This window comes from Leptodactylus fuscus, chromosome 2 (assembly GCF_031893055.1).
Source record: "Leptodactylus fuscus isolate aLepFus1 chromosome 2, aLepFus1.hap2, whole genome shotgun sequence".
NCBI classification, from domain to species: domain Eukaryota; kingdom Metazoa; phylum Chordata; class Amphibia; order Anura; family Leptodactylidae; genus Leptodactylus; species Leptodactylus fuscus.
Window position 1 is genome coordinate 276194050 of NC_134266.1, and position 72089 is coordinate 276266138.

Sequence of the window (72089 nt, forward strand, 5' to 3'; positions counted from 1 at the left end):
ACTGGTACTACTAAAGCACCTTCAATTTGCGGCCAAGAACTAGGAAACGGCCCAAGTATGGTCTGAACTTCTGTCTCAGATTTTCCTGATTGTTGAGGATTTTCTTCCACTTTGCTTCCTGCTTCCTCACGTAATTGAGACGGACATAGTTTCAGATTGTCTCTGGATACAGTTATACAAGTCTTTCCGCCATCTTTGGAAATCTTACATACTTTGCTGTTATCGCTATTAGATGGTTGGACAGTATAGGGTTCAGATTCCCATTGATCATCTAGTTTGTGGTGCCTTCTCTTTCTTTTCAATACTTGCTCACCAACTGGTAAAGGGGAAGCTGGGGCATGTTGGTTGTAGCTTTTCTCTTGTCTTTGCCTAGCTTGGTCAAGGCTTTGCTCTACACACTGCTGAACCTTTGTATACTGCAACTGTCTTTCAGCAATCCAATCAAGATGAGGTGAGTTGGGCACTTCCTCAGGATTTAGGACTCCCATCTCCAAGTCAATAGGAAGTTTACCTGGTCTGGCACGCATTAGGTATGCTGGAGAATACCCTGTGGAGCTAGTCGGGACATGGTTGTACATTTCAATTAAGTCAGGCAATTTTTCAGGCCATTGGTTTCTCTCTTCCAAAGGCAAGGTCTGCAACAAACTGATGACCAGGTGATTCATTTTCTCACAAAGTCCGTTCCCTTGAGGGTGGTATGGGGTTGTTCTGATCTTCTTACATCCATAGAGGAAGCAGAACTCTTTGAATACCTCCGCTTCAAATGCTGGACCTCTGTCAGTCAAGACTTGGTCAGGATAACCATGGGGCCGACAGAAATGCTCTTGGAATGCTTTTGCAGCTGTTTTTGCAGTCTGGTCTTTAACTGGAACAACGACCAGGAAGCGGGAGTAATGATCCACAATGGTAAGGGCATAGGTGTATCCCGATCTACTGGGAGTCAGCTGCACGTGGTCTAAGGCCACTATCTCCAAGGGTTGCTTTGTCTGGATAGGTTGCAGGGGGGCCTTTTGAGTAGTAGTGTCTTTTCTCCTGAGATTGCACGTACCACATTCTCTGCACCACTGCTCAATGGATTTTCTCATACCCGTCCAGAAGAAACGGTCTCGGATCACCACTTCTAGTTTTTTCCACCCGAAGTGTTCTGCTTGGTTGTGATAAGCTCCTAGCACCATAGGTATGTCCTTTTGGGGTACTACGATCTGCCAAAGTAGTTCATGGGTTCTTGGATTGATAGCTCTTCGAACCAACTTCCCTTCAAAAACAAAGAGCTTCTTCCTCTCTTTCCAGAGCTGTTGAGCTTCTGGTGGTGCATCCACAGGTAAAGAGGTGTTTTCTACTCCAAGAAGTTCTTTGACAAGGTGCACAGCTGGATCACTCTCTTGTGTTTCGGCCCAGCCATGATGAGGTAATGGATTCAGGGAGATCTCTTGAGTTGCTAGACTTCTTCCAGTCATACAGCCAGAGTTATGGACCATTCGATTGTTGTAGAAGGCTGGCATTTCTACCTCCTCTAAGTCATCAGATTCCTCTGGATCAGGAGGGTTTGGCATGCGGGACAAGGCATCTGCATTCAGGTTCTTCTTGCCAGCTCGGTACTTGATGACAAATTCAAAATTGGATAGGCGGGCAAGCCATCTCTGCTCCAGAGCTCCAAGCTTAGCAGTGTCCAGGTGTGTCAAGGGATTGTTATCGGTGTAGATTGTGAATCTTGAAGAAGCCAGGTAATGCTTGAACCTCTCTGTCACTGCCCATACTATTGCTAGAAGTTCCAACTTGAAGGAGCTATAGTTGACTGGATTCCTCTCAGAAGGACGAAGCTTCCTACTTGCATAAGCAATGACTTTCTCTTTGCCTTGCTGTTCTTGAGAGAGGACAGCTCCAAGTCCATTGTTGCTTGCATCTGTGTACAGTATGAAGGGCTGACTGTAGTCAGGATAGGATCTCTTCTCCAGTGAGGGCTTGCTTTAGCTTCTGGAAAGAGTCTTCCAATTGGGGGTTCCACTCCACTAGGGGGCTCTTGCCTTTAGACTTGTTGGATTGGCCGACAAGGAGATCCTGCAAGGGGGCTGCTAGGGTAGTGAAGTCCTTGATAAATCGTCTGTAGTAGCCAACTAACCCTAGAAATTGGCGGATCTCTCTGATGGTAGTTGGGGCTTTCCAGTCCTTGATCACAGTCACCTTGTCTGGGTCTGGGGCAACTCCTTCTGCACTGACCACATGTCCTAGGTACTGTACCTTTGGTTTCAGGAGGTGGCATTTGGAAGGCTTGACCTTCAGGCCAAAGTTGGACAAGGCCTCAAAGACTTCAGCCAGGTGTTGCAAGTGATCCTCATATGTTCCGGAATAAACAATCACATCGTCTAGGTACAATAAGACTGTCTCAAAATTCTTGTGTCCTAGGCAGCACTCCATCAGCCTTTGAAAGGTTCCTGGCGCATTGCATAGGCCGAAGGGCATGACATTAAATTCGTAAAGACCCATGGGAGTCGTAAAGGCAGTCTTCTCCTTATCAGCCTCTGCTACAGGAACCTGCCAATACCCGCTGGTTAGGTCCAGGGTAGAAAAGTACTTAGCCGTCCTGAGCGCTGCTAGTGACTCCTCTATGCGCGGCAAAGGGTAAGCATCCTTGTGCGTGATATTATTAATTTTTCTATAATCCACACACATGCGCATTGTCCCATCTTTCTTGCGAACTAACACTAAGGGTGCTGCCCAGGGGCTATGGCTTTCCCTGATTACCCCAGCACTCTTCATGTCCTTAATCATGTCCTTAGTACACTGATAATGTGCGGGTGGAATGGGCCTATACCTTTCTTTAATTGGTGGATTGTCTCCTGTGGGGATGGTATGTTGTATTACCTTCACCTGCCCAAAGTCCAAGGGAGTCTTACTGAATACCCTTGCATACTCTTGTGCTAACCGCACAACCCCATTCCTTTGGTATTGAGGAGTGCTGTCAGTGCCAATGTGTATTGCTTGACACCAGTCCTCTAACTGTTTTGGGGAATCATTAACATCTGTCTGATCAGAGGAAGTCAAGGGCTCTGTTGGCTGGATGTCATTGTTACTGACAGTGAACAGTTTAGCTACTGTGGCATACCTGGGTAAGCAAGCCTCCTCCTCCCCACAGTTCAATATGCGCACTGGTACTCTGCCCTTCTTCACATTAACTATCCCTCTAGCTGTCATAACAGTGGGTCTACAGTCAGAATAGACAGGTTCCATCAGGGCCTGGTAGTCTTGCCCTTTGATGCCTATTGCTGCTCTGCACCAGACAATGATTTCACTCCTGGGGGGAAGCATGATGGAATTGGGGTCACTTACCCTCACACTGCCAATCTCTCCACCTGCTAACTCCACTTGTTGACGCTGGACAAGGGCTTTAATCTCCTTATTCAGAGCATATCTTTCTTGGTAGGGGGTAGATCTCAATGCGTCCTGTAAGATGGCAATTACCTCATCTAGACAATTCTTCAACACATTAGTCCCCAATGTTAACACATTAGCAAATTCCCCTTCATCCACATCAACAATTATTAGACCTTGGGATTTAAGATCCGTGCCACCTACTCTCAGGGTGACCTCTTTATATCCCACCTGGGACAGGGGCTGACCATTACTAGCAATTAGTACTAAGTCCCCATTTGGATGCTGGGTAATATCAGCATCAGTCCAGTACCTGCGAAACAAAGTCTGAGGAATAGTGGTTACCTGTGAACCAGTGTCCAGTAGCGCTGTGAAAGGGACACCATCAATTGTAACTGGAATTATAGGACGTCCACCTACATACCTGCTTTTCCAGCTAGTTGGACCAAATCGTCTTACTCCTGAAGGTTGGTCCTCTACTCCAGGAGTTGCCCATTTAAAGGACACTCTCTCTCAACATGACCAACCTTATCACACCGTCTGCAGATGGGTCGGCCAGAGGGGTCAAACTTGTCAGTGGTCCTCCTGCCGTTGCGCGTCAGTCGCTGTTGAGGAAACAATGTTCTTCTTGAACGTCTCCAAGGTAGATCCTCTGGGCTGGAAGCAAGCTGGATCTTTGCTGGAGACGAAACTTGGAGATCTTGAACAGTTTTGGTTAATGCAGCTACATGTTTAGTTAGCTCAGTCATTTGTAACCGCAGCTCTGCAGCATCATCAGATTGGATCTGTGCACACTGTACAGTAGATGGAAAAGGTGCAGCATTTGCAGGGCTGTGGAGGCTGAAGTTGCTCTCCACAGGCTCTGCCTGTGGAGAGCAACTTGTTGCTCCTCCGTCTGTCCGCATGGATAGATACTGTCCTCAGGATACGGATGGATCTGTCCTTGAATTCAATAAAGCTCATATCAGGATTCTGCAGGGCCATCATGCGCAGTTGGGCCTTACCGGATTCTGACAATAGGCCTTCTACAAACTGTTCTTTTAGCATCCTGTCCTCATCCTGAATACTATCTGGATCTACTTGTTTAATAACCCACAAGGCTTCTTGCAGATTAAGGGCAAAATCTCTCACAGTGTCCTGCGGTTGTTGCTTACAGCTGAAAAACCGCATCTTTATCTCTGATGTGGTGCGGGTGTCAAAGGTGATCCTGAGTTTGGTAAAAATGTCCTTTACAGATCTTTTATCATTCAATGGCCAGGATTTAACTTCCCTTTGTGCTGCACCACCAAGTTGACTTATTAATATTGCGACCTTTTGCTCCTCTGTCATAGGGTATAGGTCAAACAGGCTACTCAGCTTTTCTTTAAAGTCTCTGAGGCTATGGGACTCGCCTGTATACTGGGGCAGCCAGGCTGCACCTGGAATGTATGGCATTGTTAGCGGTAATATAGGTGCCATAGTTACTTGGTTATGACTACGGTTAGAGTCTATGGGGGAATCAGAGGGGCCTGGGGATGAAGATGAGGATCCACTTACTTGATACATCACCCCCCCCCCTTGTTAACCCCAGCAAGGCCACACTCACCGGACTTGATACTGTGAAGCGTTGATCCGGATGGATGGATGGATGGATGCTGGTCTGGCTGCTACAGAGACTTCTACAGTTGGCAGGGGTAGACTGCAATTGGGGATGATGCAATCTGTATCTTTCACTGCTCCTTGCACAGGCATGTCACATGTTCTGCACTCAGTGTGGCTTGCAAGAAAGAGACACCAACCCTGCAGCTCAGTGTAACTTGAATCATACAACTGCTGTTCATTGCTATTTTGGAAAGCAGGGAAAATTTTGAAAAATGCAACAGTCTTTTTGAACAAAAATAAAAGTTTTGGGCACTTTCGCTATCCTGTTCGTGACGCCAAAAAGGTGAGTCGCCCCGGCTCGGCCTATGTAGATTCACGGTGCGAGCAGGCCCGACACCGGGGGCGGCAGCGCCTTGAAAAAGGGGAGTTTTAAGCAAAAATGGATTAAAGAAAAATAAAGAAAAATAAAAGTTTGTCGTGACGCCAGTTGGGGTTTCGGCTTGAGGTGAAGCCGGGCACTGTAGATAGGGCCTCTGGGAATAGGTGGTGATGCAGTGCCAGATGTTATACCCTCCCCAACCAGGGCAGGTCCCAGGGCCAGATGATATAGGTGAGGAAGGGATGATTTCCAGGAGGAGTAACAGAGGATCGATGAAAGAATACAGTCCAGACAGGGGTTAACCAAACACTTACAGTTTACTTCTGTAGTCAGCAGGAGATAACAGATGTTACAGGACGAGTCACCCTGCTCCAGTATAGTGAGATGCCATTCTTCCCTTTTACCACCAGTATGATTCAGCCTTCCATTGCTGCTCAAACTCTCTAATAGATTTCCTCTGGTCCTGGGTTCCAGGAGCTCAAAGGTTAATTACAACTGGGTAGATCCCCCTTCTGGACAGCAGGTAACGCGAGTTCTTTGGGATGCTGGATACACTCACCCCAACTCTGTATGTTACTGAGCCTCCAGGAATACTGCATTCACTAGGCCTGGGTCCAGTGAGTCTCTCAATATTCTAAGTGTTTCACACACTAGTTAGGAATTGATGGTCCTATAACTGCAGCTCCGTGCCTGTGAGGTCTCATCTCACCTCTGCAGGTCTCCGGCCTCCTGTGCTATCACACCATGAGGCTGCAGCATACCCTGCACCTCCACACACCTCTGCTCTCTCCTACACACCTGCACCCTCTGAACTGGAACTGAAAAAGAGAGAGACCCTCTTCCAGTCTGTAGCTCCACCCCTTTTCTTAAAGAGATAATGGCTGTGGAACTTTGTGTATGCTAACAGGTTGACTGGATCTCACTATACCTTCACAGTACACAGTATAGATCACATAAGATGACATTTGTAGTGACCCACTCTGTGGGGCGCTACAAATGTAGTTCAGGAGATTGGAAACTAACACAGCGGAACGTGTCATATGTAAGGAAGCCCAAGGTAAGTTGAGGTCTGGGGGTTGATGCAGAAAAAATAAGACACTGATCCACACCACTCTAAGCCGCAGAGCCCTGTATTCTGGCCTCCTAGGAGCTAGGTTCATGTAATACATCATGTGACTCCACGGAAGCAGGAAGTGTGTTCTTTAGGATTATGATGACTGGCAGCCATTGCCATTTTTTAACTGACTCCTTAAGGTTGAGGCCCCTAGTTGCAAAATTTCAGTTTTTTGAGCCCAATTCAGGAGCGGCTAAAAAAGGAATGGGAAATATAGGTAAGTACTTAGACGATTCCCTCCTGTTAAGTCCTCTCCTGACTTTGGCTGAAAAAAGGCAGAGAATCTGCAACAAAATACACTGCGTTTCCACAACATGAGGCCGACCGGGACTGCGGGACAGGACACCGAATTCATGAATGTCCCGCGGAAATCAGGACGGTTGGGAGGTATGCATGTATGAGAAGATAACCCGACACACTATAAGGACATCATGGCTGGTTATCAGGAGGACACTACATGCATGAGAAGATAACCCGACCACAATAAGGACATCATGGCTGGTTATCAGGAGGACACTACATGTATGAGAAGATAACCTGACCACAATAAGGAAATCATGGCTGGTTATCAGGAGGACACTACATGTATGAGAAGATAACCTGACCACAATAAAGACATCATGCCTGGTTATCAGGAGGACACTACATGTATGAGAAGATAACCTGACCACAATAAAGACATCATGGCTGGTTATCAGGAGGACACTACATGTATGAGAAGATAACCTGACCACAATAAGGACATCATGGCTGGTTATCAGGAGGACACTACATGTATGAGAAGATAACCTGACCACAATAAAGACATCATGCCTGGTTATCAGGAGGACACTACATGTATGAGAAGATAACCTGACCACAATAAAGACATCATGCCTGGTTATCAGGAGGACACTACATGTATGAGAAGATAACCTGACCACAATAAGGATATCATTGCTGGTTATCAGGAGGACACTACATGTATGAGAAGATAACCTGACCACAATAAGGACATCATGGCTGGTTGTCAGGAGGACACTACATGTATGAGAAGATAACCCGACCACAATAAGGACATCATGGCTGGTTATCAGGAGGACACTACATGTATGAGAAGATAACCTGACCACAATAAAGACATCATGGCTGGTTATCAGGAGGACACTACATGTATGAGAAGATAACCTGACCACAACAAGGACATCATGGCTGGTTATCAGGAGGGGACACTACATGTATGAGAAGATAACTTGACCACAATAAGGACATCATGGCTGGTTATCAGGAGGACACTACATGTATGAGAAGATAACCCGACCACAACAAGGACATCATGGCTGGTTATCAGGAGGACACTACATGTATGAGAAGATAACCCGACCACTATAAGGACATCATGGCTGGTTATCAGGAGGACACGACATGTATGAGAAGATAACTTGGACACAATAAGAACATCCTGGCTGGTTATCAGGAGGACACTACATGTATGAGAAGATAACCTGCCCACAATAAGGACATCATGGCTGTTTATTAGGAGGACACTACATGTATGAGAAGATAACCTGACCACAATAAGGACATCATGGCTGGTTATCAGGAGGACACTACATGTATGAGAAGATAACCCGACCACAATAAGGACATCATGGCTGGTTATCAGGAGGGGACACTACATGTATGAGAAGATAACCTGACCACAATAAGGACATCATGCCTGGTTATCAGGAGGACACTACATGTATGAAAAGATGACCTGACCACAATAAGGACATGATGGCTGGTTATCAAGAGGACACTACATGTATGTGAATATAACCTGACCACAACAAGGACATCATGGCTGGTTATCAGGAGGACACTACATGTATGAGAAGATAACCCGACCACAAGGACATCATGGCTGGATATGAGGAGGGGACACTATATGTATGAGAAGATAACCCGACCACAAAAAGGACATCATGGGGGGGCCACATGGTGGCTCAGTGGTTAGCACTGCAGCCTTGCAGCACTGGAGTCCTGGTGTTCAAATCCCGCCAAGGGCATAAAACCATCTGCAAGGATTTTGTATGTTCTCCCCGTGTTTGCATGGATTTCCATCCCATATTCCAAAGACATACTGATAGGGAAAAATGTACATTGTGAGCTCTATGTGGGGCTCACAATCTACATTAAAAAAAAAAAAAAAAGGACATCATGGCTGGTTATCAGGAGGACAGTACATGCATGAGAAGATAACCCGACCACAATAAGGACATCATGACTGGTTATCAGGAGGACACTACATGTATGAGAAGATAACCCGACCACTATAAGGACATCATGGCTGGTTATCAGGAGGACACTATATGTATGAGAAGATAACCCGACCACAATAAGGACATCATGACTGGTTATCAGGAGGACACTACATGTATGAGAAGATAACCCGACCACTATAAGGACATCATGGCTGGTTATCAGGAGGACACTATATGTATGAGAAGATAACCTGACCACAATAAGGACATCATGGCGGGTTATCAGGAGGACACTACATGTATGAGAAGATAACCTGACCACAATAAGGACATCATGGCTGGTTATCAGGAGGACACTACATGTATGAGAAGATAACCTGACCACAATAAGGACATCATGGCTGGTTATCAGGAGGACACTACATGTATGAGAAGATACTCCAACCACAATAAGGACATCATGGCTGGTTATCAGGAAGCATTTCAGCACTCTGAAGGTTAAGTTATAAAAACTTTATTCAGACATATATAAATATAAAATACTTGTTCATACAGCATAGCAGATCAAATATGTCTTCCACAGCAATGCCCAGACCGCCGTTGGCTCATACATAAGTGTCAAAGAACACTATAGATGATGTCCTATAGCTACTTGTCCAAGGCCACCCATAGTACTGAATGGCCACATGATTTTTCAGGTAAGACTGAAGTAAGGCGGGTGAACGGGGCTTCGGTCACTTGGGGTTTTCTGGCCATGCCCGTAGCTAAAAATGTAGAATCAACTTGCAATTTGAATGGAAGAATTGAAGTCAATCATTTAGCCCAATCAACTAACTCCCAGCATGCCCTGACATCCACCAGCTATTAGGACATACCAGGACATCCTCACAGGTTGGAGACCATTGGTCTAGGAATCACTGGCCATTATTTATTCTGTTCCGCTGAAATAGCTTAAAAATTTTAATACGCATTTTGGTCATCTTCAGGCCATAGATGAGAGGATTGAAGACGAATGGCACCACCAGTCCATACACCGACATGAACGTTCTCACCTCGTAAGGAACACTTGAGGAGAAGTAGCGGTAAAATAAAACCTCAAAGAGAATGTCAATCACAAAGTTGAGTGTGGTTATGAGTTGAGGAGAGCAGGTGTTCCCCGCCTTGGAGAAGATCGCCTGGGAAGATTTAGAACATACTCGTAGGATAGAGATATAGGAAAATAATATAAGACACAACATGGTGACCTCCTTGCAGAAAGTGACGATCAGGCCAAAGATATTGTTAAAAGTTATGTCAATGCAGGAAAGTCTCACCACCGACCAGTTGTCACAGTAGATCTTCATTAAGACCTTACCACACAACGGGAGACTTATTGTGATCATGGTGTGTATGAACTGAATGACCACTGAGTAACAACAGGCGGCAGCGAGGAGCTTGTAGACCATGGATGTGGACATGATGATGTGGTATCTCAGAGGGTTACAGATGCACACATAACGGTCAAAGGCCATGACAGTCAAGGCTGCCATCTCAAAGTTGACATAGACATAGATACAGAATATCTGTAGTATGCAGGCACTGTAGGAGATCGTGTAGACATCCAAAAACAGATTTCTAATAAAACCAGGGTAAAAAGCTGAACTTCCATATATGCTGTTAATAGAAAGTGCAGAGATGAAGATGTACATGGGCTCCTGTAGGGTCTTGTGCATGGCGACTGTGATAATGATCACCCCATTGTTAAAGATGATCAGAATGTAACAGAGTAATGCTAATACGCCATAGAGATACCTCATTGAAGACACGTCTCCAAAGCTGAGCACCAGTAACTGGGGGTGAAAGTAGGAGGCATTTTCCATCATGAGTACGGTCCTATAATTCAAGATATACAATGTTATTTCTTCCACATAAATATCCTGTACTGATCTTTATTTACATTGTTTTATACTCCAGAGCTGCGCTCATTATTCTGCTGATGCAGTCACTGTGTACATACATTACATTACTTATCCTGTATACTCCAGAGCTGCGCTCACTATTCTGCTGGTGCAGTCACTGTGTACATACATTACATTACTTATCCTGTATTATACTCCAGAGCTGCGCTCACTATTCTGCTGGTGCAGTCACTGTGTACATACATTACATTACTTATCCTGTATTATACTCCAGAGCTGTGCTCACTATTCTGCTGGTACAGTCACTGTGTACATACATTACTTATCCTGTATTATACTCCAGAGCTGTGCTCACTATTCTGCTGGTACAGTCACTGTGTACATACATTACATTACTTATCCTGTATTATACTCCAGAGCTGCGCTCACTATTCTGCTGGTGCAGTCACTGTGTACATACATTACTTATCCTGTATTATACTCCAGAGCTGCGCTCACTATTCTGCTGGTGCAGTCACTGTGTACATACATTACATTACTTATCCTGTATTATACTCCACAGCTGCGCTCACTATTCTGCTGGTACAGTCACTGTGTACATACATTACATTACTTATCCTGTATTATACTCCAGAGCTGCGCTCACTATTCTGCTGGTACAGTCACTGTGTACATACATTACATTACTTATCCTGTATTATACTCCAGAGCTGCGCTCACTATTCTGCTGGTACAGTCACTGAGTACATACATTACATTACTTATCCTGTATTATACTCCAGAGCTGCGCTCACTATTCTGCTGGTACAGTCACTGTGTACATACATTACATTACTTATCCTGTATTATACCCCAGAGCTGCGCTCACTATTCTGCTGGTGCAGTCATTGTGTACATACATTACATTACTTATCCTGTATTATACTCCAGAGCTGCGCTCACTATTCTGCTGGTACAGTCACTGTGTACATACATTACATTACTTATCCTGTATTATACTCCAGAGCTGTGCTCACTATTCTGCTGGTACAGTCACTGTGTACATACATTACATTACTTATCCTGTATTATACTCCAGAGCTGCGCTCACTATTCTGCTGGTACAGTCACTGTGTACATACATTACATTACTTATCCTGTATTATACTCCAGAGCTGCGCTCACTATTCTGCTGGTACAGTCACTGAGTACATACATTACATTACTTATCCTGTATTATACTCCAGAGCTGCGCTCACTATTCTGCTGGTGCAGTCACTGTGTACATACATTACTTATCCTGTATTATACTCCAGAGCTGCGCTCACTATTCTGCTGGTGCAGTCACTGTGTACATACATTACATTACTTATCCTGTATTATACTCCAGAGCTGTGCTCACTATTCTGCTGGTACAGTCACTGTGTACATACATTACATTACTTATCCTGTATTATACTCCAGAGCTGTGCTCACTATTCTGCTGGTACAGTCACTGTGTACATACATTACATTACTTATCCTGTATTATACTCCAGAGCTGCGCTCACTATTCTGCTGGTACAGTCACTGAGAACATACATTACATTACTTATCCTGTATTATACTCCAGAGCTGCGCTCACTATTCTGCTGGTGCAGTCACTGTGTACATACATTACTTATCCTGTATTATACTCCAGAGCTGCACACACTATTCTGCTGGTGCAGTCACTGTGTACATACATTACATTACTTATCCTGTATTATACTCCAGAGCTGCGCTCACTATTCTGCTGGTACAGTCACTGTGTACATACATTACATTACTTATCCTGTATTATACTCCAGAGCTGCGCTCACTATTCTGCTGGTACAGTCACTGTGTACATACATTACATTACTTATCCTGTATTATACTCCAGAGCTGCGCTCACTATTCTGCTGGTGCAGTCACTGAGTACATACATTACATTAATTATCCTGTATTATACTCCAGAGCTGCGCTCACTATTCTGCTGGTGCAGTCACTGTGTACATACATTACATTACTTATCCTGTATTATACTCCAGAGCTGCGCTCACTATTCTGCTGGTACAGTCACTGTGTACATACATTACATTACTTATCCTGTATTATACCCCAGAGCTGCGCTCACTATTCTGCTGGTACAGTCACTGTGTACATACATTACATTACTTATCCTGTATTATACTCCAGAGCTGCGCTCACTATTCTGCTGGTACAGTCACTGTGTACATACATTACATTACTTATCCTGTATTATACTCCAGAGCTGCGCTCACTATTCTGCTGGTACAGTCACTGTGTACATACATTACATTACTTATCCTGTATTACACTCCAGAGCTGCGCTCACTATTCTGCTGGTGCAGTCACTGTGTACATACATTACATTACTTATCCTGTATTATACTCCAGAGCTGCACTCACTATTCTGCTGGTACAGTCACTGTGTACATACATTACATTACTTATCCTGTATTATACTCCAGAGCTGCGCTCACTATTCTGCTGGTACAGTCACTGTGTACATAAATTACATTACTTATCCTGTATTATACTCCAGAGCTGCGCTCACTATTCTGCTGGTGCAGTCACTTTCTTGTGCTCTATAGCCCATGATGCAGTGTAATAAGGACTTAGTGTACAATCTTCTAGAGAATCTCTCACCAGGTATTGGGCTCTCTCATTCCCTACATTCCCTTAGGCTGCTGTATTTAGGGCCCCGCACCCGCTGACCTCAGGCCTGTCTGTCTGTTTCCCCAGGAGCTGATGGACGGGTGCAGATCTCCTCTTCTCTAGACTAAAACTGCCAGCACAGAAGGGACTGAGGTCACCAGGTTTGGGGTCCTCAACTAGAGCATCACAAGTTCTCTCTGCCAATTTAGGGGCCCCAAACCTGGTGACAGGTCTACTTTAAAAGCTTTGCATGCACATAATGTAGGAGCAGCTGCAGCAAGTTGCAAATTGTAGGGTTACACAAAGGGTCTGGGAAGGAGTCAGGTGACCTGTCTGGGCCTGTTTGTGTTTCGGCAGGTAGAGGTCAATCACTTCTAGTCAGTCTCCTAATGATACAAGGTGCCAGCACCCGCTCTCTGGGTGTGATCTTATTGCTGTGAGATTGCAGCTGTGGTCCCTGCGACATCAGAGGCAGCAGAGCCCATTGTGTGTCTGTCAGGTCTACTGGGACCGTCCTACACCACACACTGCTCTGAAGACCTGACCTGGCCGGTACACATGGCAGGGTCTGCAGCCTCTGACCAACCGGGACCACAGAGGACCAGAAACATAACCTTAGAGAAATAAGATCACAGTCATGGAGTCAGTGAGGGCAAGTGTCCTGATCAGAAGCTGGAGGTGACTACAAAGGTTCTGTTACTTAATTTCTGTAAAAAATTTAAAAGAAATTGTAAAATGAATTTAATGAGAAAAATAAAAATCTTTAGTCAGGTAATATGAAGAAAGTTTTTCTCTTACCAGCTGCGGCGATGGCTTTGCAGAGTGAGAAGACGCTCCTCTCTCCCCGGAGCACGCTCCTTCTGCAGGTATTTATACCTTACAAGACTATAAGGAATTTGGATGAGAATAAACAGCGACAATGAAAGCTGATGTAAGAACCGTCTGAAAATAGACAGGAGGGAGTGTCCGGGGAATCTGTCCGATGGGAGCGACGGGAAGATGTTTCCTTACAGTTCTATCGATGATACTTTATACAAGGTCAAGGTGAGCTCGAGCCAAACTCGCTTTCTAAAAGGTTTGCCAAAATGTTGGCTCTCTGGCCTCAGTCCAAGTTATAATTGGTATCACCTTAGTTGGAGTTGTTGCCTCTTCTATTGTCTCTACCTAGAGATGAGGGGATTAGGGTTGAGCCGATCTTGAGATTTCAGGATCCGATTTCCGATCATTTTCCATCCAATCCCAATCCCAACTCCGATCCTAATCCAAGTCAGTGGGATTTTTAATTGACCGAAAATCGGATTTTAAAAACAATCCTATTCACTACACAGTGTGGAGTCCAAAAATTGAAGGCTTCAAGGCTTGATGGCTTCAATTTTTGGACTCCATGCTGTGTAGTGATTAGAAAATCTGCCTACTACTTAGTCCCCCATGCTGTCCGGTTACCTGCACAGAACCGCTGCCGCCTCCCCTCCCAGTCTGTACGCCGCTTCCTGGAGCTCCGTGTCGTCGTTCTCTGTCTGTTTCTCTCCACTCTCATTCAGATGCCAGCAGAGCTCCGTACCTGCCCCCGCCTCCCTAGAGAATCACTCACGTTCCCCTGCCCTGTACCCGCCCACACTCTCCTAAGCGTCAATAAGCCCCACCTACTCCCAGCATCAGTAACACTAGCCTATGCAGGCGGGGATGTGCATAGCGCTCTGGTGGCCTCTCAATGAGAGAGGAGAGGACCGAGAACAACGGCCTGGAGCTCCGGGGAGCGGCAGCACTTCTGTGCAGGTAAGTTACAGTTAAGTTGCAGGTAAGGGTTGTGTGATCAGTATCAAAATTCTGTTCTCAATCTTTTTTAGGCGGGATCGGAACCCATTCGCAATCATGAAATTTACTCGATCACCAATCGGGATCCGATCTTTTCCGATCCCAATCGCTCAACCTTAGATGGGACGTTTCAAAATCCATTGAGTTTCCGATTCAACAGATTTGGGCTGAAGATTAATTTCAGCCTGAATAATTTGGTCTGAATGCAAAGTCAAATTTTTTTTAGAAAAGCCTAGTGTGACCCTGTGAAGGCTCCGTAGACTCCAATTAACTCCTTCATAGCTCCACACAGCCTTAGAAATGGCAATACATATGGATATTGGTACACGGATGATAGCTGGTCGTAACATCCAGCCTGTTTGTTATCACACAGCTCTGGCAGATTTTTTTTTTTTTTTTTTTACAATTTGAAAAATTTGGTTAAAAAATTATCACTATGGGTATTTTTGCTGAAAAACCGGTGACAATAACTTACGGCTTTTACTATCGCTACAAAATTTTTCCCTTTTTGGTGATAGATGTCTGTGGGGTGTTTTTGCATTCATATTGGTATCAGAATAATCCATTGTTTTTGCAACGGTGGGTGTTTATGCATAAACAGCAGTAGTGGGAGAAACAATGGCCATGCCATTGCCTAGGCTTGTTGAAAAAGTCATGCATGATGTTTATTGGGGCTTTCCCTAAAGGACAGCAAGCAGAGGCACTGTTTTCCTAATTAGAATAATAATTAGGAAATAATAATTTCCTGGAAAACAGATTTGCATATTTCCCATAATCCCCAGTGGAGTGAAAATGGCTTCGTACAGTGTTGATCAAAAGTATTGGCCCCCCTGCAATTCTGTCAGATAATACTCGCTTTCTTCCAGATAATGATTACAATCACAAATTCTTTGGTATTTTCTTCATTTATTTTGTCTTCAATGGAAAACCACAAAAAGAATTGTCAAAAAGCCAAATTGGATATAATTCCACAGCAAACATAAAAAGGGGGTGGACAAAAGTATTGGCACTGTTTGACAAATCATGTGATGCTTCTCTAATTTGTGTAATTAACAGCACCTGTTACATACCTGAGGCACCTAACAGGTGGTGGCAATAACTAAATCACACTTGCAGCCAGTTGAAATGGATTAAAGTTGACTCCACCTCTGCCCTGTGTCCTTGTGTGACCACATTGAGCATGGAGAAAAGAAAGACCAAAGAACTGTCTGAGGACTTGAGAAGCAAAATTGTGAGGAAGCGTGAGCAATCTCAAGGCTACAAGTCCATCTCCAAAGACCTGAATGTTCCTGTGTCTACCGTGCGCAGTGTCAGTAAGAAGTGTAAAGCCCATGGCCCTGTGGCTAACCTCCCGAGATGTGGACGGAGAAGAAACATTGACGAGAGATTTCACCGCAAGATTGTGCGGATGGCGGATAAAGAACCTCGACTAACATCCAAACAAGTCCAAGCTGCCCTGCAGTCCGAGGGTACAACAGTGTCACCCCGTACTATCCAGCGTCAGCGTCTGAATGAGAAGGGACTGTATGGTAGGAGACCCAGGAAGACCCCACTTCTTACCCACAGACAGAAGCCAGGCTGGAGTTTGCCAAATCTTACCTGAGAAAGCCAAAACCGTTCTGGAAGAATGTTCTCTGGTCAGAGGAGACAAAAGTAGGAGAAGGCCTCAACATAGAGATTACAGGAAAAAAGAGGCCTTCAAAGAGAAGAAGACGCCCCCTACAGTCAGACATGGCGGAGGTCCCTGATGGTTTGGGGTTGCTTTGCTGCCTCTGGCACTGAACTGCTTGGCCGTGTGCATGGCATTATGAAGTCTGAAGACGACCAACACATTGTACAGCATCATGTAGGGCCCAGTGTGAGAAAGCCGGGTCTCCCTCAGAGGTCAGGGCTCTTCCAGCAGGACAAGGACCCAAAACACACTTCAGGTCAGCACTAGAAAATGGTGGTGAGAGAAAGCCCTGGAGACTTGTAAAGTGGCAGCAATGAGTCCAGCCCTGAATCCCATAGAACACCTGTGGGGGAGAGAACTGATTAGGGAGGAAGTAGTAGTAGTAGATTAAATTTACAGATCTGGTAATCAGACCCCCATTGATTGGATATGGAATAAGTGTCCATAATGGGACAACCCCTCTAACTTCTTCCGAACAGGCCAATGACCATATACGCCCTCACGGTCCACGCTTAAAGGGATTCTACCACTAAAACACATTTTTTTCTAGTTACCACGTCGGAATAGCCTTTAAAAAGGCTATTCGTCTCTTACCTGTGGAAGTGCTCTCCGCCGCGCCGTTCGTTCAAAATACCGGTTTGTACCGGTATGCTAATTAGTTCTCTTGCAGCGATGGGCGCGTCCCCATTGCAGCTCGAAAACCGACCGCAGCGCCGCCTCTCTGGTCTTCGGTGTCCTCCCCTTGCTTCTTCAGCGTACTGTTGGACGCCTGCGCAGTACGCTCTGTTCGGCGAAGATTGCCGAACGTACTGCGCATGTGCAAAATTGCGGTCCCAGCCATAGTGCGGGCACCGCAATTTCGCGCATGCGCAGTACGTTCGGCAATCTTCGCCGAACAGAGCGTACTGCGCAGGCGTCTGACAGACGCTGAAGAAGCAAGGGGAGGACACCGAAGACCAGAGAGGCGGCGCTGCGGTCGGTTTTCGAGCTGCAATGGGGACGCCCCCATCGCTGCGAGAGAACTCATTAGCATACCAGTACAAACCGGTATTTTGAACGAACGGCGCGGCGGAGAGCCCATCCAAAGGTAAGAGACTAATAGCCTTTCTAAAGGCTATTCCGACGTGTTAACTAGAAAAAAATGTGTTTTAGTGGTAGAATCCCTTTAAATGTACAGATCTAGTAATCAGACCCCCATTGATTGGACACTCATCTTCTGTCCTGTGGATATGGAATAAGTGTCCATAATGGGACAACCCCTTTAACTTCTTCTGAACAGGCCAATGACCACATACGCCCTCACGGTCCACTCTTAACTTTGCAAAGACATATATATGTAAGCAGAGAGTAACAGCTACTGATGGCCTAGAGAAAGGTTTATTACTCAGTCCTCAATGATGTGACTCCTCTTCAAGCTCCGTAGTTTCACCATTGCCAGGGGCTGGGGACTATTTAATCTGCTGGGTCCTAGAGGAGCCATATCAGCTTTATTGTGTAGTCCATTCTGCTATATTCCTCATGTAATCTGGGTGTATGTATCAGGTACAAGGGAAATCTGCAAAAAGAACAACAAAGAAACAAAACTAAAGTTAAAATGTCGCCAAAAGTCTATTATGACCTTATGGAAGATACAATATAAAGAAAAAGAGAGAAAGAGAGAAAGAAAAATTGTGATGAGAAAGCCGAGATGTTTCCAGGGAAAATGGTCAATTCCTGAAGTTAATAGACAGAACTTCAAGCGTCAGTAATGGAAATCTGTTCCAGGTATCACATAACATGTCTACTGTGTGTAGACGACGTCTGGTTGTATGGCCAGAGGAAACCAGTTGTATCGGATGCTCAGGTTACATAATTATACGTTTCCTCCTGTATATGGCAGCCGATCAGAACCAGAAATACAAGGAGTGAGTATTCAGCAGAATGGGATCACATGTGGCTAGTAACTCCTTAAGGACCAGGCCTCATCTTATTTTGCACATTCAATCATTTATTACTTTTCAAAATGGAGAATACACAGATGCTGCGCCACAAATTTTCCTTTGAATTCTGTAAATTGTCACCCCGCCAGCATGATGCTGATGTGGCACAGGCTCCCATAAAGGGATAACAAGCAGGATAATCCAGATTCTATTGCGGCTCCCAAGTGCTGTTCTCATGGCCATTACAATCCTTTCCATTTCACTGTATAGTCCTTGTTTCTTAGCCTGGCAGGTCAGGCCTGCTAATAGTTTGTCACACATTTGTCTTCCGATCTTGTAATGGCCACTTATTGCTGCTTCATCAGCTGTCATATAGTGGCAATTTTTGGTGACTTTTTTTATGAAGTCAATCACTTAACAGTCTGCCACTGCCATAATATTGAGAAAATAAAATAAAGCCCGCTATTGCTTCTTTCAATACTAAGTCAATGTTGGAGTGGTGTTGTGTTCCTATGAAGGGTTAAATTTTGGAGGCTTTTTTTTGGGGGGAAAGTCAATTCTTCCTAGTTTTCAACTAGGCTAACATACACAAATTTGTCTCTCAGAGAATGTAATAAAAAACGTGCTAATATTTCCACCAAACCAATGATTTTTGCAATATAACCACAAAGTGTTTACAAGATCAAGGGAAATCACCATTTCTCCCCAAAAGGGGTAATTTATAGAGTATTTTAAGTGTTAAAATGCAGAAAAATTGAGTGTCAGCACAGTGTTAGCTCGTACCTACTGATTGATATATGTTTTTCAATAGACATACGTCACATTCATTTTGACGAGACTTTGACTGTGTTTGCCTTAAAGAGCTATAAATTGAATAGAAAGGTTCCTAGGAGCCCTGACAGTGTCATACACTATGTATTATAGATATATATAGTCCTAGGAGCCCTGACAGTGTCATACACTATGTATTATAGATATATATAGTCCTAGGAGGCCTGACAGTGTTATACACTATGTATTATAGATATATATAGTCCTAGGAGCCCTGACAGTGTCATACACTATGTATTATAGATAGGTTCCTAGGAGTCCTGACAGTGTTATACACTATGTATTATAGATAGGTTCCTAGGAGTCCTGACAGTGTCATACACTATGTATTATAGATAGGTTCCTAGGAGCCCTGACAGTGTCATACACTATGTATTATAGATAGGTTCCTAGGGGCCCTGACAGTGTCATACACTATGTATTATAGATAGGTTCCTAGGGGCCCTGACAGTGTCATACACTATGTATTATAGATAGGTTCCTAGGGGCCCTGACAGTGTTCTACACTATGTATTATAGATAGGTTCCTAGGTGTCCTGACAGTGTCATACACTATGTATTATAGATAGGTTCCTAGGAGTCCTGACAGTGTCATACACTATGTATTATAGATAGGTTCCTAGGTGTCCTGACAGTGTCATACACTATGTATTATAGATAGGTTCCTAGGAGTCCTGACAGTGTCATACACTATGTATTATAGATAGGTTCCTAGGAGTCCTGACAGTGTCATACACTATGTATTATAGATAGGTTCCTAGGAGTCCTGACAGTGTCATACACTATGTATTATAGATAGGTTCCTAGGAGCCCTGACAGTGTCATACACTATGTATTATAGATAGGTTCCTAGGAGCCCTGACAGTGTCATACACTATGTATTATAGATAGGTTCCTAGGTGTCCTGACAGTGTCATACACTATGTATTATAGATAGGTTCCTAGGAGTCCTGACAGTGTCATACACTATGTATTATAGATAGGTTCCTAGGAGCCCTGACAGTGTCATACACTATGTATTATAGATAGGTTCCTAGGAGCCCTGACAGTGTCATACACTATGTATTATAGATAGGTTCCTAGGAGCCCTGACAGTGTCATACACTATGTATTATAGATAGGTTCCTAGGAGCCCTGACAGTGTCATACACTATGTATTATAGATAGGTTCCTAGGAGCCCTGACAGTGTCATACACTATGTATTATAGGTATATAGTCCTGGGAACCCTGACAATGCTATACACTATGTTAAGATAAGGTAAGGAGAAGTAAATGAAGTTGCTAACTGCAAACCACAGATCCTGCAGTAATCCCAGAGAGATTTCCCTCTGGAGATGTGACTGCTCATTTATGATGTGTATTCAGACATGTCACATTCTGGATGTATCACCTGCTGGAAGCTCCCCGGAGTATTTCAGAATTTTTTTTACCACCAGTTACTTTTTTAAGATTTGTAGCAATTTTATTGGTCCAGAGTAATAGATGTTGGTATAAAATTCCGTCTCAGGGCCGACATGTACGCGATGCAAAAGCTGCAGAGTATCAGCAAGGACGGAGAGAGGCTGAATGTACCTGGTGGTGAAGGCTGCAATACACACAACCAGGAGAAAATATGTGATATGAAATAGTAACTGAGCAAGGTAAATGTAAGACAACAGCAGTCAGGAGATTTATTTATTTATTTATTTATGTTTAATTACATTGTAACTGGTTCATGAATGAATAATGACATATATTTTTTGTATTTATTTGATATATATATATATATATATATATATATATATATATATATATATATATATATATATATATAACCTTATTTTTTTGCTTTGCCTGTTTGTCAGGGGTTCTTGTTTTTCACCAACCTTTGTGTTTGTGCTGCGTCGATCCTCTACTGTCGACCATCCGTGTCTTCTACTCTGCCCATTTCAACAGCAAGCAGAAATCTTAAAAAGTTAACAATTTTTTTTATTAATAAAGTGATTTTTTTTCCCATAATTTAGAAAGCAACTCTGAAAAGAAGTCCAATGATAAATTCCACCCACTCCAATCCCTCTCACATGAGCCTGGCTTTTGGTGACCTCTCGAATATAAGCTACCTGTATGGTGTGATAACGTTCCTGGGCTTCCTGGTGATCGTCACGTGTAACTATATGGTGATCTCCACCATCGTGCTCCACAAAAGCTTACATGAGCCAATGTATGTCTTCATATGTGCCCTGTGCACCAACGATATGTTTGGGAGCAGCACCTTCTACCCGAGCCTGTTCGTAAACCTAATCTCGAAGACTCAGAGCATCTCCTACGGGGCCTGTATCATCCAAGACTTTTGCATTAATACTTATGCATCCTGTGAGTTCACCATATTAGCTGTAATGGCCTTGGACCGCTACGTGTGCATCTGTAACCCCCTGAGATACCCTAATATCATGACCCTGGGCACTGCATATAAGCTAGTAGCCGCTGCCTGTATATATAGCCTCACTATGATTACGGTCCTTGTTATTCTTACTGTTCGGCTGCCTCTTTGTGACAATGTGATCCCTAAAATTTATTGCGACAACTGGACGGTGGTGAGACTCTCTTGTGTGGACACCATGGTGAACAATGTGTATGGGATGATCGCCACAACTATGATCAGCATAGGGATGCCATTGCTTACTCTTATATCTTACATTGAAATTTTGAAGGTCTGTGCAAAATCCAAGGAAGCTCGAGCCAAAGCCATTCAGACCTGCACCCCGCAGATCACATCTCTTCTGATCTTCTTCACCAACGTTGTTTTCGAGGTGATGCTGTATCGATTCATTCACACTATTGTACCCCATGCTTTAAGGGTAGTCATGTCCATCCAACCCTTCATAGTGCCACCAATTGTCAATCCAATACTATATGGACTGAAAACGAAGGCAATAAAAGAAAAAATCCAGCAACGTTTTTGCAAAGATAGATTTTGTTTAGCAACTAAAAAGTAATCTCTTGTATTGTGTAAACTGTTGTATTATGGACTATTGGTAATGTGGGACTATTGTGAACTGGGTCACTGGGTCACTGCTGAGGTCTATAACTGGGCCACTTTAGAATGAAACAAGTTTGTTACAAATTTTCCAAAAATTTCAGGTTCAGGCAAGCCTGAGTTGTTTTTTCTTCTTTCCCAGCGTCTGGTGTTCATCTGTTACTGATCACAGGTTGTCTGGCTGCTGGGATTCCCAACAATCAGTTTTGATCTATAAGGAAACCTAGAAGTTTAGTTCCTTTGCACCACCAAACGGCATCTCAGGCACTGCATGGTGCTCACTGAAATACAGCTTCTGCTAGGTTCACACCTGCGTTCAGGGTCTCCGTTCTATGGTTTTCGTCTTCTGCATGCCAGAAGACGGAAACCATAGACCGGGTCCGGCCGTGAGCGGCGGTGAGCGTTTTAGGCTCTCCGCCTCGAAACCAGATTTTTTTTTTATCCGGACACAGAGTACTGCATGTCCGACTCTGTGTCCGGATTAAGAAACCCGGTTTCGCGGCGGAGAGCGCAAAACGCTCACCGCCGCTCATGGCCGGACATCTCTCTCCCCCATTCAAATGAATGAGTGAGAGAGACTCCTGCAGGTTTCCGTCTCCTGCCTCTGTTTTAGGCAGGAAACGGAAACCTCAAGTACGGAGAGGGCAACGCAGATGTGAACGAGCCCTTCCCTGTCGTCCTTACCAGCGGCACAATGTGGGGTATTTCGTGCCCCTGTGTGCTGGTAGGACAGGCGGAGTTTTAATTAGCCATGTATTAATTTCACATGGCTCGTTCCCTTTAAGAGGGCACAGATACCTCCCCCCTGTGTTTTTTTCTGTCCCGTGTAAAGGATTGGACAGGTGGCGAGGACTCTGTGTCCTCCTAAAGAGAAAGAAGGAAGAAGTTGTAAGTTGCAGGTTCTCACCTGTTCAAATCATCTTCAGTGAAGCACTCTGGCCTGCTGGACTTCTGTGTCAGTCCTGCAGGGAGAAGAGGGGTAAGTTTAAAGGCTCCTTTATCTCTTTATATATCCCTGCCTCCCTCCCACAATGTTTGCCTCATGTATCCCCGGCAGTCCCGTCTTGTTTGGGCTTTGTGGAGCCGCGCACCGCTGGCGTGTATGCACAGCTCCAGGAAGGGGAACTTCCGGTTTCGCGGAACCTTCTCTGTCTAGGAGGTTCCTGGCCGGACGCTCATAGAGGTGACACCGGCACTTCCGGTTTCGGCATCCGCCGCTCCGGGACCACGCAGACAGCGGTGCAGTGCGGCTATAGAGGCAAGGTATGTGCCAAGGGTCTGTTGGCTAGGGAGGGAGCAACTCCTAAGGCCTGAGAGTGCTCTCAGGAGGGCAAGGAACGGAGCTCACATATTTTTTTGTTAAGCCACGCCCCTTTCCGGATACATGGCTGTAAACAGGGGCATGGCTGCTTCCCTCATTGCCTGCTAGTTTAAACCACTAGCTGGTTCCGTGTTGTGGCTCGTGTTATTGCTTCATCTACACTTGTTCTAGTGCAAACTCGACTGAAGTTTGGTAAGTTGTCTGACTGAAGCTGGGTGAGTCTCCTTATATGGTTCCTTGAATGTACTCCTTTATGTTCCGTAGCCTATGCTTAGGTATCGCTGAAAGCTAGTTCTTTGTCATGTCTTCGTCTTCCACCCCTCCCGGGGAACAAGTGAGACGGATGAAGTCTTCAAAAGGAGACATCTGGCTTGTATTGAATGTGATGTTCTACTACCTGATAGTAGGTGCGGTCTTTTTCGTCTGCTAATTCTCCCAATGGTGGGAGTATCCTGAATGTCATTTTTTGCCTCTAGGCTATGACTGGTCACGCTGCCAGCAATGCAGGGGACCTCTGCGGGAGGAACCCGTTACCAGTGATATGGTAGCATAGGTCAAGGAGTACATGGTGAGTACGTTAGCCGCTAAAAGGGGTAGGGTCCCCTCTGGCTTCTAAGTATCCTTGTTTTTGCAGGATGATTCCTTAAAGGATATCCGTACATCACTGGCTCAGCTCACCAAGAAACAGTGCGTGAGAGGCGTTCTGTTTCGCTGCCCTCCCTGGAGTGCCTCCAGGTGGAGGATGAGTCCATATCATCAGACGACCAGTCCTCCTGTTCCAGCAGACCCATTTTTTTTCATCGTGAGAAGACTAACAATCTGCTGAAGGCCATCTGGTCGTGGGACCAGATTGGCGAGGGGGAAGCCTCTGCGTCCACCTCTGAAAAGCGGAGGGTTTTTCAAGTGGACGCCTCCATAGCCAGTTTAATGGAACAAGAGTGGAAGCAGCCGGAGGAAGCTTATGTCACCACCAGGGCTTTCAAAGCAGTATATCCAATTGATTCCTCCCAGCTGGATCGCTGGGGTCCTCTGCCCAAGGTGGATTTGGCCATCTGAAAGCTCTCCCGTCGCACTGTCGTGCCTATCGAAGACGGGTCAAACCTCCAAGTTTTGCTGGATAGGAGAGTGGATTCAACACTCAAGAAGGCGTATTCGTCTGCTTCAGCCCAGATGGCAGTGGGCATTGCCTCCACAGAAGTAGCTGATAAGCTTCAAGCCCGGTTGGACCGTCTGGAGCGGGACATCGACTCCGGGGCAACAGGGACGTCATCCTGGCGTCCATGGGGGAATTATGTCTCGCTACGGATTTCCTGAGAGAGTCAGCAAGACAGCAGGTGAAACTGGCTTCCAAGACCATGGCTCTGAATACCGCTGCCAGGAGGCCCTTGTGGCTCAATCCTTGGCGGGCTGATGTCACCTCCAAATTTTCTTTATGCTCCCTCCCCTTTCAACCAGGGAAGATTTTCGGCCAGGGGCTGCACGACCTGATGGAGGGGCTGGCTGAAGGTAAAGGCAGGTCGCTACCACAAGCGACCAGAGGAAGAAGGTTTTCCCCTTCTAGGGGTCGAGAAGCTACATCCCAATACAGGCCTCAGCAAGGTAACCCAAAGGGGCGGGGCAAGGGATCCCCAAGGAAGACCCTAAGAAGAAGGTGTTTTTAGGAGGCTTCGCTCTCTGTGTCCAGCTCTCCCGTAGGAGGGCGCCTTTCCAAATTTTTCCGTGGCGTGGCATCTTCACATTTTGGATCCATGGGTCCTTCAGTTCGTTCAGCGGGGGTACACAATAGAGTTCTCACACCCTCCTGTGGACCGGTTCATCACTACGCGGGTTTTACCAGCTCTACAACAGGTCTGCCTGAAGGCTTCCATGGCAGAATATTTCGCAAAGGGGGACCTGGAAAGGGTCCCTCCCTCAGAAGTGGGATAAGGAGTTTATTCACCCGTATTCCTGGTTCCAAAGTCCACAGGAGGGTGGCGGATGATTATAGATCTTCGGTTCCTCAACCTTTTCAGAAAGGGACAGCCATTCAGGATGAAGTCCATAGACTCAGTAACCAACTTTCTATTGCGCGATGACGTCATGGTCACCCTGGACCTGAAGGATGCCTACTTACATATCCCCACCTTCCCGCCACACAAGAAGTATCTACGCATAGCCGTTCTTATGGCTGGTCACAGAGAGCACCTACAGTTCACTGCTCTGCCATTCGGCATATCGTCAGCCCCGTACGTATTCACCAAGATGGTCGCACCAGTTACCGCCACCCTCAGACTGCAAGGCCTCTTCGTGGTTCCCTACCTTGACGACTGGCTTATAAAAGCTCAGTCTGCTTCAATTCTCCATCACCACCTCCAGATAGCCATCTCCTTCCTCCAGGAGTTGGGTTGGCTGATCAATTGGGAGAAGTCAGAAACAGTGCCATCCACGCAGAAGAAATTCCTAGGGTTTATTCTGGATTCCCAGAGCATGCAGATTTTCCTATCCCGTCCAAGGCGAGCGAAAATAGAAGCTTCAGTGCAGGGCCTTTTCAGGACCCGGCGGGTCACCATCCGCACCGCCATGGCCTAATGTCGTCTTCAGCCAAGGCAGTCCCTTGGGCTTCATGGCATTTGCGTCCCCTTCAGATGGAGGTGTTGAGAGCCTGGAACGGATCTCCACGGGGACTGCACAGGAAGATCTGCCTTTCTCCCGGTACCCGTCTTTCCCTCAGATGGTGGAGACACCTGAAAGACGGAAGGTCCTCGGTCCAACCTCGTTGGACCCTGTTGACAACAGATGCGTCCCATACGGGATGGGGAGCCCACCTAGACGGCGGGACTGTCCAGGGTCTGTGGAGGAATCCAAAGGTAGGAACCTCCAACCTGAAAGAGCTAAAAGCAGTCTATCTGGCGCTGAAGTACTTCGCCCCTTTTCTCGAAGGGAAGGCAGTCAAGGTCCGGTCAGACAACATGACGACGGTAGTATACTTGAACAAGCAAGGCGGCACCAGGGTTCCAGCCCTACTGAGAGAGGCGAACTTGATTTTCTCGTGGGCAGAGAAGAATCTGTCCCACCTATCCGCTGTTCACATCAAGGGCTCCCTGAACATAGTAGCGGATCAGTTGAGTCGGGGTATCCCTGTATCAAGAGAATGGTCTCTCAATCAAGACAGATTCCAACAGATTGTCCAAGCATGGGGCCTTCCAGACGTCGACCTCATGGCAACCCGACTCAACGCCATGGTGGAAATCTTCTGTTCTCTGTACCAGGAGGACAATGCCTTGGCAGTGGATGCCCTGTCCATCCCATGGAGGTTCAGGCTGATATACATCTTCCCTCCAGTTTCCATCATACCCAAGGTATTGATGAAAATCAGACAGGACCAAGTCTCGGGAATTGCCATAATCCCGTTCTGGCCGAAAAGTACTTGGTTTGCCCAGCTCATGTGGATGAGTCAAGGCAGGTATTGGAGGCTTCCCCCCTCCCAGATCTGGTGACACAAGGAGAGCTGAGACACCACGATCTGAGGAGATTCAATCTGACAGCCTGGAGGTTGACCAGTCCCTATTAAGGAATAGAGGACTGTCTCAAGGCATCCTAAGGACTTTAGCCAGCGCCAGGGCCAACTCTACCAATAAGAATTACCGTAGGGTCGGTAATATTTTCCAGGCCTGGTGCACGGATCACGAAGTAGACTCCTCCGATCCCCCTGTGAGGGCGATCCTGGATTTCCTTCAGGACGGCCTAGACAGAGGGCTTGCAGCTTCTACCCTGAAGGTACATGTGGCCGCTCTGTCCGCCTATCTGGGGAGGCGGTTGTCTCAAGATCCTTTAGTGAGCACCTTTATCAAAGGGGCAACTAGGCTGAGACCAGCAGTACCTGCTCCTGTCCACCAATGGGACCTCAACATGGTCCTAAAGGCACTTTGTGTTGCTCCATTCGAACCCCTGGAGGAGGTGGATCTAAAGTGGCTGACCTATAAGGTATCTTTTCTCCTCGCTGTCACCTCGGCAAAAAGAGTAGGGGAGTTTCAAGCACTCTCATCGGAAGCTCCTTACATTGCCTTCTTCGAAGACCGTGTTCAGTTAAGATTTCTGCCAGGGTTCAGGCCTAAGGTTTCTTCTAGGGCAAATGTGTGTCAGCTCATTTGCCTGCCAACCTTTTCCAGTACCCACTTCCCCTGAGGAGGAGAGGTGGCATACCCTGGATTTAGTCCGGAACCTGCAGATTTATCTTCAGCGCATGCGCGCTTTCAGGAGATCTAAAAAATTATTAATAAATTATGTAGGTGGCCATAAAGGCCGCAAGGCTTCTAAGGCCACCATCTCTCGCTGGGTAAAGGAAGCAATCAAGTTGGCGTTTGTGAGACAGAACTTACCTCCGCCCACTGTCCTAAGGGCCCACTCGACACGGGCAGTGTCGACCTCTTGGGCGGAAATCAAGGCTCTTGCCTTGGATCAGATTTGTGCAGCAGCATCCTGGTCTTCAGAATCGACTTTTGTGAAGCACTACCGACTTGATCGGTATAGCTCAGAAGCTACTGCCTTCGGGCGCACTGTATTACATTCTGCTTGTGTTTAATGTCCCACCCTTATGGGGATTACTTGCTATTTCCCCACATTGTGCCGCTGGTAAGGACGACAGGGAACGAAGGATTATGTAGATAATCTTGTTTCCCTTAGTCCTAACAGCGGCACAAGGATTCCCCCCCTATTGTTGTTTATTTGAAATGTATGTATTATTACTTGTTATTTACACACGGGGGGGGGGGAGGTATCTGTGCCCTCTTAAAGGGAATGAGCCATGTGAAATTAATACATGGCTAATTAAAACTCCGCCTGTCCTACCAGCACACAGGGGCACGAAATACCCCACATTGTGCCGCTGTTAGGACTAAGGGAAACAAGATTATCTACATAATCCTTCGATAGACTGGCCGAGTCCCACAGATAAAAGGACCGCCTCTACAATGGTCAAAACCAGGTTTCCACTATGTTAAATAAGAAATCCTCAAACCAGAAGAAATTTCCAAGACAGTATATTAACATTGTGTTTTTCTGGCCCTTCTTGACTTGGTTTTATTTGCATTATTTAAAAAATAAAAATGTAATATTGTTTTTTCTGTAAAACAAAGCTGATACTAGGAACCTATCTATAATACATAGTGTATGACACTGTCAGGGCTCCTAGGAACCTATCTATAATACATAGTGTATGACACTGTCAGGGCTCCTAGGAACCTATCTATAATACATAGTGTATGACACTGTCAGGGCTCCTAGGAACCTATCCATAATACGTAGTGTATAACACTGTCAGGGCTCCTAGGAACCTATCTATAATACGTAGTGTATGACACTGTCAGGGCTCCTAGGAACCTATCTATAATACATATTGTATGACACTGTCAGGGCTCCTAGGACTATATATATATAGACTATACTATACTATATATACTATACTATATATATCAGACCTCATGAAAGTAGCGGCACCTACCACATGGGTCCCGTGAACTGCGGTTTTCACCGCACACCATCATCCTGGTGTTAGTACCCGATAGGCAGGGTTAGAACCCGATAGGCAGGGTTTTGATAGTCTCCTGATGAGGATTTAACGAAACGCGTCGAGACGAATTATGCTATTTTAGGAGTAAAAACGGCTGCTACATATCAAATACAGCCACTCCTGTATACTTTCGGTACCCTGACCGTGGAGTTGGAATAAGGGCTGGAACGAACTGGTGCTGTGGCTGGCTACCTCACATTGGGCAGCACTTGTTCCATGAGAGTACTGGCCTATTCCATTCCACTTGGTGGTGCTGCCTTATATTAACAGCAGCTCACCGTTCATCCGCTTTATTTCTGACTGTCAGTTGAAAACAATAGCTCCTTTGTAGTTACAAACTTGTACATTCTTTCCACTAATTGAGAAATGTATACTAATTCAGGTATACCTTTATTTAGGAGCCAGTGATATCATTCCATGACAGTTACAGTTTCATAGTGGAGTGTGTATATATATAGGTGCTCACTTCCATGGGTAGTTTGTCTGCCTCGCACAAAGATTTTAAATTAAATTTATTTAATAAAAGTTATATTTTATTTCAGTTTTGTAGGGGACACTTATCTGCTTTTGTAATTAATTAGTCACCCTTGATCCTGGTCTAGTAGTTTATTTTCGGGCTTTGTCCAGGAACGGATCATACCATTATTGGTTGCATCGTGTCATTATACTATCATGGCTGGCTTCCTGGCCGAGAACAGTTTAGCGGCACAATGGTTGGAAGAGGCCAAGGTAGTTTTTTCAGAGAAGGAATTTACACAATCTGATACTTTAGGTTCCATTAAAGAGACCTTTAAAGTGCTGACCAAAACATATCGTGACTTTACAAGATGTTGGTGGGAGATTCAAGCATTGACAAACTATTTAGACAATAAAATTGTACCGAGGGGTTTGAGAAATCCTACTCAGCCGGCTGTTCGAATCAGGACCCCGGCACTCATAACCGCTTGGACTAAAGAAGTAACTGAGTCATCCCTTAGACTTATAGCTCTCATACTTGAAGAAGAAAAAAACAACTTATCTAAATTAGATGCGCAGCTGAAAGATCTGGTCACCAAAGCACGTACTTACAATAATGACCCTGAGTTCAGCAAAAAGGAGAAAGATCTTCAAATTAACATCGAGAAATACACTAATCATATCAAATTACGGAAACATCAACAGTTTACTAGAGATATGCAGGAATTTAGGGATAACAAAGCATATTGGGAGACAGAACGTGCAGTATCAGCCAGTGATGCGTCGTCGTCAGATTTTGAGTACTCAGATAGTGAGCGCTATGGTCGTAAAAGGGATGTCTCACGTACCTATAGGGGTCGAGGATTTGGCTCAGCTAATAGAGCAAAACCGAGATTTAGGCATCAGGGGAGAGAGGGTGCTGGGAGTAGTGGTGGAGGTGGTTTTTTAGCACAAACCCCGCAAATCACACAGTACCTGCTACGGAGCAGGACGGAACCAGCCCCATTGCAACAATAGACACTCCCCTGTCAGACTCCCTACAGGTTATTAACTTGTCTAAGCGACCTTTAACATCGTGTGAAGTATCAGTCCTTAAAGAAAGGTCTCTCTTTTGTACCGACTAATTCATTCAGGCAGTTTGAATGGATTAAAGATCTCGCACTCTTTACACGTAAACTACGTTGGTCTAAGTTCATGTCAACAATTGAGAGCAGAAGAGCAAGGGAATTGGGGGTTGAAGTGGAGGATCTGGAGGGAATTAGGACCTTAGAGAGTCTGTATTTGGAAGCACAAGGCCTTAATGAGGTTATACAGGCTACAAATCTGAAACCTAAAAATCGTAAAAATCCTCCTCCATGTGAATACAAATGTATTGATGTCTTCGAAAAAATGGTTTTGGAAAAATTGTCCGAACTAGCCTCGAAACCAATTTATAAGCACAATAACTTGAGCAAGAACCAACGTGCCGCCCTGAGATCGATAGAGACTGATGACTCTATTATAGTCAAGGCTGCGGATAAAGGCGGCAATATAGTCATCATGGATCGTGATGACTATATTAACATGTGCAATATGATACTTGAGGACAGCGCCAACTATGAGATTCTTTCCACAAACCCCACAGCCCAGTATGTCGAAGCTCTCACACTAATTCTGGACCAGGGAAAGACGCGTGGTCTTATCTCTAATCAGGAGTATTTATTTATGCGTCCTGAGTTCCCCCGGGTCCCCACTTTCTATGCCCTACCCAAGGTCCATAAGGGCTACCATCCCCTCAAGGGCCGCCCTATTGTCTCTGGCATGGGGGGAGTCACCGAGGGGGTCAGCAACTATTTAGATCTTGTGTTGCGACCCTTTGTTTTGGCTCTCCCCTCATATGTCAGGGACACCATGGATGTCCTCAGGCATCTTGAGGGCATCCATGTTCCAACTGGGGCGGCCCTTGCGACCTTGGACGTAGAGGCGCTCTACAGCTCCATACCCCATGACAAGGGGTGTGGGGCTGTGGAGCATTATCTGGGGACCCGGGGGGAGCAGTTTGGTGACCACAATGAATTGGTGATTCAGCTTTTGAGATTCGTGTTGACACACAATGCGTTTATGTTTAATGGCAAAATGTATCATCAGCGGCGGGGCACCGCAATGGGGTGCCCCGCCGCACCCACCTTTGCTAACCTCTACCTAGGTTACTGGGAGGAGGCAGTAGTATTTGGGAAATACGCGGAGACCTGGGCCCAGCATATAGTGCTGTGGCTCAGGTTTATTGATGACATCATCATTGTGTGGTCACGTACCCCTGATGAATTTAGGGCATTTGTGGACCAATTGAATGTCAACGAGTTGAATTTGCATTTTACATCATATTACCATCAAAATACCGTTGACTTTCTTGACATTCGTATCACCTTGAATGTAGATGGTACTTTCAAATCCACACTGTTCCGCAAACCGACGGCTACCAATGCCCTACTGGAATGGGGGAGTCATCACCCAGCCCCATTGAAACGGGGCATTCCAAAGGGGCAGTTCCTCCGGGTACGGAGGAACTGCTCCGAACTGGATGACTATGACACCGAAAGTGGACAATTGGTAGATAGGTTTGCAGCCAGGGGTTATCCACGGGCATTACTGAATGCAGCCCATGTGTCGGCGAGACAAACTCCTAGGGATTCTTTGCTGGTTCCGAAAAAGAGGAACAATGACAGAAAATTGATACGTATGATTGGACCATATGATAATGCCTCACATGAGGTTACCAACATCATTAAGAATTACTGGGGGATCCTGAAACAGGACCCTGACATCCGAGATTTAATTCCAGAACGACCTTCGGTGACATTCCGTAGAGGAAGAAATATGGCTGATATTGTCACACGCAGCCATCTTTCGTCCCTGAGTAAAGACAATACCTGGTTGGGTAGGACTAAAGTGGCTGGTACATTTAAATGTGGTACATGTAGGGCCTGTGCCTATATACAACGGGGTACTGAAATAAAGGCCTGTGCCACGGGTAGAACCTACCAAATCAAGGATTTTTCCAACTGTAAAACAGAAGGGGTTGTCTATGTGTTAACATGTCCATGCCCACTTAATTATGTGGGCAAGACCCGCAGGGAATTGCGCCGGAGGATACTTGATCATGTGGGGGATGTCGTAAGGAGAACTGACACCCCAATCTCCAAACACATTTGGGAATGTCATGGGGGCGACCCCTTTTCCCTGAAATTTCAGGTTATTGAACGTGTCCCCCAACATATACGAGGAGGTAATTGGGATAATCAGATTTTGCGCCGTGAGGCTTTCTGGATTTTTCAGTTTTCATCTGTCAAACCTCGAGGCCTTAATGATAATATTTCTTTTCTGCCGTTTGTTTAAGTGGGTACAGATATTAACTATAAATAGGTACATTTTAACATTATGGATGGCTACATTTGCCTCTAAGTCTCCATCACATGCACTTTTTGATATACGGTGATGTGTTAGGAGTAATGATGTGCCAACATGCTTAGAATGAATATCTTGATCGAGTGCCTGATTTAACTATCTGTTGTAATAGTGATGGTGCACATGATACGGTTCCATAACGCGATACCGCAACGGGTTTTTTACCACATTGAACAACCACTGCCAATTGAGTATACGGCATTTGATCATAACTAGATATATTGTTATGTCTGGGCTTGGTAGGTACGTCATGTGATATTAGCTGCAGTTGTGCATGAATGTGCCATAAGTAGATTTATTGTTGTAGTATGAATCATAATTATATCTGACCCGGCGATATCTGGGTCCGGTACGTCATGCGATGCTAGCTGCAGTTGAATATGAGGGAATTTCAATAATACTTACCCATCACAGTGTTAATGTATCAAAACTATATTTACTCATTATACCTTCTCACAAAACGAACTTGGTTTCTTGCTTGCCGAGCCGCAGGCACGCCCATGACACTCCCTCTGGTTTCGCTATACATATGGAACCGCCCATCCCTAACCGGATTGGTTGGCGGCGAGAGGGGGCGGGCTTTTCCTCGCTCTGTGATTATATAGGAGCGAGGATATAGGAACGCAGTGTCAGACCTCATGAAAGTAGCGGCACCTACCACATGGGTCCCGTGAACTGCGGTTTTCACCGCACACCATCATCCTGGTGTTAGTACCCGATAGGCAGGGTTAGAACCCGATAGGCAGGGTTTTGATAGTCTCCTGATGAGGATTTAACGAAACGCGTCGAGACGAATTATGCTATTTTAGGAGTAAAAACGGCTGCTACATATCAAATACAGCCACTCCTGTATACTTTCGGTACCCTGACCGTGGAGTTGGAATAAGGGCTGGAACGAACTGGTGCTGTGGCTGGCTACCTCACATTGGGCAGCACTTGTTCCATGAGAGTACTGGCCTATTCCATTCCACTTGGTGGTGCTGCCTTATATTAACAGCAGCTCACCGTTCATCCGCTTTATTTCTGACTGTCAGTTGAAAACAATAGCTCCTTTGTAGTTACAAACTTGTACATTCTTTCCACTAATTGAGAAATGTATACTAATTCAGGTATACCTTTATTTAGGAGCCAGTGATATCATTCCATGACAGTTACAGTTTCATAGTGGAGTGTGTATATATATAGGTGCTCACTTCCATGGGTAGTTTGTCTGCCTCGCACAAAGATTTTAAATTAAATTTATTTAATAAAAGTTATATTTTATTTCAGTTTTGTAGGGGACACTTATCTGCTTTTGTAATTAATTAGTCACCCTTGATCCTGGTTTAGTAGGCTCCTAGGACTATATATATCTATAATACATAGTGTATAACACTGTCAGGGCTCCTAGGAACCTATCTATATAACATAGTGTATTACGCTGTCAAGGCTCCTAGGAACCTATCTATAATACATAGTGTATGACACTATCAGGGCTCCTAGGAACCTATCTATAATACATAGTGTATGACACTGTCAGGGCTCCTAGGAACCTATCTATAATACATAGTGTATGACACTGTCAGGGCTCCTAGGAACCTATCTATAATACATAGTGTATGACACTGTCAGGGCTCCTAGGAACCTATCTATAATACATAGTGTATAACACTGTCAGGGCTCCTGGGAACCTATTTATAATACATAGTGTATAACACTGTCAGGGCTCCTGGGAACCTATCTATAATACATAGTGTATGACACTGTCAGGGCTCCTAGGAACCTATTTATAATACATAGTGTATGACACTGTCAGGGCTCCTAGGAACTAGAGATGAGCGAACAGTGTTCTATCGAACACATGTTCGATCGGATATCAGGCTGTTCGCCATAATCGAATCGAACAGCGCGTGGTAAAGTGCGCCATTACTCGATTCCCCTCCCACCTTCCCTGGCGCTTTTTTTGCTCCAATAACAGCGCAGGGTAGGTGGGACAGGAACTACGACACCGGTGACGTTGAAAAAAGTAGGAAAAACCCATTGGCTGCCCAAAACATGTGACCACTGATTTAAAAGAACAGCGCCGCCCAGGTTCGCGTCATTCTGAGCTTGCAATTCACCGGGGACGGAGGTTTCCGTCCAGTTAGCTAGGGGTTAGATTCTGGGTAGGCAGGGACAGGCTAGGATAGGAAGGAGACGACAACCAACAGCTCTTGTAAGAGCTAAATTCCAGGGAGAAGCTTGTCAGTGTAACGTGGCACTGGCGGGCTCATTCGCCGCAACCCAGCTTTCCCAGGATCCTGAATGGAATACACTGACAGTGTATTCCCGTATACCCTATATATACTTCCGATCCACGTTCCAACGGTGTGCCCCCCCACCTTCACCCCAGAAATACACTGGAAGTCCCCTAGCAATAGAATTGGGGCTATATACACCCACAATTTTTGCTACTGGTATATACTGCCATTTTCTGACTGGGAATTCATAGAATATATTGGGGTTACATGCACCCACAATTTTTGCTACTGGTATATAGTGCCATTGTCTGACTGGGAATTCAAAGAATATATTGGGCCTACATATACCCTCAATTCTTGCTACTGCCATATAGTGCCAGTTTCTGAGTGGAAATTCCCCAAATAGTTTGGGGATACATTCACCCTACATCACAGGCTCTTTCCATACTCACCCAGGTTGTCAGTGCTGCACCAGCTCGTTCCCAGACAGCTTGGCCCAAAAAACACATTACCTATATAGAGGATTTTGACAATGAAGACAACATGTTCTAAATCTAATCTGTCTGCACCTTCTCCTGAATTAAAATGAAGGCAGCTATTAACTTTCAAATAGCACTGCACAAAGGAAGATCTTATCAGCTTGTCTCATGACATGCTACTAAAAAGTGTCATTTGTGTATCTTAATGTAAATATAGTTGTATAAGCTTGTTGGGTTTTAGGCACTGCCAAGTTATTTATTACCACCCGCTCCCTTATAATGATGATGACGCCAAAGTCACTGTGGGTGTTCAGAGCTCACAGCTTTGGTTGACATTTGTCTTGCTCTCTGTCGGTACCAGCTGTCTTTTTGGATACTGTAAAGTTATGTTGACTTTATTAACAGCTATAGAAGCTTTAGCCAGGTTGTGACGGTGTGTAACCCTAACAACACTAAGTGGGATACACATTAATAGTCAGTCTATGTACGCTAAACGCGTCACTTAAGTGATTTTTTTTCCCTCTCCCCTAATATAAGAAAGGAACAGACATTAGACCTAGACCGTGGTTCGAGGCTTCTAAAAATCCAGTATTATTTGTTCTCCATGATGTGAAATATGCATTAGACTCTTGAAAAGCAACCCAAGATGAAGTTAGCCATGTGTGCCAGTGTGTTACTTGGCATGCCTTTGCTGGCCCCAACTGTAAGGGTCACTCTCCATTTCCTCCATTTTCCACTCCCCTTCACACCATTTGTGGTGAAGCAATGGGATGCACTGAAGTGCACCCTCTAGCCTCGTGTGGGACAGGGACATCAGATGCCACTCCATCCCCCTCGTCTTCCTCCGCCAGCCAACAGTGAGAGGAGTGTGCTCTGAATGTTTTCTGCCTAGCAGAGGCTAGTTCTCACTTACGAAAATGGCCCCACTTTGACCTGTATATCAGGCACAATGGTGTAGGTTTCAAAGAAACATGGCACCAAAAAGTTGAAAAAGCGGGTCATGTGTGGACCGTGTTTGAGTCTGATAAGCTCCAGATCTGCTACCAGGTTCCAGCCATTATCACTGGCGCAAAAATGCCAGGCCCCAGGTGTAGCAGGGAAAAAAACATTGCCATCTCAGCCAGGATGGCATCCCTGACCTCGGAGGCAGTGTGCTGTCTGTCCCCCAAGCTGATGAGCTTCAGCACGGCCTGCTGACATCTCCCCACGCCAGTGTTACAGCATTTGCCGCTAGTAGCTGGGGTGGAGGTTGCAGCGTAGTAGGGTTTCAGTCTACTCCTGCCATGAATTTTGGCCTGGGAGAGGAGATAGGCCACCCCAGTTTGCACCCGGGGACCAGACTCCACCACATTCACCCTGCCTGTCATTAAAGATAAGCAGCATCCCTGACCACAGGCGCTTGTCCATGTGTCAGTGGTCAAGTGGACCTTGCAGCAAAGCGCAGAGCTCTGGGCCCGACTGATGTTATGGGACACATGCAGGTGCAAGGCAGGGACAGCACACCAAGAGAAGTAGTAACGGCTAGGCCCAGCATAGGGAGGTGCCCCAGCTGCCATCTGCTGACGGAAGGCCTGGGTATCCAGAAGCATAAACACCAACATCTCCAGGGCCAGCAGTTTATCAATGAGGCTATTAAAGGCTTGGGCATGTGGGTGGCTTGTGCTGTACTTCTGCCAGCAATGAAACGCCTGGGAGATGGGGAGTGGCTGGGAAGAGGCGCATTATGGTGCAGGCCAAAAGGGCGGATGAGGGTGAACTCCCCAATGAGTCACAGACAGAAATGTAGGTGTCCTTGCATCATATCCTTGCACCATACTTGGCTGGATTGGACTTTCATTTTGTGCCAAAAAGTGGTTAAGACAGCGATCCCTCAGCTAATCCCATTACACCGTCCATTGCCAACTGCAGCACTTAAGTTACCATCTCTGGAAGTGGTCCAAAATCTTTCTCTGCATTTAGCCAGGCTCGATGCTATGGTAGGCTCCAGGGTTCTCTGGGGTTCTCTCTCAGATGTGTTTCTCAGCACTGAGACCACCACTTCTGAGATCCCAAAGGAAGTTGGCAAGAGATGTGCAGTGCAGAAAAAAAGATGAGAAAATAAGTGTAGGCTGTAGAGCACAGAGGGATCGGAGAGGACAGAGCTGGTGTCGGCCAGGTATTCCCACAACATGCACCTATACTTGTCCCTCCTGGTGAAACTAGGCCCCTGAGTGGCAGTAATTTGTCCAGGGGGGCCATTAATGTGTTCCAGACCTAGGAATAAGTCTTCCAACAGGGTAGAGTTTTGCATGCCTTTGCTTCTACCCACTGTTTTTGCTGCTTAGCTTCCCTCAACATCTACACTGCTTTCACCCCTAAACATCACCCCAGTTTATGCCTCTGCTTCTACCCTGTTTTTTTGTTGAATTAGCTTCTTTCCACATCTACATTGCTTTCGCCCCTAAACATCACCCCAGTTTATGCATCTGCTTCTACCCTGTTTTTTTGTTGAATTAGCTTCCCTCCACATCTACACTGCTTTCACCCCTAAAAATCACCCCAGTTTATGCCTTTGCTTCTACCCAGGTTTTTTGTTGATTTAGCTTCCCTCCACATCTACACTGCTTTAGCCCCTAGACATCACCCCTGTCCATGTGGGGTCAGTGGCCTCATCATCCACCAACTCCTCTTCCAATTGCGCACTGTCCCCTTACTGCAAACCGCACATGACCACAGCTTTCCCTGATGGCAACTGTGTCTCATCATCCTCACTGAGGTCCAGAAATGTCAGTGGCGGGTCCACAACCACAAAATTGGAAGGAAATGGCGGATGCTGCAGTATTTCTAACACCTGTTCCTGGTGCTCGGGCCTGGTCTGTGTTGTACCCTGCACCCTGCTGAATGCAGCTGCCATATCCGTAGTTGTGATGAGCGCATGCTAATGTTTTGTGCCCACTGCAATGGATGGGATGGGATTTCACATAAGTCTGCCACCCATGGCCACTCATGGTTGAGCAACTGAGGGAGCTGACTTCGACGAATCCTAGGGTTTTGCAGTTGGAACTCCATCAAAGGTCTGTGCTGCTCACACACTCTGCTCAAGAGATGATATGTTTAGTTCCAGCAGTGTGGAGACGTCGCACAACAGCCGTTGTTCGGGCAGATACCGGCGTTATAGGAGTGCATAGAGGCTAGTGGCGGCAACTATAGACTTTCAAAACTATCCGCACAAGCACCACACTTTCACCAGTAGCTCAGGAACATTGGGGTACTTTTTTAAAAAAGATTAGCAGCAATGAGTTAAAAATGTGGCCCAGGCATGGAATATGTTGCGGGCTGCCAAGCTACAGAGCCGATCCCAGGTTACGGCCATTATCACACATGACAACATGCCTGGGCCCAGGTGCAGTGGCAAAAACCACATTGCCGTGTCATCGAGGATGGCATGACTCACTTTGTAGGCAGTGTGCTGTCTGTCCCCCAAGCTGATGAGCTTCAGCACGGCCTGCTGACGTCTCCCCACACCAGAGTTGCAGCGTTTCCAGCTCGTAGCTGGGGTCCACTTAACAGCGGAGGAGGAGGAGGAGGGTGGTGTTTCAGCCTTCCTCCCAGGAATGTTGTGTGGGGAGACAAGTCAGTCCACCATGGTAGTTTGCCCAGGGGGTGCCATTAACGTGTCCCATACCTAGGGAAAATTCTTGAAACGGGAGAGTTTTGCATCTTTGCCCTTGCTGCCTCTGGACATCCCTTTGCCTCTAGCCACCTTTTTTCCCTGCTTAGCTTGCCTCCACATCCACACTGCTTTTGTCCCTAGACATCACCCCAGCCCATGCCTCAGCTTGTATCTCCAGTTTTTGCTGCTTAGCTTCCCTCCACATCAACAATACTTTCACCCCTAAACATCACCCCAGTTTATGCCTGTGCTTTTACCCAGCTTTTTTTGTTGATTTAGCTTCCCTTCACATGCACACTGCTTTTGCCCCTAGACATCACCCCAGTCTATGCCTCTGCTTGTACCCCCAGTTTTGCTGCTTAGCTTGCCTCCACATCCACACTGCTTTTGCCCCTAGACATCACCCCTATCCATGCCTCTGCCTCTAGCCATAACTCTGCCACCCCTGGAAACTCATGGTGCAGAAACTGAGGGAGCTGACTTTGAGGAACCCTTGGGTTTTGTAGATGGAACTCCATCAAAGGTCTTTGCTGCTCACACACCCTGCTCAACATATGGTATCTAGGGTTTGAGCGTGTGGTGACTTCGCACAACAGTAGGTGCTTCAGGCAGATGTAGGCCTTGCTGGAGTGTATTGCGGCTAGCTCCAGGTACTGTAGACTTGGGAAAGTGGGTGTCCAAGTGCCGCATTTTCACCCTTAGCTTTGCTAATTTGGGGTATGATTTTAAAAATCGTTGCACCACTACATTGAACACGTGGGCCTGGCCCCAGGGGCAGCGGGGATAAACAAATTGCCATCTCATTGACATCCCTGACCTCAGAGGCAGTGTGCTGTCCGTCCCCCAAGCTGATGAGCTTCAGAACGGCCTGCTGACGTCTCCCCACACCAGTGTTGCAGCGTTTCCAGCTCGTAGCTGGGGTCCACTTAACAGCGGAGGAGGAGGAGGGTGGTGTTTCAGCCCTCCTCCCAGGAATGTTGTGTGGGGAGACAAGTCAGTCCACCACATTTTGCGACCCGGTCCATGCCTCAAGTACATTCAACCACTGTGCCAAGATTGAAAGGTAGCATCCCTGTCCGCATGCACTTGTCCATTCGTAGCTGGTCATGTGGAACTTGTGGGCAAAGCGCTGAACTTAGGGACCGCCTCATGTTTGGGGAAAAGTGCTGGTGTGCACGGCACAGTGAGGTGGCGCAGTAGCCAGCAGGCCCAAAAAGGGCAGAGTGTCCACAAGCCGGGACCCCAACATCTCCTGGGCCAGAATTTTTGAGATGAGGCCGTTGAAGCCTTGGGCATGTGGGTGGGTTGCGCTGTACTTTAGCCTGGAATGAAAGGCCTGGGAGATGGGGAGTCGCATTGCAAAGTGTGTAAACCACACTCAGTTTGTCCTCGACCTGTACATTTAGAAATTATCTCCCCAAGCGAGGAACGTGGCCTCGATGGGGGAATTTTTCTAAGGAAGCTAGAAAACAGAGCAGCTTGGGCCTTGCTGGCTCAGGCCTAGCTTCTGTCATGCAGCTGTCTTCTGCCTCTGGACATCCCTTTGCCTCTAGCCACCTTTTTCCCTGCTTAGCTTGCCTCCACATCCACACTGCTTTTGCCCCTAGACACCACCCCTATCCATGCCTCTGCCTCTAGCCATAACTCTGCCACCCCTGGAAACTCATGGTGCAGAAACTGAGGGAGCTGACTTTGAGGGTTTTGTAGATGGAACTCCATCAAAGGTCTGTGCAGCTCACACACTCTGGTCAAGATATGGTGTGTAGCGTTTCAGTGTGTGTGGACATCAGGCAGATGTAAGCCTTGCTCGAGTGTTTTTAGGCTAGCAGCGGCTCCTGTACACTTGCAAAAGTGGGCGCACAAGCGCCGCACTTTCACCAGTAGCTTCGGTACATTTGGGTATGTTTTCAAAAAACGTTGCACCACTAAGTTAGACGTGGGCCAACAATGGAACATGTTGGAGGCTGGCAAGCTCCAGAGCCGCTACCAGGTTCCTGCCGTTATCACACATGACAAAAATACCAGGCCCCAGGTGCAGCAGAGAAAAACACATTGCCATCTCAGCCAGGATGGCATCCCTGACCTCGGAGACAGTGTGCTGTCTGTCCCCCAAGCTGATGAGCTTCATCGCGGCCTGCTGACGTCTCCCCATGCCAGTAGTTGGGGTCGATTCAAGGGCGGAGGAGGAGGAGGGTGGTGTTTCTGCACTCCTGCCAGGAATATTGGCCGGGGAGACAAGGCAGGCTGCCACAGTTTGCAACCCGGTCCCAGCCTCAACTACATTCAGCCAGTGTGCCGTGATTGAGATGCAGCGTCCCTGGCCACATGCACTTGTCCACGCGTCGGTGGTCAAGTGGAACTTTTGTGCAAAGCACAGAACTTAGGGCCCCCTTGATGTTAAGGGACACACGCTGGTACAAGGCTCAACTCACCCTAAGGGCCAAAAACACTGCTGGTGCAAGGCTCAACTCATGCCAAGGGCCTCAATCTCTGCTGGTAGCTCAGCTTATGGTCCTGAAACTTTGTTAGGAAGGGCTCACGTAAAGGGCCATAAAAGTGAATTTTGGAAGGTCTTACCACATCACACACACACACACTCAAAATTACAGTTAAGGGTGAGGGCTTTTGGATTTCCCATTGTCTATTCCATCCGTGGTTGTCATGGGGAACGTGATTTAAAGGGGTGGTTGTTATGTTTGTTGAGCTTAAATTGGGGTTTGTGTCCATCCATTTGGGGAGTAAAGAAGGTTTCCAGGTATTTTCCCACTTTGATAGAGGTTGCAGTGAGTGTGTATAGTGTGTAGTTGTTAGACTGTGATGTTGGGGTAATACAGGGACTTTGGTGTGTTAGATGCCCCCAGACATGCTTCCCCTGCTGTCCCAGTTGCATTTTAGAGGTGTTGGCATCATTTGCTGAGGTGTCATAGTGGACTTGGTGACCCTCCTGAGGTGAATGGTGGGATCCCCTGAAACGAAGCAATTTCTCCCATAGACTATAATGGAGTTCGATATTCGTTCAAATAGTCAAATATTGAGATGCTATTCGGAACGAATAACGAACATCAAATATTTTACAGTTCGCTCATCTCTAATAGTGTGTAACACTCTTAGGGCCATTAGGAACCTCTAGATCACTAAGGCAAAATGTCACAGTGAATGTAACATGTATGTCTATGGAGAAACGGAGGGGTTTAACCCTACACCCTGCCCTCATCCGCTCCTCACACAACCGTCTCCAAGATTTCTCCCGTGCACCCCCCATACTCTGGAACTCCTTACCAAGACACATAAGACTGACCCCCACAATCACAGGATTCAAGAAGGCCCTGAAGACTCCCCTATTCAGGAAGGCCTACACCCCCAATAACACTATGACCGCACCCCCATCTGTACAGTCTCCCCCCTCTCCTTCTGTCTCTACCCCCCTTCCCTCATAGATTGTAAGCCCTCGCGGGCAGGGCCCTCTACCCCACTGTGCCAGCCGATCACTGTTAGTATGATATCTACCTGTATATTTTGTGTATTGTATGTAACCCCCAACCCTGTGAATTGGCTTTTCAAAATTAAGTCTTTCTAAAACCACGTGACATTTATATAAACTCAAAATTTTGTGAAAGTAGACTCAATGTTGTGTTCAATGTCCTACTTTATGGAGCATAAAATGATATATTCTTATCTGAAACCCATTCATCTGCAAATAAAAAAAAGTAATATCTTGTACTTGGCTTTAGGTGCAGCACTCTGGCCCTTAGTAAAGATGGGCATACTGGATTTTCCAAAATTTTTGGCCAAATAATTGGGGGGCTTGGCTAGACTAAATCCACCAAAGATGATTATTAAGTTGTGGAATCTTTTCAGGCCCCAAAGTATAAAAATTAGAGGTCAGTGAATGTCTAAAATGTACTTACCATTCCTGGGCTCCATCGCGGCATCCCACAGTGTTCCGGTCTTCCAGTCCCCAGGTCACGGCAGACATCTGTTATTGGTACTTAGTAGTCACGTCATGCTTTGACACTACATCAAAGTTTGATGAGGTCAATAACCATGTGACCACTAAGGACCAATGATGAGCCTAAGTGGTGAGTTGGGGGCTAGAGGAGAACGGAATGCTGGAATACTGAGTGAAGATACTTTTGAAAAATTTTTACATCCCTTCTCTGACCTCTGGTTATTATATCCTGGGGCAGTGTATCCCAACATTATCCAACTCTTGGCACCCACAGTGGATTTCCAAGCCACTCCCGTAATAATCGCTGCTCTGGGATCTGAAGAGACCCTAAAGTATAACAGTCAACCTTTCCACATCACTTCCTGTTCAGACAGAACAAATTTGGTCCGAAACTATTTATTTCTGGCCAAACTTGCAAAGATTGGGCAAATAAATATTGCAAGTTTTGCCCATTACTAGCACCAGTTACATTGTGGTCAGTCAATAGACCTAAATTCTAAGAGTCATTAGCACAGGGTATTATTGACATACATTATGTGATCAAAAGTATCCAGATACCCCCCCAAAACAATCGTTTTTCATATTAGGTGCATTGTGCTGCCCCCTACTGCCAGGTCCTCCATATCAGCGACCTCAGTAGACATGGTGAGAGAGCAGAATGGGGCGCTCCGTGGAACTCACGGACTTGGAACGTGGTCAGGTGATTGGGTGCCACACATCACGCAGGTCAATGCCAAACGACGCCTCGCTTGGTGTAAGGAGCGTAAACATTGGACGACTGAACAGTGGAAAAACATTGTGTGGAGTGACGAATCACGGTACACAATGTGGCGATCCGATGGCAGGGTGTGGGTATGGCGAATGCCCGGTGAACGTAATCTGCCAGCGTGTGTTGTGCCAACAGTAAAATTCGGAGGCGGTGGTGTTATGGTGTGGTGGTGTTTTTTATGGAGGGGGCTTGCACCCCTTGTTGTTTTGCATGGCACTATCACAGCACAGGCCTACATTGATGTTTTAAACACCTTCTTGCTTCCGACTGTTGTAGAGCAATTCGGGGATGGCGATTGCACCTTACAACACGATGGAGCACCTGTTCATACTGCACGGCCTGTGGCGGAGTGGTTACACCACAATAACATCTCTGGAATGGACTGGCCTGCACACAGTCCTGACTTGAATCCTATAGAACACCTTTGGGATGTTTTGGATCGCTGACTTTGTGCCAGGCCTCACCGACCTACATCGATACCTCTCCTCAGTGCAGCACTCCATGAAGAATGGGCGGCCATTCCCCAAGAAACCTTCCAGCACCTGCTTGAACCTGTGAGAGTGGAAGCCGTCATCAAGGCTAAGGGTGGGCCAACACCATATTGTATCCAGCATTACTGATGGAGGGTGCCACCAACTTGTAAGTCATTTTCAGCCAGGTGTCCGGATACTTTTGATCACATAGTGTATTTTTTTTTTCCCCTAGAAACATACTTTTCTTTTATCGACATTGACCTTCATTTCCCCATTTGGCTGTCAGTCCGGACACTTGACCCAGTTCTTTCTGAAGGGATAAGACATCCTGTTCAGTATCTGTAACTCTCCAAAGAACCAACCAAAGAGGAGAAATGTTCCATCGGAAAACAGAGCAGGACTAATATTTCAGGAAAAACTTTAAGAATATAGTAGAATGTACAAAGATAATTTCGTAACGAACAGAACTTCAAGTTTCAGTAATGGAAGTCTCACAGATATCACATGGCATGTCCATTGTATGTGGACAACATCTAATCGTATGGCTAGAAGAAACTTGTCTTATCCGATGCTCAGGTTACATAATTATATATTATATCTCCTGCTGTGCCGACCTATCAGTAGTACAAGAAGATTCACTGAGAAGAGGCCCCGAATATTCTCTAATACCTTTCACTAGTACAAAGCGATCTGCAACAATGTGCTCCTCAGTGTATGGAACGTAGAACAATTTTCTAGTTTCTGCACAGCAGTGACACAAAATCAAATTTTTTCCCAATTGCAGCTCTTGTTGTATAAGATCTCCCAGTCTCCTGAGATCGGCATCTCAGAGGTTTCTTGGGTGACTGCTTGGTCATTTTCAGATGACCTCCACCATGTCCAGTCACTCTACCACCATGCTGAGCCGGTTTGCCCAAAGTGAACCTCAAAAATGTTGGTTTCATGGAAACATTGGCTTCAAACTTTTAAGAAATGTGGGTCAAATCCTCTTCATTAGAAACAAGTTTACCCACCCTAACTACAACCAAATATGGTACCAGAGGTCCATCATCACAGAACCACCAGCCTACTTGTGTAGATCCACCACTAAGCCAGGCTGCAGGGAAGTTATTTCAGGAAAACCTCCTGCCGTAGACCCAGGACATTCCACTGTCTGACCCTAAAAACCTGAGAAGTCTCATTCTTGGATTCATATGGAAGAATAACAACTTTTCAGTAGACGCCTCATCCAAGAACCATTCTGTACAATGTATCACCAGCTTCAGTGTCCGGGGGATATTGTCACTCCTTAGGGAGAGACCACCATATAGGTGTGTGGAGACTTGTTAAGCCTTTAGCACTCCACTTTGCAAGGAACTATGGGAAGAATATGCAAAGTGGAGTGCTAAAGGCTTAACAAGTCTCCACACACCTATATGGTGGTCTCTCCCTAAGGAGTGACAATATCCCCCGAACCCTGTCTAAGCCTCTCACCTCTACCAGGTTATAGTCCTCTCTACATCGGGCTGATGAGATCCAACCAGATCGAAACAGCTGTCCGCGATTGAGAGACTATACCTGGTATTAATCCCAGCGTCATTGCTAAACAAAGGCCTCTTGGAAGGTCGGGCATGAGGCTAAAGGGAGCAGCCATTATTGGGTTATTTCACTGGAATCCTGTCTTAAGACAGGCTTGCACATTCCAGTGAGCGCCCTCTATTGGTTTGCAACAATGGGGCAGCAACTGTCTTCCTAATTACATCATGGAAGGCAGATTTGCATATTCTTCCCACATCTTCAGTGTCGGCAGAAACAAATACGGAACAGAATATCTGGGAGGGAAGGACAGATGGAGGGGTTGGGGACAAGTAGGAATTTAGGGTCTGATAAAAGGGTCTGAATTAATTTTAGTTCCAACTTGGGTTTGCAGTAGAGACGAGCAATTCAGTCCGAGCCAGAATCAACCCAAATTTTTCAAAAGTTTTGAGTTTGAGCTGAATCTGACCAGTCATGAATCTCTTCAGATTGCAAAGTATAATAAGCGGAGGCTTATGGGAGGTACAAAATCATAAAAAAACACGTATCCACAATCCCTCAGGGTCCTCTCTGGTGGTCTTCCAGCCTTCTGTATCATGTGACCGGGTAACTGTTGAAGCCTGTGATTGGGCCTCAGCAGTCACATGGGGCAGGCCGATGACGTGACACTTGGACCTGAGGTTAATGATATACATCCACCCCTCCCAAAACCTCTGACATAACTCAGGAGGCTGCAAAAGGCTGAAAGACCACCCAAGAGGCCAAGAAGAGGAACCAAATGTCATAAGGGAGCCCAGGAGAGGTGGGACAAGGGGAGTATCAGTGTTTATTATATTTTTGCACCTCCCTTGGTCCCCAGTGTAAAGTAAGAGCATTTCCTGGTCAGATAAAATAAGTTTGGTTTGAAAAGAAAGCAATGGACAAACCATGTGAATATTTGGCGAAACCAATCTCTAGTCTATAAAAATATTTAGGTCCTGGGCCCTGAGGAAGCTTCTACCTCAGTAGTTACGTCCTTGAATAATAATAATGTAGTACTATTACCACTATTATTATTATTATTATTATTCCTATTAATGAACAAATAATAATAATAATAATAATAATAATAGAAATATGTATACTAGAATAATAGAATAATAAATTAATAATAATTCTTGGAAATATGTATATAATATATACATATACATTATAATGTGTATTTTTTTGCATATTTTTATATAATATTATTATTGCACTGGCAGCAAAGACATTTACATTAAGTTACAAGAAGATGAGCAAGACGTCTCCCCCGGGAGCCAGGTCCCTGCAGACCATAAAACTTCAAGACTTTATTATCTTTGGTGTTAATTGGTCCCATAGTCCAAAAATCTGTCTATATAAAGCCCCGAGACAGGAGGAGATCGAGGCAAAGCGTATGCCTGCACCGACCTCAGTGAGTATACCAGTGTTACATGTTATGAGCCTGCCATGATCATCATCATCATCATCATCATCATCATCATCATCACCATCATTGCGTTTTTATTTATATATTATAATAATATTATATTTTTGTGAGTTTTTCTAAAATATATTTGATCAATGTTTAATTACATTAAAATAATTTCATTTTATTCTTTTATTCTCTTTATTTTTATTTTTTTCTTCTCCAAATGTTAAAGGCCTCATCCGCTCTTACACAACAAAATCTTCCTCATCACACCGTGACAACTTGTGCCAATCTCCAGTTTATCCGTATAAGTCCTGCACTTTAATCTGATGGTAAAAATAAATTAAATAGGGTTTTTTCTTTTTGCATACAATATAATTTGGCAACATTTTACATTTTCGTGCCCTTTTGGTTTTCTTATCAATGTGGATCTTCACCAAATATACCGGAAATCTCCCTGCAGTGGAGGAGACGTCTCAGGACACAAGTGTTAGGGAACCCATCGCTCCGCTTATAACGTCAATCCATTTTATATTTCTTAACATCAGATCCATTTATTTCTCTTGGGTCCGGGTTTTGTCGAAACGGCCAAAGATAAAGCTGGAGATTGTTCTACCCGACGTTCTGTTCGTCCTATTCATTGTCACTGATATAAAAAGGCCAATAAATGTCACACTTTTGTTTTAATTTCTCCTAATTGTTCAGATCTCTGCTTGCTGACAGTGAATGGCGTCTGAGCCCATCCTAGGATCCTATCCCATCCTTAGACCAGACTTCTCAGTGCTGAGACTTTGTTACATTTGTATCCAGTGCAGACAATCCCTGCGGAATAATCACATCTGCAGCGGGAATCTCTCTCCTGCCCTGATACTTTGTTACAGACACGGCTAGATTGTATGAGCAGACAACCCCCACCATGTACTCTTATAATACCCCTGCCTCCTAATGTAACAGGGAATTTTTTGGTCCTTTAGGCACCAGGGCCTGGTTTGAGCTGCTACATACAGTAGTTTCCCTTAATTAAAGATTTGCTACAATGTATCAGTCTGAATCTGTACAATGTAAGTGTATGGAGCGCGGGCAACTGGTCATGTCCCTCCTCATGTTTTCCCTCCTCATTGCCTGTCCACCAACTCGCTTTGATAGTCAGGAGACATAGTCTTTATAGATTTGGCAGGGATTAGCAGTAATTCTTTTAGCTCTAGCCAAATTCTGCTGCACCTTTTTGTGTCTGCATTTCCATTACAGCCATGGTAACATTCCCGCAGCACATATAGACATATAGCTCATATTGTTCGGCAGATGCGGACTAATGTCGCTTCTGTGTTGCATTGCACATATGGCTGTGTAGCTGACTATATTTGGCCCTTATATGTATGCCCAAGATTGGTTTTACTTGGAGACCATTTGTAGTGTATGATAAGTGCGACATATATATATATATATATATATATATATATATATATATATATACACAGTAAGTATCAGCAGTAAGGCTCCTAGCGTCAACAGAATGCTGCTGCAACTTTTTGTGTTTGCAATCCTCTTACACTTATACGTCTCATCAGTATTGCTACCTCTTTTGTTTGCTACCTTGTGCATAGGACTGTTTGGTTGACTCCATTTTGGTCACGCACGTTCTCCACATGCCCAAGGTTGGTTTTAAGACATATTATGGATGAACTGCACTTCCATTGCATTCATTTGGAGGCCCACAGACAGTCTTTACAGTGAAGGGTCCCATCTAAAGAGGTCTCCAGGTCCATGGTAGATGGGCTTTCAGAATTTGATCAAAATGTGTGCCAAGAACCTCATGATTGGATAGCAGAAATTCTCTTGACTTTGTTAAAAAAAATTTGTGTTAGGTATAGTAGAGCATATGGTTCCGTGTCATGTACAGGCTTAAAACTTTTTGTTATATGTTAAGTTTTTGGACTGTTCTTGTATTTCTTGATGCAGATATTAAATTCCTAAACTCTGTCATGAACCAAACCTGCCTCTGACCTCTGCTCGGCTAACACCTTTGTAGGCCAAGACCATAAGACACCGCCATCCTGCACAAAACCTCTCACTGTCCTTCATTGCAATCGACATATATCTCAGCCAGACTACCACTGGGTTGTCACTAGGTCATCTAGGTCATGGCTGTATCCAAGTAATAGAATCTCTGGAGATACATAAACCTTTACTATACATTTTCCAGCCCATCCACCATTGCAGTTTTTGATTTCTGAACGTAATTTCTTTCCCTTATCTCTTGCAGATCTAACAATGGACAACCACAGCTACCCTCACCCCTCCATCCTATATCTTGGCTTTGGAGAAATAGGATATTTTAGATATATCTACAGTGTTATTGCCCTTTTTGTCTACATGTTGATCCTTCTATTTAATTGCTCCGTCATCACCGTCGTAGTGTTACACAAAAGTCTACAAGAGCCAATGTACATCTTCATAGCCACACTGTGCGTCAATGGGTTGTATGGCAGCAGCTCCTTCTTCCCCAGTCTGTTTGTGGACTTATTCTTCAAGATTGACACCATCTCGTACGTTGGTTGTGTTACCCAAGTGTTCTGTATCCATACCTATCTAGGATGTGAGATGACCATCCTTACTGTCATGGCCTATGACCGCTATGTGTGTATCTGCAACCCTCTGAGATACAACAACATAATGTCCTTACCCTCGGTTGCCAAACTCATAGTCTCGGCTTGGCTATACACCATCGTCCTGGTTGGTATACATTTAGTATTGACCATCAGACTTCCATTATGTGACCGGATCATCCTGAAGATCTACTGTGACAACTGGTCCGTCGTAAGACTCTCCTGCGTTGACACCACGGTCAACAATGGATATGGACTGTTCATTGCCTCGACCTTCATTGCGTTGATGCCCATTCTGATCATTTGCTCGTATATAAGGATTCTCAGGGTTTGTATGAGGTCCTCAAGGGACTTTCGAGCCAAAGCCCTACAAACCTGCACCCCTCACCTTATTACCATCACCAATTACGCCTCCAACTTACTCTTTGAACTGCTCGTGTACAGGTTTATACCGACCGAATTTCCCTTTGAACTGAGGATGGTCATGTCCGTTCAGCTCCTAGTGGGGCCACCAATCATAAATCCTCTTATTTATGGACTGAAGATGAAGGAGATTAGGATACGGATCATACAGTTGTATCACTTACAAAGCAGCAAAGTCAATACCAATAAGTTGTAGCATGTGACGCTCCGCTACTAGTAGACGGCATACTATAAGTAGAGCTTCAATGGCCTCACTACGTGTAACTCTTCTTTATTTCAGTATTTGGTACCAATAAAGACACATTTTTTAACTTAGTTTCTGCATTAGTAGTTGTTTTTCTTGGGAGATTTCCCCAAAAATACACTGATCACAAGATGACCCATGGCTGAGAGTCCCAGCAATTGGTTGTAATATATCAGGGAACCTGTCAGCAAGTATTCAGTTCCCCTGCAGCACTCTCACAGGATGATTGAGGTATTACATGGAGTCCATTGAAATAAAATATTGGGTCCTCCAAATAGAGACAATGGTGGGGGTTCATTGACACTGATGGATTGTACATTGATCTTTGTGCCAATGGAGGGTCTGTCTAATTTATGATGGGGTGCAGGACTTCTCATGAGTAGATTTCTGCCATCGTGCATGCCACAAAATTGTTATAAATTATAGTGAATTTGGAGGGGTCGATGGCCAGGTCCACTTTGAGAAAAGTGTCAAATGTGAAACAAAACATTACTTGTGACTATTTTATTGGAAAATGTAATTCAACAGTCAAATATCACTGGTGTGCAACTTTTTTATGTGATACAGAATTTCAGAATGAACGCTCTTAAGAGAACTTGTCCCCGATAAGCTGCCTAATAGTGATGTCGATCACCCGATGGAAGAGCTGATCGTCTGTGATCAACAATCATTAGAAGCAGTTTGTATGTACACACCATCAGGCCCGGACTGGTCTACAGGTGAACAAGGGAACTCCTGGTGGGCCCATGAGCCAGGTGGGCGGCCAATTCATCCTTGTATGGCATGGTATACTCATTATACATCATATCGATACTCACCATATAGCATTTCGCCCAGGCTTTGTATCAGTATAATATACCGGGGAGATTATTTAAGTGACTACCCGGTTTATACCTATATACTGTTGACACGTTGGGTGGCCGAGATGACATCAAGGTGATCAGGCCAACCAGTATCCTCCTCTCTGAGCCCCATCTTCTCAGTCCCACCACAGGAGCCCCAATAACCTACCACCTTGCATCATCGTCCTGTGGTCTGAAGACATGTCCCTGACCGACAGACACTAGAGGGCCCTAATTCTAGGCAACAACTACTGATAGGACAGACCCAAGCAGGAGGTAAAGGCTGGGCAGCAGAGTTATGTTGGCATTATCTTAGGAATTTACAACCAAGGGCAAAGTAATATTTGCAAGTAGCTGTATGGTAGACCCACAGAATGAATTTTACCAGAGCTCCATAGGCACCCCAGTCCAACACAATATGCCATGGAGGGATCAATAATGTAATAATTGCTGTTGTCTTCATCTTGAGGAACAACTAGTGACACATAATATGGCTGGTAATAAAGTAATATAGGATCGTGCTCTCTTCAATAAACTTTCTATAGACACAAGAGGACCCTATAAAGGCACTTGTGGCTGGAAAAAAAGGGTCAAAGTTCAGAATTGGTTACTTTATTGGTTACTGTTGATGTCGCAAGATTTGCATAAATCAATACAATAGAGATTTTATAATATATCTCATCAAAGACCTGTCATACGTTCCCCCCCCCCCCCCAGGTCTACAGTCCTATGGAGGGGGGTGTGTCATTTAGGAGGTGTGCGCTTTGTCAGATATGGGGCGCACCCTCAGCCGACTTTGGGGCTATGAAGCCTGGCAGTAATAAAACCAGTCTTCTACCCCAGTGACACTAGACTGAGGTCTGATAAATTTAGGATGACTCTGTGGTTGGAATAATTTAGGAATCACATCTCTCCTCCCTGTTTCCACCCACACTCTCCCAAACCACAACAAGCCCCGCCTTATCCCATCATCAGTAACACTAGCCTAGGGAGGCGGGGGCACCCGGAGCTCTGGGGAGCGGCGTACACACCAGGAGGAGAGGCGGCAGCGGTTCTGTGCAGATAAGTAGGGGGGACTAAGTAGTCAGTGGATTTTTTAATCATTACACAGTGTGGAGTCCAAAAATTGAAGCCTTCAATTTTTAGACTCCATGCTGCTCCATGCTGTGTAGTGAACAAGATCGTTTTTAAAATCCGATTTTCGATCATTAAAAAATCCCATTGACTTACTTTAGGATCGGGATTGGGTTCGGATGGAAAATGATCAGAAATCGGATTTTAAAAACGATCCTGAAATCTCAAGATTGGCTCAACCCTATTCTCAGTCTGTTAAAGATATTCTACCATTGAAATGAATTTTTTTGGCGATCGCACGTCGGAATAGCCTTTAGAAAGGCTATTCGTCTCTTACCTTTAGACGTGGTCTCCACTGCGCCGTCCCTTAGAAATACCGGTTTTTACCGATATGCAAATTAGTTTTCTCGCAGCGATGGGGGCGGGCCCCAGCACTGAAAATGGAATGGGGGCGTCCCCACCGCTGCTCGAAAACACATTCCTGCGACGTCTCTATCTTCGTCTGCATCCTCCCCTTCTTTTGTCGACTTCCTTTGCGTCACCTCCGATGCTTCTGCAGTTGGCTCTGCCAGTGAGACACCAGCAGAGCTGAGTGCGCATGCCGGCCGGCAGCCATTTTTGGAAGACTGCTCCTGTGCTGCCCCTCCACAGTAGTGGCCCCCATACAGTATAATGTTCCGCAGTGGACCCTCCACACAGTATAATGCCCCATGATAGCCCTTGAGCACATTCTAATGTCTTACCTTCATTTTCCTTCACCTGCCATAGGTCTCCATTTATTATATTCTGGGGTCTAGTGTTTTGTTTGTACAAAATCCCCAAAGTTTTATGTTTGGGTGAACCCCAAACTTTTGGAAATTTCAGGTCGATTCTGGTTCTAAATGACTTCATTTGCCATCCCTACTCAGATGAAGCTGTGAAAACACAATGCTGCCAGTGGACTCTGGAGTGGTGACATGGCAGTGACCCATCACATTTCTCTGTCTGCAGTCTAATGGATCCAGGGCCGGTGTCAGCGCACTTGCCTGCCCCAGTACTTTCCTGTCCTGATTTCAGCTCATCAGCGTGCGTCTGTCCGTTGCTTGCAATGAAAAAACACAAAAGAGAATGAAAAAAAGTCACATCATTGATCATTTTACACAAAACTCCAAAACTGGTGCGGACAGAAGTATTGGCGCCCTCAGCCTAATACTTGGTAGCACAACCTTTAGACACAATAACTGCGCACAACCGCTTCCGGTAACCAGCAATGAGTTTCTTACAAGGCTCTGCTGGAATCTTAGACCCTTCTTCTTTGGCTCCTGCTCGCGGTCCCCCCTGAGATGTGAAGGGGGCCTTCTCCAAACTGCCACCAAGAGCTCTCTCCCCCTCCCCCACAGGTGTTCTATGGGATTCAGGGCTGGACTCATTGCTGCCACTTTACAAGTCTCCAGGACTTTCTCTCACCACCATTTTCTAGTGCTGACCTGAAGTGTGTTTTGGGTCCTTGTCCTGCTGGAAGAGCCCTGACCTCTGAGGGAGACCCCGCTTTCTCACACTGGGCCCTACATGATGCTGCACAATGTGTTGGTCGTCTTCAGACTTCATAATGCCATGCACACGGTCAAGCAGTCCAGTGCTAGAGGCAGCAAAGCAACCCCAAACCATCAGGGACCTCCGCCATGTCTGACTGTAGGGGGCGTCTTCTTCTCTTTTTCCTGTAATCTCTATGTTGAGGCCTTTTCCTACTTTTGTCTCCTCTGACCAGAGAACATTCTTCCAGAACGGTTTTGGCTTTCTCAGGTAAGTTTTGGCAAACTCCAGCCTGGCTTTTTTCTGTCTGTGGGTAAGAAGTGGGGTCTTCCTGGGTCTCCTACCATACAGTCCCTTCTCATTCAGACGCTGACGCTGGATAGTACGGGGTGACACTGTTGTACCCTCGGACTGCAGGGCGGCTTGGACTTGTTTGGATGTTAGTCGCGGTTCTTTATCCGCCATCCGCACAATCTTGCGGTGAAATCTCTGGTCAATGTTTCTTTTGCGTCCACATCTCGGGAGGTTAGCCACATTGCCATGGGCTTTACACTTCTTGATGACACTGCGCACGGTAGACACAGGAACATTCAGGTCTTTGGAGATGGACTTGTAGCCTTGAGATTGCTCACGCTTCCTCACAATTATATTATAACAATTATATCCAATTTGGCTTTTTGACAATTCTTTTTGTGGTTTTCCATTGAAGACAAATTAAATGAAGATAATACCAAAGAATTTGTGCTTATAATCATTATCTGGAAGAAACCGAGTATTATCTGACAGAATTGCAGGGGTGCCAATAATTTTGGCCAACACTGTACATGAAGGGACAATACAAAAAAGTTTACTTATGATCTTTACTCCTAGACCGGTGACAGTGACAAGGGGAGGTCTTCTACGTCTAAAGGAAACAATATTTCACCAGCATCATAGAAATGGATTCTTTACTATTAGAGAAGTGAGACTATGGAGGTCACTGTCCAAGGAAGTGGTGATGGTGAATTCACTGTACAATTTCAAAGAGGACCTGGATGCTTTTCTTGAATAGAAAAAAAATACTGGTTATGGGTTTTAGAATGGAGTTTACCAGATTGGAGTCAGGAAGGGAAATTTTTTCCCTGACATGGCTCAATTGACATCAGCCTCATTTTGCCTTCCTCTGGATCAACACCGTAGGGTTATAGGTTGGACTTGATGGACCTGTGTCTTCATCCAACCTCATCTACTGTAACTACAATCTTGTGTCTACTATAACATCAGCATACCCCATCAAAGGCCGTAGTCGACTCAGACGACTGTGATGTCTCCTAGAAACCTGGAAGAAACCGAACAATGGTGGAGCACCAGATGCTACACGATGGAGCATAGGATAGTAGAGGGAAGATGAGTATGCTGGCTTATTTTTTTTGTCCCACCTACCCTGGACCTTGACTTATTATACTGTGAGGTCTGAGGGTTATAAAAAAAGGCGCTTCTGTTTTAGACAATCCACAAATATTTAGGAAACAAATTTTGATAACTTTTTAAAGATTTTTTTTTGTTAATTTTTAGAATCCTCATTAGGGCTGACAATACACAATAATGTGCAGAGTGTGACATTGTCGGGCCCTTATGGACTTATGGGAGAAGAAAGCTGTAACCTCAGCAATTCCCGATTCCCCATCACGTTATATAGAAATAATTCTCCGCATTCATTAAAATTCAATTACCTGCAGATGTGTTTTGTTTTCTTCTTTAATGAGCGAGGAAATAAAAGCTGACGACAGGATCATATCGGAGGCACAGATCGCCGCCGCCGCATCCTCCGCCATCGCTCCTCAGGTGAGGATCTTACAGTATTTCACGTTGACATATTGGAAATAGATTTCACAAACCAGAAGTATTTTATTGTGTGTCACTGGATGAGCATAGGAAAAAATTAAAATAAAAAAAAATAAATAAATAAAAATATTCAATTTCTTACATTTGTTAAAATATTCATTAAAAATGTAACTTAAAAAAAGTTATTATTTATGGGAATCTATTGAAAAAAATGTTAGTAAAACTTTCCCACGGCAGCCATTTTTAAAAAATTTTAGGTATTTTTACCACTTACTCCCTGACTTTTCCTATTTACAGAGCTGTACGGAGCTTATTTTTTGCGGGACCGTTTATATTTCGTATTGGCACCATTTGATGTACGGTATGATGTACTAAGAATGTCTTAGTAATGTCTATACCGTGCGGGTTGATATGACCACAGTGATACCAATTTTTAGGTTTTGGTTTTTTTTTTGTTATAGTTTAAAACCTCAGAAAAAAATTTAAAGCAGAAAAATAAGAAATTGTTTTTGAGAATTCTGAATTTCCGACTGCTTCAAGTTAGGCAAATATGGGCCAAATTGTACTTTATTTCAACATAAAGTACGATTTGGCCCATAGTTGCCTAATTGTCCATACTATTACTGTTATATCTCTACCCCACTATGGAATAATATGGTTCTGCCTGGGGACTGCGCCACTCTGCCCTATAACTATCATATGGCCTCATGGATACTTGCCACCTCTCATCAGGGAAATTCTGGAAACAAATATGGCAGCCACAGACCTTTGGCCCCATTCACAAGGGGCAAGAGGGAGCGGATTATGGCGCTGAATCCACGTCATAATCCGCCCCCTCACAATGGAGATCTATGTAGACCGCCAGTTAACTTTTTCCGTGAGCAGCATGTTGCCACTCACGGAAAAAATAAGCGAGCTGCCCTTTCTTCAGGCGGACTCCGTGGCTTATTCAGTCTCGGCGTCCGCCTCGTGGCAGCCCATTCATTTGAGCCTACTCCGGAGGGGGAAGCCGTAACAGTCGTGGCAGGCGCAGGCTTCCCGCGTCACTCTCGGGACCAAAATCCGCCAATCCGCTTCCCGTGGGCCTAAGAAGAGTGGAAATTGGAGTATTTGGTTGTATATTCGACCATATTAGACTCAGATATAATCTTATAGGTATTTCTATGTGTTATAAAAGGGAAAGAAAAGTAAAAGTAAAAAAAAACTTAAGAAAGTTTAGAATTGTTCTTTGTAAGTTCCCAAAAACCCCAGTTTCACACATGCTTGGTCACCTCTCTACCTCTTCTACTCAGTTCTGGAGTGCCATATAGGTGGTCAAGAGACCTCATTCACAGGTGGTCATGTTCTCCATGCCAGGCTGCAGTAACAAAAGCCAAATAAGAACCTAGAATCTCTTATAAGATCTCAGTTTGAACATAAGGGGGGAACATTGTAAAAATAGATACAGTAGGAGAACTGAAGAGAGTTCAATGGAGGGGAACTAGATTAATAGGATCAGTGATGGCTCATGAGCTGGGGTATGGTACAAGATGATTTTTGATGGAGATCTCCTTCCATCAACAATTGGATCTATGGTTCAGTACTCTAATAATCTTGGATGATCTACCTCCTTACTATCATAAGACCCTGAGACTTGTCTTTATTCTCTCTGGCAGTGATAATAAATTCTGACATTAAGGATCATGGAGAACTATACGGACCTTCAACCCTCGGTGCTGACTCTCGGCTTCAGGGAGATGACATCGATGAGATATCTCTACAGCTTTGTAGCTTTCCTGGTTTATGTTATGGTCATCTTTTTCAATTGTTCGGTCATCATGGCTGTTCTGTTACACAAGACCCTACAGGAGCCCATGTACATCTTTGTTTCCATGCTGTGTCTTAACGGTATCTACGGCACCACCTCCTTCTTACCTTACCTTGTATTCGGTCTACTGAGCAATCTGAAGACCATCACTTACACTGGCTGCTTGATACAAGTGTTTTGCCTCCATACCTATGCAGGATGTGAAATGACCATACTGACCATCATGGCCTATGACCGCTATGTGTGTATCTGCAACCCTCTGAGATACAACAGCATAATGACTTTGGCCACTGTCTTCAAACTGGTTGTCTCAGCTTGGTGTTATACCATCGTCTTGGTTGGTATCCACCTAGTACTAACCATTCGACTTCCTCTGTGTGATACCATCATACTCAAGGTCTATTGTGACAATTGGTCAGTGGTCAGACTTTCTTGCATTGATTTCACTGTCAATAATGTGTATGGACTTTTCATCGCTTCAACCTTCACGGGCCTGATGCCAGTGCTGATCATAAGCTCCTACATTCTGATTCTAAGGGTTTGTATAAAGTCTTCCAAGGACTTCCGAGCAAAGGCTCTACAGACCTGCATGCCTCATTTGATAACTATTGCAAATTATTCATCCAATTTGTTCTTTGAACTTCTCGTCTATCGCTTTATTCCTGAAAATTTCAGTTACGAGGTTCGGACCATTATGTCGGTGCAGTTGTTGTTGCTCCCTCCACTCTTAAATCCTGTCATCTATGGACTGAAAGTGAAGGAGATGCGGCTAAGGATTCTGCAGACCTTTTATTTGAAGGCTAAGACAATGAAATTCGAAAATCTGTAAGATTTATATAAGTGTCAGGCGTTGATTTTGACAATTTGCTCAAAATAAATAACTATTTCTTGGGTCAGTTACTTATCCTCACATTGACTCAGGATACTATACTCTATGACCATTGTCAGTGTATCTGTAACCATTCCATGTATACTAATTTAGGGACCATGACCACCTTCATATCAAATGTCTCCAGCTTCCAGTTTGGAAGGAATTGGTTTTGATCAAAAATTTCCAAAATTTTGGTTTACAAAACCAAAACTTTTGCGATTCATTTCACAGTGAGCATTAGTATTATCATTAATCACTATTAGCTAAGCAGTGGGGGAGAAGGACTGACAGAACACAATTCGGTGGATAGGCTAAGGGAGGGGAGGAGGAAGAAACACTCATGCTGCATTAACTAACAGTAGGAATGTGAGTGGCAACAGCAACACTACTTCTGGCCTTGGCAGTGTCACCAGTAACTGCAGGATTACTGTACTTCTAAGAAAGACGATGGCATTCTTGATTACTTGATTCACTCATCTGAGTCACAGCAGAATATTTCATCTAAAAGTAATGCCACAACTTGAGTCAATATCCTGTGTGTTCCTATTCTATTATTGAAAATGTAAATCACATGGGCTTCCTGTTAACCATGTCTTCTCTATTTTCACTGACACTAATCCCTACAAGAGATATATCAACTGCTGAGAAAGATATTTCTCCTTGTCCAAATCTTCCTCTTCTTAATGAGCTGAATGACACTTGAGGTAGAAGTGTCAGGGAGTGGAGTATACTGTATGTGATAGTCATGCTGGTAGGGAATTAAGATGTAAATTTAGAGTTATGGGGGTATGCAAGAATCCCTAGGCCATCAAAAAAAGTGGGGAAAAGGATGACAATGCCAATGATGGTCATGCTGTGGATAGGACCTGCCAACTGTGTCAGGGTCATAAGGTAACATCAGATGAAGAGGATCGTGACAATGGTGATATTAAAGGTTCTAACCAATATGCAGCTCCCCCCCCAAAAAAAACTGCCTTACGGTAAGATCAGGCAATGAACAGTGAGGACTTTCCAATACCTCCAGCTGAAAGGTCAATAGATCTGCCACTGCCTTGTTCTATTTACTGTACTACTGATGTTGCCGCTATTCCTAAACAGCCGGATATAATCTCCTGTGGTCTTGTCCATCACATCATTTTCCACTGATGTTGTCACAGCTACCACCACCATTCATCCAGACATGTCCTGCAGCCTGGACCATCACATTGAACTATTGCATACAGTTGGTGCCATAGTGTTAGCATAATGAAAACACATACACAGTGAGCGAAACAAGTATTGAACATATTCCCATTTTCTAATATATTTCTAAAGATACTACTGATACAGGGAAGAAGTATTGACCTCACTTACTGAAATGTATTTAATACTTGGAGCAAAAGCCTTTGTTGGTGATGAAGCTTCAGGACACTCCTATATGGAGACCCTAAGTGGCGCATTGTCAGGGGGGATTTTGGCTCATTCTTTCATATAAACACTCTCCACATCCTGAAGGTTTGCTGGGCTCCATCTAAGAACTATGAGTTTCTTCTCCTAGTACTATATATATCTATAATACATAGTGTATGACACTGTCAGGGCTCCTAGAAACCTATCTATAATACATAGTGTATGACACTGCCAGGGCTGCTAGGAACCTATCTATAATACATAGTGTATGACACTGTCAGGGCTCCTAGGAACCTATCTATAATACATAGTGTATAACACTGTCAGGGCTCCTAGGAACCTATCTATAATACATAGTGTATGACAATGTCAGGACTTCTAGGACTATATATCTATAATACATAGTGTATAACACTGTCAGAGCTCCTAGGAACCTATCTATAATACATAGTGTATGACACTGTCAGGGCTCCTAGGTCTATATATCTATAATACATAGTGTATAACACTGTCAGGGCTCCTAGGAACCTATCTATAATACATAGTGTATGACACTGTCAGGGCTCCTAGGACTATATATCTATAAAACAAAGTGTATGACACTGTCAGGGCTCCAAGGAACTATCTATAATACATAGTGTATGACACTGTCAGGGCTCCTAGGAACCTATCTATAATACATAGTGTATGACACTGTCAGGGCTCCTAGGTCTATATATCTATAATACATAGTGTATAACACTGTCAGGGCTCCTAGGAACCTATCTATGATACATAGTGTATGACACTGTCAGGGCTCCTAGGACTATATATCTATAAAACAAAGTGTATGACACTGTCAGGGCTCCAAGGAACTATCTATAATACATAGTGTATGACACTGTCAGGGCTCCTAGGAACCTATCTATAATACATAGTGTATGACACTGTCAGGGCTCCTAGGAACCTATCTATGATACATAGTGTATGACACTATCAGGGCTCCTAGGAACCTATCTATAATACAAACTGTATGACACTGTCAGGGCTCCTAGGAACTTATCTATAATACATGGTACTATACAGAAAAGGACCTATCCAAACAACTTCTACAGAAGTATCAAATGGATAAAAGGATCCGCGCTTACCAACCGTAGTTCTTGTTACATTCGTTTATTAAAGCCTCACACACAAAGCGTTTCGAAACCGGAAGCTGGTTTCTTCTTCAGGTGCACAAAGGACCTTTGTGCACCTGAAGAAGAAACCAGCTTCCGGTTTCGAAACGCATTGTGTGTGAGGCTTTAATAAACGAATGCAACAAGAACTACGGTTGGTAAGCGCGGATCCTTTTATCCATTTGATACTTCTGTAGAAGTTGGTTGGATAGGTCCTTTTCTGTATAGTACCATGCATACGTGTTTTCACGGTTAAGATCTGCCAGCTACTAGCCATTTTGTCTATGAAGTGATATTTGAGTGCTGTGATCACTTCACAGCGCTTAAAGGTGATTATATGTTGAATAATACTTTGTGGAATCACTTTAAAAGGGTAATGCACAAGGTGCCGCGCGGTGCTCTCTCTTCTGTTTTCTTGTATCTATAATACATAGTGTATGACACTGTCAGGGCTCCTAGGAACCTATCTATAATATATAGTGTATGACACTGTCAGAAATCCTAGGAACCTATCTATAATACATAGTGTATGACACTGTCAGGACTCCTAGGAACCTATCTATAATACATAGTGTATAACACTCTCAGGACTCCTAGGAACCTATCTATAATACATAGTGTATGACACTGTCAGGGCTCCTAGGAACCTATCTATAAAACATAGTGTAGAACACTGTCAGGGCTCCTAGGAACCTATCTATAATACATAGTGTATAACACTGTCAGGGCTCCTAGTACTATATATCTATACTACATAGTGTATAACACTGTCAGGGCTCCTAGGAACCTATCTATAATACATAGTGTATAACACTGTCAGGGCTCCTAGTACTATATATCTATACTACATAGTGTATAACACTGTCAGGGCTCCTAGGAACCTATCTATAATACATAGTGTATAACACTGTCAGGACTCCTAGGAACCTATCTATAATACATAGTGTATGACACTGTCAGGGCTCCTAGGAACCTATCTATAATACATAGTGTATGACACTGTCAGGGCTCCTAGGAACCTATCTATAATACATAGTGTATAACACTGTCAGGGCTCCTAGGAATCTATCTATATTACATAGTGTAACACTGTCAGGGCTCCTAGGAACCTATCTATAATACATAGTGTATAACACTGTCAGGGCTCCTAGGAACCTATCTATAATACATAGTGTATGACACTATCAGGGCTCCTAGGAACCTATCTATAATACATAGTGTATGACACTGTCAGGGCTCCTAGGTACCTATCTATAATACATAGTGTATGACACTGTCAGGGCTCCTAGGAATCTATCTATAATACATAGTGTATAACACTGTCAGGGCTCCTAGGAATCTATCTATATTACATAGTGTAACACTGTCAGGGCTCCTAGGAACCTATCTATAATACATAGTGTATAACACTGTCAGGGCTCCTAGGAATCTATCTATAATACATAGTGTATGACACTGTCAGGGCTCCTAGGAATCTATCTATAATACATAGTGTATAACACTGTCAGGGCTCCTAGGAACCTATCTATAATACATAGTGTAACACTGTCAGGGCTCCTAGGAACCTATCTATAATACATAGTGTATAACACTGTCAGGGCTCCTAGGAATCTATCTATATTACATAGTGTAACACTGTCAGGGCTCCTAGGAACCTATCTATAATACATAGTGTATGACACTGTCAGGGAAATTTTAAAACCTTAAATTAAGATCACAGATTTCTCTGTTATGTTATTAATATCGGCATATTTATCAGCATTGTCTCCAAATACCAAGTGAGTTTTCGAAGGCTGATTTCTTTAAATACAGGTAGGACTGTGATCTTGGTGTCATATGAAAGCTAAGAATCTCATATTTCATAAAACATCTCAGTTTTTTTTAAATGCTTGAGATGTAAATATATCAAGGGATTCCCACCCAGACTCAGCTTCCCTGCAAGAGCTTTCCATCCATCCCCACACTGATGACAATAGTCAAATCGGTGAAAGAATACTGAAGAAACGGACAGTGCACTTCAGCCGAGATTCTATGGAAAGGATCCAGAATCTGTTAATGTTTTCCAAATAATTACTTAAAGCTCCAGGGCTAAAAAATGTTAATATGGCCCTCACCTAACATGTGCCATTACAAAAAACCTAAAGGCTTTTTACGTTGCAGAGGAACATTTGGGACCTGTCAAGCGCCAAGGCCCGGGCATAATGTGCACCCTCTATAGCTATGGCATGTCATCTCCATTGACAACTTTTGACCTCCATTAGTTGATAGATTGAGTTATTCACATTAGAAGATGCCTAGTGCCTAGAGCCTAGAGACTAGAGAGTCTATGTGTATGAGACTAAGGGTGCATTCACACGGAGTAAAATGGAGTGTAATTTGGAGTGTAATTTTTACACGTGTAAAAAAATTACGCGCATATTTTTGAGCGTTTTTTTACACGTGGCGTTTATGGAGCGTTTACGGAGCGTTTACGGAGCGTGTTTTTCTACACGCGTAAACGCTCCAAAAAACGTTCCGTAAATGCCACATGTAAAAAAAGCGCTCCAAAATACACGTGTACATGTTTTACACGTGTATAAATTACACTCCAAATTACACTCTATTTTACTCCGTGTGAATGCACCCTAACAAAGAATTATTTCTGCATCACTTTAAGCCACCATATTGGCATTTTCTAATATCAATTTGGACATGGGCGTAGATCCCAGAGTATAATAGATGGAGGTCTTGGGGAGGTGAAAAAATAAAAAAACATTTATATTCACCTTCCCTCACTTTTTTGTGCCTCTTCTTGGCTCCCGGAGCTCTGTCTTGGTCTCCTCAGTGGCGTGATGCTCCCAGGGTCACTTCTGAGACCCAATCACAGTTGATTATGCTCAGAATTCCCATGTGACTGCAATGGCCCAATCACAGGTTTCAGCGGTGACCCTGGGTACATGAAGAGTGCTGAACACTTTATGGAGGTTCAAAGAAGATAGGGGAAGGTCAGCTCCCATGGGCCTCCAGCTGTTATACTCTGAGGTCTGAAGCTACGGTGAAATTCCCACATGGGAGATGACCGCATGTAGCTCCATCAACACTCATGTCTATCCCCTTTAAATAGAAAATAACACAGGATGTTCTTATCCAACTCATCAAGAAGAGGAAGAATAGGAAGTCTTAAGCTAGGAGGAATATCTTTCTCAGCAGGCTCCACAAGGTGGGGCTGTCAAGACTAGCAGTATTGTTGCTGTTGCCACACACATTTTTGCTAGTATTAATACATGCAGTGATAGATGGAGTGATAGTAGCATTTACCAAAAATCCTGAGTTCTGACCAATTGTATTATTTTCTTTTACAAGAACTCTAGTTGAAGAAAGTTAGGAAATTAAAGAATTTTAATTATATTTAACCTTACAAGGGCCTGGCCAACATTAGACTATAACATGTTTTATTATTCATCCTACTTTTTCTAAACGCACTTTGTATGTATTGATTAACAAATATGGACAACCTGGTTGGGTTACATGACACTGTAGGGGCAACCTGGGGGTGGGGGATAAAACTATGGGGGGCAAGCTGTGGGGATGGGAGAACATGAAGCTATGGGGGTAACCAGCTGAGGGGACCTGAAGCTGTGGGGGCAAACGGATAGGGGACATGAAAATACAAGGAAACCCGGATGGGGACATAAAGATGTGGGAGAAACTGGAGCGACCATAATGGTGAGGACTGGTTAAAGTGTAAAGCCTGCAGGGCATTTACCTGTGTGATGGGCCACTGAGGGGAATTTTATGTTATGGGGCTACTGGGAAGGCATTATACTGTGTGGGGGCTACTATGGGGCATTATACTGTATGAGGGCTACTATGGGGCATTATACTGTATGGGGGATGCTATGGGGCATTATACTGTATGGGGGCTACTATGGGGCATTATACTGTATGAGGGCTAGTATGGGGCATTATACTGTATGAGGGATGCTATGAGGCATTATACTGTATGAGGGCTAGTATGGGGCATTATACTGTATGGGGGCTACTATGGGGCTTTACACTGTATGAGGGCTGCTATGGGGCATTATACTGTATGGGGGATGCTATGGGGCATTATACTGTATGGGGGCTACTATGGGGCATTATACTGTATGAGGGCTGCTATGGGGCATTATACTGTATGGGGGATGCTATGGGGCATTATACTGTATGGGGGCTACTATGGGGCATTATACTGTATGAGGGCTACTATGGGGCATTATACTGTATGAGGGCTACTATGGGGCATTATACTGTATGGGGGCTACTATGGGGCATTATACTGTATGGGGGGTGCTATGGGGCATTATACTGTATGGGGGGTGCTATGGGGCATTATACTGTATGAGGGCTACTATGGGGCATTATACTGTATGGGGGCTACCATGGGGCATTATACTGTATGGGGGGTGCTATGGGGCATTATACTGTGTGAGGGCTACTATGGGGCATTATACTGTATGAGGGCTACTATGGGGCATTATACTGTATGAGGGCTACTATGGGGCATTATACTGTATGAGGGCTACTATGGGGCATTATACTGTATGGGAGCTACTATGGGGCATTATACTGTATGGGGGCTACTATGGGGCATTATACTGTATGGGGTCTGCTATGGGGCATTATACTGTATGGGGGCTACTATGGGGCATTATACTGTATGGGGGCTACTATGGGGCATTATACTGTATGAGGGCTACTATGGGGCTTTATACTGTATGGGGGCTACTATGGGGCATTATACTGTATGGGGTCTGCTATGGGGCATTATACTGTATGGGGGCTACTATGGGGCATTATACTGTATGAGGGCTACTATGGGGCTTTATACTGTATGGGGGCTACTATGGGGCATTATACTGTATGGGGTCTGCTATGGGGCATTATACTGTATGAGGGCTACTATGGGGCATTATACTGTATGAGGGCTACTATGGGGCATTATACTGTATGGGGGCTACTATGGGGCTTTATACTGTATGGGGGCTACTATGGGGCATTATGCTGTATGGGGGCTACTATGGGGCATTATACTGTATGGGGGCTACTATGGGGCATTATACTGTATGAGGGCTACTATGGGGCTTTATACTGTATGAGGGCTGCTATGGGCATTACACTGTAAGGGGGCTACTATGGGGTATTATACTGAACACAATGAGTGACACTATTAGAATTAGCGGGTACTGATGCTGCAGTGATCGAGTCCCGCGGGATTTATACAATGTGTCAGTATGTTATATATCACTTCATTGCTTGGGCAATTCACAACTGTATATATTTTACATTGGGGCAAATTTAGGTGAAGATATAACGTATAGTCTGGCTAGCATAGAGTAGAGATCTGTTTAGTAATGAGGGTTATGGGAGCCCCAATCTCTGTATGGTTACCCCTGGAGGCCAATTAGATTTTTACCTCGTATTTCATTTATGTTACTTTTAGATACTTATTATCATACATAGAATAACATTACATTGTATTTCGCTTCCTTCATAGTTTGTTCTTTCTCTTTCAACCTAAGACCTATGTAATTGGGCGCCGTAAGATTTGGGAGGACAGTGGACTGGTCTTGCCCTTACGTTGTCCTATAGATATAGAAACGTATCATCACATATTTCTGCGTCCCAGAAGATTCGCTCTTTGCGTCTCGTACACAACAGTCATTAGGATATAATCAGCTCCAATCTGCCATTGGCCGGAGGGGATCATGAGGCGCCCCCTGGGGGACCAGTCCTGTCATATATAAGGTCTGATCTGTGCCCTGTACACACCATGGACAGAACGCTCTGCAGTCAGGACACAAATCTGCACAAAGCCTGTAAGTGACGGCCATGAGAATAAAGACAAGGTCCAGAAGTATTCTAGAATCAATATAAAATAGTGTAAGGAACAAACACATCCCCAAATCTCAGCTACAGGACAATAGTGAGAGGGAAGACTGAGATATAGTCATAGCTGAGACTGATAGTAATGTATATAATATGTATATAGCACAGTATAGAGACAGGGAAGTGCGGCAGATACTGACAACTGTAATTCAGGACACTGAGTGCTCCAGCCTGGGTAGTCAGAGAGAAAGAGAACCCTTGTGATCACTATTGTCCTACCAGGTCTATATAATGTAGTAGATGTCACCGGCAGTCCTATGTAACACCACAGATAACACAGTGATAACTCTCTATATACAGGTAATGTAGTAGATGTCACCGGCAGTCCTATGTAACACCACAGATAACACAGTGATAACTCTCTATATACAGGTAATGTAGTAGATGTCACCGGCAGTCCTATGTAACACCACAGATAACACAGTGATAACTCTCTGAGTACAGGTAATGTAGTAGATGTCACCGTCAGTCCTATGTAACACCACAGATAACACAGTGATAACTCTCTGAGTATAGGTAATGTAGTAGATGTCACCGGCAGTCCTATGTAACACTACAGATAACACAGTGATAACTCTCTATATACAGGTAATGTAGTAGATGTCACCGGCAGTCCTATGTAACACCACAGATAACACAGTGATAACTCTCTATATACAGGTAATGTAGTAGATGTCACCGGCAGTCCTATGTAACACCACAGATAACACAGTGATAACTCTCTATATACAGGTAATGTAGTAGATGTCACCGGCAGTCCTATGTAACACCACAAATAACACAGTGATAACTCTCTATATACAGGTAATGTAGTAGATGTCACCGGCAGTCCTATGTAACACTACAGATAACACAGTGATAACTCTCTATATACAGGTAATGTAGTAGATGTCACCGGCAGTCCTATGTAACACCACAGATAACACAGTGATAACTCTCTATATACAGGTAATGTAGTAGATGTCACCGGCAGTCCTATGTAACACCACAGATAACACAGTGATAACTCTCTATATACAGGTAATGTAGTAGATGTCACCGGCAGTCCTATGTAACACCACAAATAACACAGTGATAACTCTCTATATACAGGTAATGTAGTAGATGTCACCGGCAGTCCTATGTAATACCACAGATAACACAGTGATAACTCTCTATATACAGGTAATGTAGTAGATGTCACCGGCAGTCCCATGTAACACCACAGATAACACAGTGATAACTCTCTATATACAGGTAATGTAGTAGATGTCCCCGGCAGTCCTATGTAACCTACAAACAGCTTCCTGAACCCTCTAATTATGACAACGGAGAGAGACATGTTAGAATAACAAGTAACCATGGAGTGATCCTTAAAGGGGTTCTCCACGACTATAAAAGTCATCTACCAAGGCTTGATTGTGTGTTGTTGGATTTGCAGGATGCCACCTTGGAAGAGAAGACCATGAATGGTACCAGTTCTCATCCTGCCCTCCTGACCCTCAACTTTGGGCCAATGGCTGAAGTGAGATATGTCTACAGTGCGATCACATTTCTTGGTTTTGTCCTGATTGTTCTGTCCAACTGTGCAGTCATCTCCACCGTGGTCCTACACAAGAGTCTCCAGGAGCCTATGTACATCTTCATATCCGTCCTGTGCCTCAATGGACTCTACGGGAGCATCGCCTTCTTCCCTAATTTATTCATAAACCTACTTAGTAAATCTCTGACCATCTCCTATGCGGGGTGTGTAACTCAGGTCTTCTGCATTCACACCTACATGGGCGGAGAATTGACCATCCTGACTCTCATGGCGTATGATCGATACTTGTGCATCTGCAACCCCTTGAGATATCCTACTCTCATGTCCTTGTCCATGGTCCTGAAGCTGGTCATCGCGGCCTGGTCGTACAATATCTGTCTATTTACCGTTCACTTTATCTTGACCCTTAGGCTTCCACTATGTGACTCCTTCATCCTGAAGATCTACTGTGACAACTGGTCAGTGGTGAGGTTGTCCTGCGTTGACACGACAGTCAACAATATCTACGGACTCTTCATCACGGCGATGGTGATCGGCCTCTTGCCGGTGCTGATCTTCATTTCTTACATTAAGATATTAAAGGTTTGTGTCCAGGCCACCAAGGACTTCAGGGCCAAGTCCCTACAGACGTGCACTCCTCACCTGGTGACCATCACTAACTTTGTCATCAACGTCTTATTCGAGATCCTTCTCCATCGCTTCAGTCCCACCAGCTTGCCCTATGAGCTGAGGACGGTGATGTCAGTCCAGTTCCTGGTGGTCCCACCGATTCTGAACCCCCTGATCTATGGTCTGAAAACCAGGGAAATACGAGTCAAGTTGATGAAGCTTCTGCCTGCGAAAATGGTGAAATCACCACAGAGATGGGTGTCATAGACGAAGCCAGACGATGGAAGGGGAAAACTGAACCTTATGAGAGTTGTCTGCAACGTTCGTCCATCTGATCTCTTTCATCAAAAATGACATTTATTATACAATGAGGACTCCTCAGATCCCAAAATATAATATGCAGATACAATATGTATAATATGTAGCGGGCCAGGGCATGGGTGGAAACATAATAAACACTTATATTCTATATGTAGCAGTGTCTGAAGGTCCCTTGGGATCCTCTTTTGTCCGCTTCTGGCCCATGGTGGCCTCTAAGGTAATGTCACCGGCCCCTAAGTACTGCTGCAGCTTGTGGTTAGGTATCAGAGGGTACAAGAGACGTGACATCATCATTAATGCAAGACCAAGAACATTCCTCAGTTGTCCCTTACAGCCCATGATGTCGCCAAGGAGGTCGGAAGGACCAAGACCCAAGGTCACGCCCGTCACTGCCAGGGAAAGGAGAGGGAAGGAGACCAGAAGTGGTTATTGTTTTTTTATGTTCCCTGGGACAGAAGAGACAGAATAATATAAAAGTGATTTGTAGGGGAAATACCTAAAAGTTTTGGAGAGAACCTGAAACTTTTGAAACATTCTGAATCCACGTAATCCTGAATTGGTTCAATCATCTCTACTCATAACCTTCCTAATATGGATAAAGAACCCTATGTATCTCCTATCTATCTATCTATCTATCTATCTATCTATCTATCTATCTCCTATCTATCTATCTATCTATCTATCTATCTCCTATCTATCTATCTATCTATCTATCTATCTATCTCCTATCTATCTATCTATCTATCTATCTATCTATCTCCTATCTATCTATCTATCTATCTATCTATCTATCTATCATCTATCTATCTATCTCATATCTATCTATCTATCTATCTATCTATCTATCTATCTCCTATCTATCTATCTATCTATCTATCTCCTATCTATCTATCTATCTATCTATCTATCTATCTATCTCCTATCTATCTATCTATCTATCTATCTATCTCCTATCTATCTATCTATCTATCTATCTATCTATCTATCTATCTATCTATCATCTATCTATCTATCTCCTATCTATCTTTTATCTATCTCCTATCTATCTATCTATCTATCTATCTATCTATCTATCTATCTATCTATCTCCTATCTATCTTTTATCTATCTCCTATCTATCTATCTATCTATCTATCTATCTATCTATCTATCTATCTATCTATCTCCTATCTATCTTTTATCTATCTCCTATCTATCTATCTATCTATCTATCTATCTATCTATCTATCTATCTATCTATCTCCTATCTATCTATCTATCTATCTATCTCATATCTATCTATCTATCTATCTATCTATCTATCTATCTCCTATCTATCTATCTATCTATCTATCTATCTATCTATCTATCTGTCTCCTATCTATCTATCTATCTATCTATCTATCTATCTATCTATCATCTCCTATCAATCTCTATTTATCTATCTATCTATCTATCTATCTATCTATCTCCTATCTATCTATCTATCTATCTATCTATCTATCTATCTCCTATCTATCTATCTATCTATCTATCTCATATCTATCTATCTATCTATCTATCTATCTATCTATCTCCTATCTATCTATCTATCTATCTATCTATCTATCTCCTATCTATCTATCTATCTATCTATCTATCTCCTATCTATCTATCTATCTATCTATCTATCTATCTATCTCCTATCTATCTATCTATCTATCTATCTATCTATCTATCTCCTATCTATCTATCTATCTATCTATCTATCTATCATCTATCTATCTATCTATCTATCTATCTATCTATCTCCTATCTATCTATCTATCTATCTATCTATCTATCTATCTATCTCCTATCTATCTATCTATCTATCTATCTATCTATCTATCTCCTATCTATCTATCTATCTATCTATCTATCTATCTATCTCCTATCTATCTATCTATCTATCTATCTATCTCCTATCTATCTATCTATCTATCTATCTATCTATCTATCTCCTATCTATCTATCTATCTATCTATCTATCTGTCTATCTATCTCCTATCTATCTATCTATCTATCTATCTATCTATCTCATATCTATCTATCTATCTATCTATCTATCTATCTCCTATCTATCTATCTATCTATCTATCTATCTATCTATCTATCTGTCTCCTATCTATCTATCTATCTATCTATCATCTCCTATCAATATCTATCTATCTATCTATCTATCTATCTATCTATCTATCTATCTATCTATCTATCTCCTATCTATCTATCTATCTATCTATCTATCT

The 72089-nt window shown here is 44.3% G+C and overlaps 5 protein-coding genes across 5 annotated transcripts; 4 read left to right on the plus strand and 1 right to left on the minus strand.

Moving 5' to 3' along the window:
• Nucleotides 1-9582: 9582 nt before the first annotated feature.
• LOC142194193 (olfactory receptor 51I2-like) lies at nucleotides 9583-14051 on the minus strand. Its single transcript, XM_075263210.1, has 2 exons — nucleotides 14026-14051; nucleotides 9583-10540 (listed from the first exon to the last, which is right to left on the minus strand). The coding sequence occupies exon 2, from the start codon at nucleotides 10528-10530 to the stop codon at nucleotides 9583-9585; it is 948 nt and encodes a 315-aa protein (XP_075119311.1). The 5' UTR covers nucleotides 10531-10540; nucleotides 14026-14051.
• Nucleotides 14052-21492: 7441 nt separating this feature from the next.
• On the plus strand, nucleotides 21493-25116 carry LOC142194194 (olfactory receptor 52E8-like). Its single transcript, XM_075263211.1, has 3 exons — nucleotides 21493-22399; nucleotides 23314-23460; nucleotides 24968-25116. The coding sequence occupies exons 1-3, from the start codon at nucleotides 21493-21495 to the stop codon at nucleotides 25114-25116; spliced, it is 1203 nt and encodes a 400-aa protein (XP_075119312.1).
• Nucleotides 25117-50009: 24893 nt separating this feature from the next.
• LOC142194195 (olfactory receptor 52D1-like) lies at nucleotides 50010-50963 on the plus strand. The gene has a single exon (XM_075263212.1). It carries the CDS (start codon nucleotides 50010-50012, stop codon nucleotides 50961-50963), a length of 954 nt encoding a protein of 317 aa, XP_075119313.1.
• Nucleotides 50964-57945: 6982 nt separating this feature from the next.
• Nucleotides 57946-58899, plus strand: LOC142194196 (olfactory receptor 52E4-like). The gene has a single exon (XM_075263213.1). It carries the CDS (start codon nucleotides 57946-57948, stop codon nucleotides 58897-58899), a length of 954 nt encoding a protein of 317 aa, XP_075119314.1.
• Nucleotides 58900-68856: 9957 nt separating this feature from the next.
• On the plus strand, nucleotides 68857-69789 carry LOC142194197 (olfactory receptor 52D1-like). Its single transcript, XM_075263214.1, has one exon. The coding sequence runs from the start codon at nucleotides 68887-68889 to the stop codon at nucleotides 69787-69789; it is 903 nt and encodes a 300-aa protein (XP_075119315.1). The 5' UTR covers nucleotides 68857-68886.
• The last annotated feature ends 2300 nt before the right edge of the window (nucleotides 69790-72089 follow it).

Excerpts from the sequence above, each read along its gene's own strand:
- LOC142194193 (XM_075263210.1), bottom strand. The coding sequence starts at position 10,530 with ATGATGGAAAATGCCTCCTACTTTCACCCCCAGTTACTGGTGCTCAGC.
- LOC142194194 (XM_075263211.1), top strand. The coding sequence starts at position 21,493 with ATGATAAATTCCACCCACTCCAATCCCTCTCACATGAGCCTGGCTTTT. Across the intron at positions 22,400-23,313 it reads AAAAGAAAAAATCCAGCAAC|GATTGGACAGGTGGCGAGGA; the intron begins GTTTTTGCAAAG and ends TCCCGTGTAAAG. Across the intron at positions 23,461-24,967 it reads GTCCTGCAGGGAGAAGAGGG|CCCAGATGGCAGTGGGCATT; the intron begins GTAAGTTTAAAG and ends CGTCTGCTTCAG.
- LOC142194195 (XM_075263212.1), top strand. The coding sequence starts at position 50,010 with ATGGACAACCACAGCTACCCTCACCCCTCCATCCTATATCTTGGCTTT.
- LOC142194196 (XM_075263213.1), top strand. The coding sequence starts at position 57,946 with ATGGAGAACTATACGGACCTTCAACCCTCGGTGCTGACTCTCGGCTTC.
- LOC142194197 (XM_075263214.1), top strand. The coding sequence starts at position 68,887 with ATGGCTGAAGTGAGATATGTCTACAGTGCGATCACATTTCTTGGTTTT.